The sequence below is a fragment of the Saccopteryx bilineata genome, chromosome 9 (assembly GCF_036850765.1).
Source record: "Saccopteryx bilineata isolate mSacBil1 chromosome 9, mSacBil1_pri_phased_curated, whole genome shotgun sequence".
NCBI classification, from domain to species: domain Eukaryota; kingdom Metazoa; phylum Chordata; class Mammalia; order Chiroptera; family Emballonuridae; genus Saccopteryx; species Saccopteryx bilineata.
Genome location: NC_089498.1, coordinates 5,695,530 through 5,767,158, shown reverse-complemented (window position 1 = coordinate 5,767,158; position 71,629 = coordinate 5,695,530). Strand labels below are relative to the sequence as shown.

The 71,629-nt window shown below is 50.2% G+C and overlaps 2 long non-coding RNA genes across 2 annotated transcripts; both read right to left on the bottom strand.

The window, feature by feature from the left end:
- Nucleotides 1–28,623: 28,623 nt before the first annotated feature.
- On the bottom strand, nucleotides 28,624–38,316 carry LOC136312842 (uncharacterized). Its single transcript, XR_010727068.1, has 4 exons — nucleotides 38,222–38,316; nucleotides 36,553–36,667; nucleotides 35,964–36,049; nucleotides 28,624–32,750 (listed from the first exon to the last, which is right to left on the bottom strand). It is a non-coding gene; the product is annotated as an uncharacterized lncRNA (long non-coding RNA).
- A 16,895-nt stretch (nucleotides 38,317–55,211) lies between these two features.
- Nucleotides 55,212–57,364, bottom strand: LOC136312883 (uncharacterized). Its single transcript, XR_010727079.1, has 4 exons — nucleotides 57,297–57,364; nucleotides 56,469–56,546; nucleotides 55,666–55,845; nucleotides 55,212–55,313 (listed from the first exon to the last, which is right to left on the bottom strand). It is a non-coding gene; the product is annotated as an uncharacterized lncRNA (long non-coding RNA).
- Between the last annotated feature and the right edge of the window lie 14,265 nt (nucleotides 57,365–71,629).

Below are 71,629 nucleotides of genomic sequence, written 5' to 3'. Positions count from 1 at the left end.
CAAGTTCCCCCAGCGCCCCGAGCAGCTGCAGAGTGCATGAAAGCAGGGGCCGGCGGAGGGAAGATAGGGCATATTTCAAAGCAGACGGCAGCCGTTAGAAAAACGCGCGGGGGGGGCGTCGTGCGGAATAGGCCAAGTGTTTGAAGTGGACAGGATTTCTAGCATGTTGCCTTGATGCCTGTACATACTTCATAACAGATGTCTGGTCTCTCTGGGCAGATAATCGTCCTGCTGTAAGGTTGACTTGACCCGCTAGCGCGGGCCGGCTCCGCACGCCGGCGCGGTAACAAATGACCCCCAGCTTCTCTCTCCTTTTTTTACTAGGGGAATGCTCGGCCACGCTTCCTTTTAAGCACATAATTACTCGGCGGCCACCGAAGCCCGTACATCCCCCTCTCCTAATGGCCACGGAGCCATTCGGCCGTAATTTATGGGGACAGGGTTCAAAGTTTTAATAATATTTGGATAATATCATTGCGCACACGTCGGTGGCGTCGTGATGAATAGAAGGAGAGGGGCCTCATTTCGATTCCGTCCACGACAGGGCAAGCGTTAACGACTGGATGCCCGGCGTGGCCTTTATGGAAACTGCCACCGGGCCATCGGCTCGTGAATTATAGATCCGGGCATGAAGGATTAGAAGCAGCAGTGGGATCACACGGGGATGCTTGTTCCTGAGGGACTGTCCTGTTAGGGCCTCTTCCTTATGCAGATAAATGAATTGCAGGGGGGACCGAAAACGGTGTAAATAAACCCTCCCTGGGTAACGTATTTGTATATCAACATAAAAAATAAAATAAAAACCCAGTGCTGGGGCCCACCCTCGGAGATATTTATGTTTATACTCTCTGCTCAAGTGGCTCCCTGGTTTTCTTGCTTCTTCCTGCTCACCTCGTGATTCCCACGGCCTAACGGCACCTCTGGGCACTATTCTCGGCCCCTCTGCAGAGCCCGTTGGCGTGGCACACCGGTGGGCTCGGAGAATCCCTTCGGGGCAAGCTGATGGCTAAGGGATGCTCCGTCCAGTTCAAGACAGACTTGGTTAAGATCGCCCCAGTGGTGCCTCAGGGCTCCCCGGTGCCCTGAGAACAGAGGAGTGGGGTGGTCCACAGGCAGATGCCCTAAAAAAAGCAGAAAGAAGGGATGTGGTCTCAGCCGTAGCCCAGTAAGGAGGACCCTGAGCGATGATCAAAGTCGACCCTCACGGCTGCTGCCAAGTAGCAGGTGGTACAAGCGAGTCTCAGAGAGGAGCTGTAACTCTCCCGTACACTCGCAGCGTTGTGGCCAAGCCAAGATTCCTGACTCCCAGGGTGTCCCCGGGGCTGCCTTATCTGGCCTGAGTGTTCTCATCCTCCACCCCCCCAAAAAAAGTAAACACTCAAACGCCGGCCCCCAAACGATAATGTGAAGACTAAGACGACGTCTGCCAACTTCCTCCTGCTAATCTAGACTGACTCACCCCGAACTCTGACAACGTTCGCGTGCCGTGAGCCATCGCTGGGCTTACACGCTTGATATCCATTTAATCTGAAGGATTTATTTGGAAAGAACGGCAATTAGAGCTGCACCTCCGAATCACCGGGAAATGGCACGTTTGAATCTCTTGCAATAGCTTACCGGCGCCCGAAGGAGCTCTTCTCCCTAGGCCCAGATTCTGACCATGCGGTGTCACTGACCTGGGCCTTCTCGCGGAAACCGGGAGCGTTCTGGGCGGGTGTCAAACATCCCGGCTGGTTTTTCCACCAGGAAGCACTGCGTACCCGCTTTCTGCTTCCCCAAGCCTCTAAAGATACATTCTCTTTTACGTTGCTGGAAGGAAGAAGGTAGCAGGAAAAGGCAATAATGTCTATCGAGCCCCAACATGTTCTAAAATACTGTCGTACAAACAATTAACTGCTTTTCGATTCACAGTTCTATGAGTTTTAACACAGGTGTAGAGTTCTCTAGCCACTATCCCAGTCAGAATTCAGAACAGCTCCGTTATCCCCCCAAGACTCGCTCCTGGCTGTTCTTTTAAAACCTCAACCCCTCATCCGGCCCCTATCCCGTAGGCCCCGCCCACCACTGGCCTGCTCTCCTCCTCCACCCCCGGAGCTGGGAACGTCCTACAGGTACAGTGTGTACTCTGTGGAGACTGGCGTCTGTCATGCGCCCTCACGCCTTTGAGGGTCTCCAACCGTTTGTGCGCACCTACGACCCTACAGGACACTTTGTCTTTTCGCCGGAGTAGCGTTGGATTCCAGAGCTCCTGCTTAGAGATGGGCGTGTCCCAGGCACTTCGTGGGATGATAAAATAGCTCGCAGCCAGGAAGCTCTCCGTGTTTTATTGTATTACCGCATTTACTCTGTCAACCACCCAGTTGGGGCCGCTACTGGCATTATGCCCATCTTGCAAATGCGATACAAAGGTTACATTGCCTTCCCAAAGTCACAAGGCAGGTAAAGGCAGGAATCAGCTGTAAGGTGAGACTAGGGTCCAGACTGGTGATTCATAGTGGGGGAGCATGAGTGTTACTGTCTCTAGCAAGAAGACGGGAAACTTAGGCCCTGGTCTGTTGGCTCAGTGATAGAGTGTCGGCCAGGCGTGCAGGAGTCCCAGGTTCGATTTCCGACCAGGGCACACAGGAGAAGCGCCCATCTGCTTCTCCACCCCTCCCCCTCTCCTTTCCCTCTGTCTCTCTCTTCCCCTCCCGCAGCCAGGGCTCTATTGGAGCAAAGTTGGCCCAGGTGCTAAGGATGGCTCTATGGCCTCTGCCTCAGGTGCTAGAATGGCTCTGGTTGCAACAGAGCAACTGCTCAGATGGGCAGAGCATCGCCCCCTGGTGGGCTTGCCAGGTGGATCCTGGTTGGGCGCATGCAGGAGTCTGTCTCTCTGTTTCCCTGCTTCTCACTTTGGAAAAATACAAAAAAATAAAAGAAGACGGAAAACTTAAATTCCAGGGAAGTATAAGTGGCTAATAGCACTCCCTTCCAGAAGCAGGCTGTACTAAGGAATAAAGTCAACTGACATGACCAGAAGAAAAACAGGCCAAGGGTGCGCTGTACCCCCTGTCACTAAGGACTACTCGCCATGTTTACACCCACCCATACACACACACCCCCCCCCCGGGAGAAAATGGCACCCTACGTGAATCCAGGGGCTGATAAATAGGGAACATCCTGGCCTCTGCCCGTTCAGCCTCATCTCAGGAATTGGGAAGGTGGCCAGACCTGGGGATTTGGAATCAATTACCATGAATCCTGGGGTTGTTGACCTAAGGCTCCCAGAAGGGCAGTCACTAACCTTCTCACCCAGCCTGACATGCTGCTGCTGCTCTGGGGACCGTAACTGCCTATCAACATGACGTGGGGTCCAGGTGCCAACTCACCCAGTTTTGTGCAGGTGGGGAAATTGAGACCCAGAAAGAGAATGGCCTCGCCCCAAAGGCAGACAACCAATCAGTAGCAGGTTTGAGACCATAACCTAGTTCCCTTCCTCCACTCATTCACTCTTCATTCATTCATCCGTCCAACAGCTGCCAGACTTACCATGTGCCAAAGCACTTTGCTAGACGCCGGAGACAAATGACGAGTGTGATCCAGTACTTGCCTTCATGGGGTTACAGTTTGGGCAGGCAGGAAGGAAGGCATTAAACCAATGACCAGAACCAAATGGATCATTGAAAACTACAATAAAGGCTGTAAAATTGTCTTAGAACTCTCAGGCGGTGTGTTTTCCCATAAACCCACCTGATTCTGTTTCCTAAAGAAACGAGGCTGAAAGTTCTTAGAGTGGTAGGAGCCTCCCTGGGACCCCCTCCCCCCCAAATAAGGTCCTGCCAAAATATAGTTCTATAGGTTTCTATCGTAGACAACGAATGTTGGCTCCCCAGAGAGTACCAACACCCTATTGAAAAGTCACAGCTGAGTCTGTAGGGCAGCGCACCACCTTGGCAGAGTTTGTGCAACATCTTCAAGAGGGTCATCTTCACGATAAGTCTGAGCTCCGGTTTAAGGAGAGTTTTTAACAAGGCCGGAGGAAGAGCTGGTTCGACTTGGGTGAGGATCATATTAACGTAACAGCGAGGTGATGGTTTTGAGGGGAGGGTCTCAAAGAGTCTGGGGATATAGAAATGTTGTTGGATGCTTCCTATTGAAAAGTTGATGAAATATTTCCTTAATGAACAATAAAGTTAACCGACCGGGTGCGGTGTTTTTTCAACCGCTGGCCCGCTGGAAATTAATTTCACCCCAGTCCGCGAAAGAGTTAACCGCCCGGATGTTGGAGGAAGATTATACAGCCTTTAAGCATTGGGTCTTATAGACTGTCTTCATACACCATCGGGGAGGGTGGTTAACTCTTTCGTAGACTGACGGGAAATTTCTGGCGGACCGGAGGTTGAAAAACACTGCATTAAGAGTGTTCATGGGGTGGTAATAAAATTATGATAATGAAGACAATAAAGCAGTAAGGTCATGTTGCTATAGATTCTTAGTCACGTGGGGTAAATGTTTTAGGTTCTCGTCGACGTAATAACTGCTCCTTCTAAGCCAGCCAAGCGAGGCAACGACAATAATAACCTTCGCACTCGACGCCAACACCGGTGACTGTGAGGACGGCGTGAGGCGACCTGTGTCACAGATGCTCAGCCTCGGCAGTGACAGGGGCCGACACGAGTCCTCCAGCTTGAAACGGGGAGCCCCGATTCAGACGCAGCTCTGTCTGTCTGTTTCTGTGTCTGTGTTCTGTCACCGCCCCAGCTCAAGGAAAAGAGGGGGAAAATGACACATGATCCCACCACCAGCAACCAACTGCAACCTTTTGGCAATTGTTCTTTTAGTATTTTTTTTTATTATTATTTTCTTCTGGGAATAGACAAGCATGGAGAGGAGGTCCGGGCAGGGCAGCCCTCCGGGAGCTTCCTGGAGGCCGGCCGCAGCTCTGACTCAGTCCACGCTCAGACCCCCGAGTCCTGCCAAACAGGAACCAGAAGTCAGCCGATGTTTGTTAAGTGAAATCATTTTTGTTTCTATTGATTTACTCTGTAACCTTAGAATGAAATCTCCTAATATAGTAATTCTCAGGTTTCAGAGGGGGTGTGTGTGCATCAGAAATCCCCAGGCTGCTGAACCCCCCCCAGGGGGGTGTTTCAGACCTAATAGGTCCGATGGGGGTCTAACGTCTGCATGTCCAGCGAGCTCCCGCATGAGGTTGGGGCTGCTGGTTCAGGGACCCCCATTCAAGACCCGCTGCCCCAGTGGAAAGCAAGGGAGAGGGCAGGGCGCTGGGGTGCTGGACTGGGGAGCCCAGGAAGGACCTGGTGTTTCTACTCCCTCTTCTCCTAGCCCATCCTCCACCCCCACCCCACCCCCGAGGCCTTCCTGAGCTATCAATGCAAAAGGTCAGAGACCTGCTCAAAGCCCAGCAGAGAAGCTGGGTGCACCCCACCTGGGCAAGGGCGGGTCCCGGGGAGGAGGGGCCTCCTGTGTAGCCAACAAACAGAAGGGGCTAAGTCCCCCACCTGACCCGCTTTCTTGAGAAAGCCCCGTGGCGTGACAAGGAGCATTGTCTACTAGCAGATGAAGAGGAGCGGGGTTTGGCTTTTTATTTTCTTTCCTTCTTTTCTTCTTCCATTTTTTTTTTTTTTTTGCACTGAGAAAAGCCATTAAGGGATTAACACCCCGATTTATGAAAATGGAGGAGATAAAGGCACAATGGGGTGACAGCCCTGTGTAAACGACACATTCATTTCAGGGACAGGACTGTTAACTGGGAGAAATGGAGAAATAAATGGAACAATGAGGAGATGCTTTTACCAGCTTGTCATTAATTAGCCGGGAGCACAATTGTTTTATTGTCCTTTTTGAAAAATACAAAATTGGGAGGGAAAGACAGAGCCGGGGAGCAGAGCGATTATTCTGTGTCGGGGCTGACATCTGCTTTTCCCGTCCCCTGGCGGCCCGCCTCCGGAAGTGGCCGGGGAAGAAGACTTTTCCCTGGCCAAGGGGGGGGGGGGGAGGAAAATGCCACCCCCCCCCCCCAGCACACCGACAACTCCTGGGCAGGGAGGGCAGCCTCTAAACTGGGGAGGGCTCCTTGAGGCCTCTACTCATCTCTGTCTGTGCCGTGCCTCATCTAGTGTCTGACTCCAGAGTGGGTGCTAAATACCAGCTTGTAGAATGAGTGAGTGAGTAAATGAATGAATGAATGAATGAGTGCTCCGGCAGCAAGGCAGGGAGGAGCCAGGGTGGGAGGGGTGCAGGTTGCCCCCCCCAGGCGGACTCTAGTGGCAGCTGGGAAAAGGGAACTACCTGCTGAGGACAGAGAGGCCAGCACAGGGGTCCCTCACTGTGTCCCCACCCGGGCCTGGTCCCCACCCGGGCCTGGGGAGGTGCTCGCTCTCACCCATCTATGTCATCTACCGTTGGGAGCTGACGTGTTTGTGACATGCCCATGTTAGGATGCATAGAATGAAAAGCCTTGTGCACACCAGAAAAGTGGGCTCAAATCCCACATCCCGACGGCAACGGCCGTTCCCCTGAGCTGCAGACGGTGCCAGCCCCGCAGCGGGGAAGGACGCACGTCTGGGTCCATGGGTCCGGGGGGGGGGGGGGCTTCTGTTAGCATGGGCTGCAGGGGCTGCAGGGATGGCTCAGGACCCTGGAGATGCACAGGGCGGTCATGCCGCATGTCTGCGGAGTCCTGATGGAGCCAGCTGGGCTGGGCGTGTGCTGGGGCGGGGGAGGGGGCCTGGCCTGCTCGCCTGGGCAGAGGTGCGGCCAGGCACAGGACGAGGCCGCCTGGACCCGAGTGGTGGGGACGCCTCCGTTTACAAGGGCCGTCTGTAAATCTGAGCACCCCACTTGACATTCCAACGTGTCAGATAAAGAGAAGTTGGGCCAACGGTGGCTCTTGGTAGAAGGAGTCAAACCTCCCCACAAGGGTTAATGGCACTTATAAAGAGAAGGAGCGCACAGAAACCAACAGGGAGCCAGGCAAGGAGGCCGTTACACAGCGTCCCCATTGTCCCTGCCCTCTGTGACTGTCCGTCATTGTTCGGCCTTTAATCTGGAAACACTATAGATATAAATGTAGCCATCTTTACAGCATTGTATCTTTTAACAGGCGAAGATGAAACAATGCATCTTTATGTCTCCAAGCCTTACATTTATATAAAGATGTCTTTATTCACAAAGATTCTGACTGTGCGTCTCACAAATGAACGTTGAGCGGCCGTAGACTTCCATCCAGCCACCGCACACGTCCGCCCTCCCGTGTGCCAGGCGCTGGTCAGGGGCGGGGCCTTCAGCAGCGAACAAAGGCGGAGTCCCCCACCTCCTTCCCTAAGGAACTTACGTAGCAGGTGTAAAGACAGAAAGTAAACGTATCGTCATAGAAATGAGCCACATTAACAATATAACAATTATTGGCCCGGAGGAAGATGAAGCAGTCGAGCGGGTGTATACTGTGTAGAATACACCTGAGTCTGTGGATAGCTAAGACCCTGCATGAGACCACACGTGTCAGGTACCTGCAGGGGCTGAGCCTGTGAGGACGGGAACAGGTGACAGAGAACAGTGGGGAATGTGGAGCTGGGAGCCTGCCCACTGTCGAAAGGCAACCACTACTCCTGTTACTGCTGAACTTGGGCGAGTGGTCGTATCTCGTAATCCTGACGCAAGGCTGGATTTTCGGGTGAACTCTCCTAAGTTTTACCCCTTTTACAGTTAAAGCAAACGTGAGGCCAGATGCGCCCAGAAATCAGCATTTTATACTCTTCCCCCCCTCAATCTATCATCAGGCAAGGAGAACTCATACGACACCTCTTCTTACCCTTTATTACCTGGCTGCCAGGAAACTCAGGGGAAAAACTTATTATTATTATTGTATTGAATTCACTGGTCAATAGCATGATAGAGGTCAAGTTTGATTTGAAAGATTGTAACTATTCTGCCTTACCTTCTCGGCAGAAGTCATCTTCTTTCTTCTTCCAGTTCTCTGAGTTTACTATGGTTTTTAAAAGTCCAATTAAAGGACAGTATGCTTGCTCTTCTAAGCAACCTCTAGTTGTGATCAAGGAGGAATACATTCTAGCAAAACTAGGCTGTCAGAAAATAGCTACTATGACCATGCTCTTTTAATAACCATGTACTAGAGGTGTTCAGGGAAGAAAAAAAAATAGTATGAGATAAGAGAGCTTCTGAAGGTTTGCCTTTGGTTTGTGAAGCTTCTGGTCCTGTCAGTGGGGTTTCCCCGGAAACGGAGCTGGCTGACCCTTCTCTGCGTCCTCCCCCCTCGCGGATTCCGTTGCCGCTGTCCCGCCCCTTCCTGAATGCTCCCGTGCTGCCCAGCGATCTGACTTGCAACGGGCCCTGTCTCCTCCATGCACCGTCCCAGTGCCAGCTCAGCCTGCCCGCTGCTTTGATTCCCTAGAAAGGCACCTCTGGCTCAGCCCAGTGGGAACCCATGCCAACCCCCTCCCCCCTGCCCAGATCAGGGAGGGGAAATCATTTGCATCTCATGTGCCCATTCTGGTCAGTTGGAAGTGGCTGCCGGAAACACTTGTGTTAAAAAAGAGTCTGAGGCCACGCTTAGGTTAAACAGGAAATGCGGCTGGTGCATCTGGGATGGCTGCCACGCTCAGCCAGGAGGCCTCTTCCCACGGCGCGGGGAGGGAGGAGCAGGCCGCCCCGTCATTCTGCCGTTCCATGCCCTGCTAATAGCCGAGCACAGAGGGGCTCAGGTGAAATCCAAGGCCACTCTCTGGAGGCTGCAAAACCCCTGTTTTCTTTGGCCAACAGTTCCCAGCTTTTAGTGGCGAGAGCCCTGGGTTCCAGCTTGGTCGTCTGCAGGAGTGTGTCACCTTGGTCAGGTTCCTCGTCCTCTCTGAGCCTCAGTGAACCTCACTGTAAAGTAGGGATCACAGTTGTATCCTGTGTCCCAGAGCAAATGGAAAGGCCTGAACTCAGTTGTTGTTAAGTATAAGCATTTCAGTCAATGTCACCTATTATTGTCCATATGATTGTTACTTTTTCCGGGGGTCACCCTCGAGTCTGTGTCTCACCCCCTCCTCCCACCAGGCCCCAGCACATGCCCTCCCCTCCCCTGGCCTCTGTCACCAGCTCTGGACTCTGGCACCGTTTCTGTTTCTCACAGTGATCTCAGGCCACTGCCAAAGCTCCGCTGTCCCTCAGCGCCCTGCTCTCCAGGTCACTGCGGCTGTGTTCCCAACTTCCCACCAGCTGACGCTGTATCCCGCGACTGGGAACCCAATCATCGCCTCACTGGACCCTGCACTGCCCCGCTGCCGTGACGGACACCCTCCCGAAAGCCAGGCCCGCGTTGCAGCCTGCAGGCAGGATGCTCAGGTTGAGCCGCGTCGAGCGCGGTGGACCAGAGGCCACCAGGGCCGGAGGTCCGCGGTGTCACATCCCCGTCCCCAGAGATTCCTCATCGGAAAGTTTCCAAGAGGCTGACCGGCAAGGGTTTGATATATCATCATCCTGTGGCCATGCCCGTGTCCTACACGAGACCAGTAGGAGCCTGGGGAGATGGACACATCATCCTCACTGCGTGTCCCTGGCCCTGGCACCGGGCCTAGCCCAGGGGATACGCGAGAAAGGTTCGGCAGGTGAAAGAAAGCTACTCTTTCTTTCCAAAAAAGAGCTGAGAGTGCAGGCCTGGACCGCTGTGATTCTGCAAACCCCAGTCTTGAAGTCAGCCTAAAGGGACAAAATTGCTACAATTTCACTGTGTTCTTAAGAAAGTATCTGATTTACTGATGGGGAAAAAAAAAAGGAAGATAGAAGAGCACTTATAATGAGTTCCTGTGCAATACTTACTGTCTTTGGCCAAAATCAATATGATCATCCCAGAAGGAATCTCCCGGCTCATGGACCAGTGAGGGATGGGGTCAGCGACCCTGGCTCCATGGACATCTCAGCCTGGACAGTGGTGCCAGGTGTCCCGGTTCAGAGCATGGCTCTGCCACTTTAAAGCTATAAGGTCTGGGGTGAGTCTCTCAACTCTGGGCATTGACTTCTCATCTGCTGATGATGATTATATAACATGACATATGGACTAGAACGACACCTGGTACATAGCCAGAGCTATCTAGTATTATTAGTTTTTATGATTGTGCTTTTTAGTGGAGATTTTTAGATAGCTAGTCTTCGATTTCCCATCTATCAACTTCTTATTTGGGGAAAATTTGCTACTTTTTTGAGCCTTGGGAGGAGCAGAGCCCACTTCTTTCAGCAGAGGATAAAAATGGAAGCTATCCACCCTCCCAGAAACCCTGACAACTGGGGTGGAGGCATGTCACCTGTGGTCCGCCAATAAGAAACATCCACCCAGGTGACTGATTGGGCGCCTGCGATCCCAGAAGTTCGGGATTGGGAAGCATTCCTGGGGCAGTGCTGGTCACTGCAGCAAGATGGCACCCCCTGGGCAGCTATGGCAGGTACACCCCATCGCCATTCCCCCATCGCCATTCCCCCATCACCATGCCCCCATCGCCATGCCCCCATCGCCATTCCCCCATCGCCATGCCCCCATCGCCATTCCCTCATCGCCATTCCCCCATCACCATTCCTCCATCACCATGCCGCCATTCCCCCATCGCCATTCCCCCATCGCCATGCCCCCATCGCCATGCCCCCATCGCCATGCCTCCATCGCCATTCCCCCATCGCCATTCCCCCATCGCCATGCCCCCATCGCCATTCCCCCATCGCCATTCCCCCATCACCATGCCTCCATCACCATTCCCCCATCCCCATGCCTCCATCACCATGCCCCCATCACCATTCCCCCATCACCATTCCCCCATCACCATTCCCCCATCACCATGCCTCCATCACCATTCCCCCATCCCCATGCCTCCATCACCATGCCCTCATCACCATTCCCCCATCACCATTCCCCCATCACCATGCCCCCATCACCATTCCCCCATCACCATTCCCCCATCACCATTCCCCCATCGCCATGCCCAGGAGGGTCAGCAGTGTCTCTGGTGCACCGGGGTGTTGACATGAATGTCCTCCCCAGGCCTTTCTGCGAGATGAAGGTGCCCGGTGGCGTGTTCTCTGAGCCTGCCCCCACCCCAACGATGCAGCGAGCTACCTTGATCCTTGAATTAACTTCTTTCCTGCGGAAGTCAGCCCAGGTCTGCTACTGCCACTGTGAACCCTGCCTGATCCGAGGGAGTGGGGCAGAAACATTTCTCAAAGCTCTGGAAGGATTTCAGCTGTAATTCCTTTAAATGATTGACTTCCCGAAGATACCTCTTCCCAGGGCCAAGCCAGAGGGGCATGTCTAGGGGATGGGACTCTACATGGCCCAACAGGTCATGCGTAGCCACAACCCTCACCAAGAGCTCTAGAATGGCTGGCTGCTCTGCCCTGGGGTGCAGTCGCAGCTCCTAGAGAGGCAGTACGAGGATGTAGAGGAGGAGAGAGGGAAGGCAGAGCATCTCATGGCACCTACAGACCGACTGTTCTAAAATCACGTACAAGGACACACGCGGGCCCAGAGAAACCTGGCAAGTACAGCCCGGCTCCCGACTGGAGGAAGCCCAAAGTACAGGAAACCAAAGCCAGCTTTAAGGGGATTTTAAGGTATTACGGTAAATAAAAGTCAAGCAGTGTGATATCTTTGGCTAAAACCTCCCTTCTGCAGTGACCGTGAAGTCCTGTGCACACAGCCGGCCAACAGCGACCCGCTCTGGTCCCTGGTCCTCCTGCCCTCTGAGGCCGCAGCCGCTGTGGGGGACCAGCCCGCTGAACTGAGTTCATTTATCAGAGTCACCTGCAGACTGCAGGGCCCCGCCTCCAAGGTGCTGAGTCAGAAAGCCAGGGCGGGGCTGAGAACCGGCATTTCCAGCACATTCCCAGGTGACGCTCACACTTGGAGAAATACGGGTGTAGGTGGAGAAAAGTGGGGGCCCTGGCGCCCTCACAGGGTGGTCCTGAGCTGCAGGACGTTCGTGGGCTGTATACTGCGTGTGGACAAGCACTGCCTGAATTTGAGTTATTGAACAGGAGGGGGGAGGAGGGAGGGCTGGGTGAAGATGGGAAGGGCTTAAGCAAAAAATAAAATAAAGTAAATAGAAATAAAACCTCACAAACAACAGTATAGTGATGACCAGAGGGAAGGGAGTGTGGGGGGAGGTGGGGGAGGGGAAAGGGGGATAAATGGCGATGGAAGGGGACGTGACTCAGGGTGGTGAGCACACAGCACCATACAGAGGGGATGTGTTAGAGCAGGGGTCGGGAACCTATGGCTCGCGAGCCAGATGTGGCTCTTTTGATGGCTGCTGCATCTGGCTTGCAGACAAATCTTTAATAGAAAAAATAATAACGTTAAAAATATAAAACATTCTCATGTGTTACACTCCATTCATTTCCTACCGCTCATGTTCATGGTTGTGGGTGGCTGGAGCCAATCACAGCTGTCCTCTGGGACAACACCAAATTTTTATTGAATAATGCATAACGTACTTGAGTCGTTGTATGAAATTACATTTTAAAAGATGTCGCATTTTTTGTTTGTTTGTTTTTGTTTTTTTGTTTTGGGTTTTTTTTTGCATTTTTCCAAAGCTGGAAATGGGGAGGCAGTCAGACAGACTCCCACATGCACCAGACCGGGATCCACCCGGCACGCCCACCAGGGGGCGATGCTCTGCCTATCTGGGGCATCGCTCTGTTGCATCCAGAGCCGCTCCAGCGCCTGAGACAGAGGCCACAGAGCCATCCTCAGCACCCAGACAAACTTTGCTCCAATGGAGCCTCGGCTGCGGGAGGGGAAGAGAGAGGGAGAGGGGTGGAGAAGCAGATGGGTGCCTCTCCTGTGTGCCCTGGCTGGGACTCGAACCTGGGACTCCTGCACGCCAGGCCAACGCTCTACCACTGAGCCAACATGGCTCTCTCAGCCAAAAAGGTTCCCAACCCCTGTGTTAGAGGATGGTACACCTGAAACCTATACAATTTTATTAACCACTCTCACCCCAATAAATTCAATTAAAAAAGGAATCATAAGGAAATTTTGGGGGAGTATAGATATACGAATTATCTTAAGTGGTTTCGTGGTACATGCATATAAAAATATATCATGTTGCAAATCAGTGTAGGTTACTGTATGTCCAATAAAGCTGTGTAAGGGGGAATAAAAAAGAATGGTGCTGAAGATCGTTCCCAGAGTGCAGCGGGCCCACGGCTACCTAATCACACGTGAGGTATTTATTGAACCCCGCGATGTACACAGCAGGGCTGACGATGCACCATCCCTGCGGGAGCCTGTCCCATTCTACAGGAGGAAACACCCTGGGGTTTAGGATGTCCTTTATATGGAGGGAACAGTAGCTCCAAGCTACTCAGGGGCTTCCCAGAGGCCCCCAGCGGTGGGCGAGGGTGCGTGGGCGAGGGTGCCTGAGCATCTTGCAGCCACCCCCTGCCTCCTCCTCTCACCGCTGCCTTCCCACCCTCAGGGGTTGACTGGATGTCATCTTTATGCATTGTGACCCTGACAATCTGGCCAGAGTTGCTGGATCAAAGGTTGACCCCTGACCTAAGCTGGTCCAATTAGCATCTCCCTCCTGGGAAGGCAGACCGCTACTGAGAGGCAGCGACTGAGTGTGCTGACCCGAGGACGCCGGCGGGGAGCACCTGTGAGAAGGAAGAGGCGAGAAGCCTGCACACAGAGGCGGCAGAGACAAGAGTCCGAGTGTCCCGGACTCCTGCGGTCCTGCTTCCGGGGTAACTCCCTGGGACTCCACCGTGTTCCGGACCTTGGATCCCATGATAGAGCTATAGTGCTGCAGAGAGTGAAGGTTGTTTTTGTTTTTTTTTTTCCTTTTTGCTCTAAATAAAAACAAAAGTTATATCAAGAAGACTTATATAATAAAGATGGTACTGAACATCATCTATTGAGCTGCAAAATCCAGAGGTGGGTCTGGCTTTAGACAGAACTGATACGGTAGCTGAAATATGGCCATACACCCAGTTTCTCTCTGTTCTGCCTTTTGTGATGTAGAATTCATTCTCAGAAATCACGGGGCCCTTTGCAGCTCTAGGCTCTTCTTTGGTGATAGCAAATTTTGCTGCCGTAGTTCCAGAACTCACACCGTAACCTGTGCTACCTAAAGGAAAAGAGAATCCCTTCCAACTGGTCTTCTACGAGTCCTGCGATTTACTCTCAGTGGCCCAAACGAGGCCACACTGCCATCTCTGAACCAATTGACAAGGAGGTAAAACATGCTATTTAGATTGAACCATTCAGGACTCTCCCTGGGAGCAGAGGGTGGGGTCTATCCCTCCCACACCAGGAGACTGGAGGTGAAAGGAAGAAGAATTTCCCAAAGGACAGTCGGGTATTTTGGGTGAGGATGGGAGGCAAGTGATAGACTTGACTTAAAACAGCTAACACATGCCCATGACATCCTATAGCCTTAATAAACGTTTCCTTTTTTTTTTTTTTTTTTTTGGTTTAATCTTTCTTGAGTTAATTTTTAACTTTTAACCAAAGAATTCTAGCTAAATAGGTGCCTGTGATCTTCACCCTTTCCCTTCACTGATCTATTCTAAGTCGTTTCTGGGAAGACCCTGGGATACTTGTGCACAATGTAAGTAGACAAGAAGAGACAAAAGTGCCTGACCAGGCGGTGGCGCAGCACTTAGATTCTAGCCGTTAGAGTGTCAGACTGGGATGCAGACGACCCAGGTTCGAAGCCCCGAGGTTGCCGGCTTGAGTGCGGGAATCATAGACATGAACCCATGGTCGCTGGCTTGAGCCCAAAGATCGCTGGCTTGAGCTCAGCTGTAGCCCCCCAGTCAAGGCACTTATAAGAAAGCAATTGATGAACAACTAAGGTGCTGAAATGAAGAATTGATGCTTCTCATCTCCCTCCCTACCTGTCTGTCCCTATTTGTCCCTTTCTCTGACTCACTCTCTGTCTCTGTCAAAAAAAAAAAATGAAGAGACAAAAGCCAAATCTCACTCATCATCAACATAGGAGTTTAGACAGACTTGGTCAAGCTCCTTGTCTCCACAAAATTTTAAGAGAAATATAGTTATTGTGACTAATAATAAGATATGAATAGAAATGATAATGAGATGAATAAGAAAATGATACTAAGTCAAATTATGAAGATTCATCAAAAATATTTAAAATGCAAATCCAACATGCTTCATTCACTTATAATAATCCATTTCAATCAAAATTTTGTTGCTTGACTCATCTTGAAAGAGTCTTAGCTTGAGCCATTATTTTTTTTTTTTAAAGAAAAGACTATTTGGTTTGACTAGATATCTTATACTCATATAAATATTTGCAGAGAGGAAAACTTTCAAAATCTTACTCAGGGAGAATGGCAAATCAAGTGTTCAAACAGGCACAAATGCTTAAGCCACAAATAACACTGCATAATTTGCAGGATGAGTGTAATTGCCTGGAGAGAAAATGCCAGAAAGAATAGCCAGTCACCTGTTTAGGGAAACGCTGAGTCACCACCAATGCGCATGGTGGCAGAAAACAATGTTGTGGGAACACAAACACTGGCATCTCAGAGTTAGGGAGCAAATCGAAAGCGTCAGACTTTTCATCTGGAGATGCTGTCGAAACATATTTCTCCTTTATGTTTACCCCAGAGGACTACGTGATTAAAATCATGCCTAACTACAGGTACAGAAGCTCTTGCAACCCATTTAATTCAACCCATTTAATTTCAAAATGTAATGATAAAAATAAATTTGCATGGTATTTATTTGATGGCATATTATTTTTTTCTTTCTTACCAGTAAGTGAAATGATCACATCCCTGGAGGGCACCCTCGATGTCATAGAAATCCAGTAACGCTTCGAGTCTCATAACCCGAACATTCACACAATACAACGGTGCTGTATTATTATTGCAATTAATAATAATTATTGTTGGCTTTTTTTTTTTTTTTTTGCTGCTTTTGGCCACTGTCCCATATTCCATTCACTATTTTATTTTCCCCTTCGTGCGCATTCATCACAGTCAAAGTACCGTGTGGTTTTATCAGTAAGGCAATTATGGGGTGGGGCAAATGCAGGCTCACAGTACGCGAAACGCAGAGTTTATTCTTGTCTTCTTATTACTTATTAATTAGTCTATTATTTTCCATCTGAAGAACTGTCAACCTCCTTTTGCCCCACTTTGTATTTGTGGTTCTATCTGAAAGGGTGAGTGACGCATTTTACAATTGCGCAAGCGTGCAAATGCCAGGATACTAAAATGTTTCCTGTGGCCGAACTGCTTTCTTCCGTGAATCTTCAGATCCGCACGTCAAAAACATAGCGACCGTGCTCAAGCCCATTTCCGTTTACTGACAGGCCCCAGCGCAAATGGGAGAGCAGTCCAAGTAAACAAAGGCTTCGTGGTGTCCAATGAAGTGTAAACTGGGCCGGAATAAATGAGCGGGCACGTTGACTTCCTGCTCAGGCGTCCGGTTCTGTCCCGGTTGGTCTTGAACTATGTATGCCTTCAATGCCTCCTCCCGGACGGGATCCCTCCGCCAACTTCCTTACATCCCTGGCTGTTTCTAGAAAATTCATGCTAGAATGGATGCTAAAGACCATGCGAAAGCCTGATCGTGCCTCCTGCACCTCTTTCTTCTCGTTCACGGCTGATCATTCCATGACGTCATAATTATCATACAGCGCTAGCGTAAATACATAGTTACCTCCATCTCTCTGTCCAGATGGTCGGTTACATGATAATTACAGTATGTTTGTACTTACTGGGTTTAATTACCAGATAATCAGGAAGAACATGCAAATTGCTAGGTTGTCGTAACACAGTACACTGAACCAAGGAAAACCTGTGTCGTGCAGAGAAGTAAACAAGCTCGTACCCGGGGTGGTGACGACGAGGGGGCTGAGGTTTGTGATAGGTCCGCGGTGTGGGTGAGCCCTGCGCTCGCCGAGCCTGGACTAATGTCTGGATGATCGGGAGATGGAATGGGAGAGAGACTCAGGCTGCCGCCCCTACTCCGGGGACCATGGGGGCTGGCCGCAGGAGTGGCTGAATAAGGCCACAGCTCTTGGCTCTGGAGCCCTGTTCTGTTCCAACCTAGTGCGTTCCAGAGTCGCATGAAAACATCTCTTCTCAGCCCAACCACGTACCCGCTCCGGTGCCAACGCAGACAGAGGTGGCAAACTGTCAGGTGAGCCTCTCCCAGGAACACGATGTCACGCCGGGCAGACACACCAACGTCAAGCTCCCTGGCGTGTCTATTTTGTCACGCGTGCGATCGCTAAGAGTTTTCCTCCCTTCGTTGTCACACCAGGAGGACCTGCCCAGATCGACACCTCTGACTCCCGTGCCGCATTTTGTGGCTGCCGCCCCCCGCTGTCGCACTTTCCCCCTCCTGACTTCCTCTTAGAAATCCGTGTCGTTCTGATGGAGACAGCTCCGTCCCGCCTCCCGGGTGAAACCTGTGACCGTCACAATGGGCGTCTCCCCGCCACCCACCTCCCGGGACCGCTTTAAGGTTGCACAGGTGCCTCAAGACCCTAAGCCCATCTGAGAACACATCCTTTCCTGGGGAATGTCCGAAGCAAGGCTCTCTCTCCCCTCCTGGGTGTGAATGATCAAGTCTGAAGCCTCAAGAACCAATGAATGATCAAGTCTGAAGCCATCGTGCGACCATGTAGAAGAAACGAGGTCTTTGGTGACATCACCGAGCCGCAGGATCAAGCTTTACCTGAAACCCACTCTGTTTTCCAATGACGGAAGACCACTCAAGGCTACAGGCCAGGATAGAGACGCCCCTGGGGCTCTGCTAGGAAGACAACTGACTTGTAAAACAAAGGGCAAAGGAAAAACATAATGGCAGAGAGGTGGGAAGGAGGCCTTGGGGGCAGAGAGACAGAATGCAGTGTGGGAGGCGACCCCATGCCCATAGGTGGGCCACATGCACTGGTCACCCCTGAGCAAGGGGCCTGCCGTCTGCCTCAGAGTCCAGGCCTGAAGCAGCCTCGTCAGCCTGGACATCTATTCATCCCGCGAGTGCTTACTGAATGTCGAGGATCGTGGAGTTTCAGACACATACACCCTGCATGGTCCTTGCCCTCATCTTCCTGTGCCTATCAAGCAAGACAGACAAGAATTAAACAAGAAGTCTTAATAAGACATGGGAGGTGCCAGTCTAGAAGAGATATGAGGGGCTGTGGGAGGGTACAAGAAGGGGAACCAATCAAACTCAGGTTCAGGGGCAACTTCCTGCAGGAAATGACATTTCCACCGGAGCCTGCGGGAGGGGAAGTCCAGGCGTGAGCAAGAGGAAGGATGCTTCAAGCAGAGGCCAAGGGCGTTTGTAGGGGTGGAAGAGGGGATGCGGGATTCTAGGGACGGGACTTCTCTTCCTCCACACGCTGCACACGGTGGTCAGCTACTGTGTGGACCATCCCTGCAAATGTAAAGAACACGAGACTTCCAGGAACATGCCAAGAAAGGCGGGGGGGAGGGGGACTTCTCTGTGGTCACAGAATGTTTGGATTTCGTCTCAGTAGCAACGAAAGAAATGCCGTACCTAAGAGAGGCATCTTTGACCCCAACTTCAACAAATGACATTTCTCAGTGTTTCATAAGCATTATTTAGATATTAACCTTCTAAGTGAACGTTTATATTTTAGTCTCTCCTCAAATGTTGTATTTTAATTTTTAAAATATATGCAGCTTTGCAATAAAGAGTTTTATTGTGAAAAAATAATTAAAATCATCACCAAAGAGGCTATTAATAAGAATAACAATCAATAGCTAGCAGCATCGATTCATTGGGTTTACAATGTGCCAGGGACAGAGCTAAGCACTATAAGTGAATTTTCTCATTTAATAGTCACAATAGCTTTGTGAGACAAATTATATTATTATTCCTATTTTACAGATGACAAAACTGAGGCCCAGAGAAGTGAGCAGAATCCAGTACTGTTGAATCAGGCTATCTGACTCTAATTCCCACAATACACACTTCACCCAAAGAAATCCATTTCTTACAAATTACTTGGAAGTAGGTCCCAGAACCACCTGGTCCATCAGCTTCTGCGCTGCCCAGCCCAGGGTGGAGATCTGTTTGTTTCCTCAGGTGGTTATCTCTGTTGAGCCCCTCGACCGGAACCAAGAGAGACCCAATCACCTGGACAGAGTTTTCATTAAAGTGCGTGCGTGTTTGGGGGGGGGGGGTGTTTAATGTTTATCTTCAATTCCTGTTCCTGCTTATTTGGCTTGGGGTTTTTTTGTGCAATTAATTAGGAGCCTAAATTAATGAGAAGGGAAACACGTGTCCAGCTGGTCCGCCCAGATGTTCCTGGAAACAAACTCTCCAATTTGCACAGCATGACAGTGTAAACATGACCAGGGACGTCTTTCGAAGCTGGTTCAGAACCCAGCGCTCCTGGCCGCAGGGGACAGCCTTGCCCGGAGCCGGCGCTTTCCAGGGTCTGAAATAACGTCTCTGTTTGCTGACATGGCTCTCTTTGGTTCCACAGCAGGGCAGCCACGGGGAGACCTCTTCACCCGACTCCCTGGGAAGAAGCCAGTCTAAACCCAGAGCAAGAGCTAGAAACAGAATGAGGTGAGGGAGGACTCTCCCAGTGGATGCCCATTCACAGGCACCCACCAGGGGTCCGGGAGTCCCGTCTTCTTTCTCGCCCTGTCCCCGTGTGTTCCTTCTGTCTTCAGAATGAGGACAGACTGGCCCTGGCCGGTTGGCTCAGCGGTAGAGCGTCGGCTTAGCGTGCGGAGGACCCGGGTTCGATTCCCGGCCAGGGCACATAGGAGAAGCGTCCATTTGCTTCTCCACCCCTCCGCCGCGCTTTCCTCACTGTCTCTCTCTTCCCCTCCCGCAGCCAAGGCTCCACTGGAGCAAAGATGGCCCAGGCGCTGGGCATGGCTCTGTGGCCTCTGCCTCAGGCGCTAGAGTGGCTCTGGTCGCAATATGGCGACGCCCAGGATGGGCAGAGCATCGCCCCCTGGGGGGCAGAGCACCGCCCCTGGTGGGCGTGCCGGGTGGATCCTGGTGGGGCACATGCGGGAGTCTGTCTGACTGTCTCTCCCTGTTTCCAGCTTCAGAAAAATGAAAAAAAAATAAAAAATAAAAAATAAAAGAATGAGGACAGACTGAGCCATCCGTTCCAGCTGCAGCTTGCTTGGGGTGCTGACTGAATGCAAGGAAGTCAGGATCCGTCAGCATCGTTTCATGGGGGGGGGGGCAAATGGCAGCAGGTGGACCCCCCCCTCTCCCGTGGCCCCTGCTTACAGGAAACATGAGAAAATATACCAATATGAACATGGACGATTTCTAGAAAGTCCACAGAAGGTTAGGGAGCGCTCTCTCAGTGTACTGAGCATATGCCACACCGGGACTGGGCCCTGGAGGCGTGCAGTGAACACGGGACCCTGGTCTTCACCCCTGAGAAATGTCTGAAGCAATCGAGGATATCGACACAGTCAAGCAGCTCTGCCTGGTACGCGCTCATACGAAGATTATTACCCCGTCTTAAAAAGTCTTTGGGAGAAGCAACTTAAAACCACAATAGGAGGCCACTACATACCTATTAGAATAATTTGCCTAAGAGGTAAATTCCTTTTACCTAGAAGGAGTGAAATTCTGACACGTGCTACCACACAGACGAGACTTGAAGACATTAGGCTAAGTGAGATAAAAGCCAGACCCAAGAAGACCCTCACTGAACGGCTCCACTTTTTATAGGAGGTACCTGCCTAGAGTTGTCCTCAAAGACCAGGAGACAAGAAGGAGACTGTCGGTTACCAGGGGGGTGGGAGCTAGTGGTTCAGAGGTACACAGTTTCGGTAAGGGGGGTAGAAACATTCTGGAGGTGGACAGTGGGGATCATTGCACAGCGTGGTTCGTGTATGGAATGCCACTGACCTGTATACATTTAAAAACAGCTAACTTTTATGTGTATTTCACCAGAGTTTGTTTGTTTTTTAAAGGAAGCTCTCTTGGGTCTCACCAGACACAAGTCTACTGGGTAAGCGGGCAAGCGGCGATCACCCCGTGTAAACCTCCTCCCCGTTTACGCCCCTGCGGCAAGCCCTTCACTCTTAACTCAGCGGTTCTCAACTTGTGGGTCGCGACCCCGGTGGGGGTCGCCTAAAGCAATGAGAATACATAATGCATATCAGGTATTTACATTCCAAATCATAACTGTAGCAAAATTACAGTTATGAAGTAGCCACCAAAATTATTTTTTGGTTTGGGGTCACCGCAACATGAGGAACTGTATTGCGGGGTCACGGCATTAGAAAGGTTGAGAACCACTGGTCTAATTGGACCATCGCTGGGCTACACAGCGGTCATTCATGACACGTTTCCCACACCACTCTAGGCACTGAGGGTCTGGAGGAAACCAGGACAGAGAAGGTTCTTGCCCTCGGAGGCTTCCATTGGAGCAGAGGTCAAGCTGTCAATGAGTGTGATTAATTTGCCCGTATGCCTGTATCTCTCCCCCAGAACACAAAGCTCTGTCTTATTGATTTTATTGTTGTAACCCTGAACGGAGATAGAATGGTATTCTGCAAACAGTAATCGCCAATATATGTATAAAATGAATTATTTATGTCTTCTTTAATTTTTTTAAAGCAATATTTGGTAGCTTTCGGTGTATGTCTTCCACCTCCTTGATTAATTTTATTTAAGTTTTTATTCTTTTCGGTGTTATTATAAATTGGATTATTTTCCATACAAATGTCTTCATTGTTAGAACATAAAAATAAAAGTGATTTCCGTGCCTGTTGGTTTTGGATCCTACAACTTTATTTATGAATTTGTCAATTAGCGATTCGTTCTAACGAGAATTGTGTAGGGGTGTTTGTTTGTTTGTTTGTTTGTATTTTGGTCTTCTCCCTATAAGATCAAGGTATCTGTGCACAAAGATAGTCTTACTTTCCCCTTTCCAAATTGTAGGTTGTTGACTTCTTTTTCACGCCAGAACTTCAAATACGATGTTGAACAACAGAAGAAGGAAGAGAGCGTTTCCTGTCTTGCCCCTGATGAGAGAGGAAACTGTCAGTCTTCTCACTGAGTACGGGTTCTTTTCTTGCCGTGTCCCTGCCTGGCTTTGGTAGCAGTTTAATGCTGGCATCACTGATTGAATTAGAAAGCGTTCTCTCTTTTTCAGGTTTCTGAAGTGCTTGAGTCGGGTTGCTATAATTCATCTTCTTAGTGTTGAATGAAATTACCAGTGAAGTCCTTCGGTGCAGAGCTTTCCTTCACTGGGAGAGTTTGGACGGCCGAGGCCATCTCCTCACTACACAGTTCTATTCAGATCTTCTGCCTCTTCATGATTTAGTCTCGGTGTGTTGTGTCTCGAAGAATTTATCCATTTCTGCTAAGTCCTCCAATTTGTTGGCATATAAATTCTTTGGACTCTCTTATAGTCATTTTGATTTCTGTAAAATCAGTAGTGCTGTGCCCACTTTCATTTCTGATTTTTGTAATTTCAGTCTTCTCTTTTTTTTCTTAGTCAGTCTAGGAACAAGTTAGCCTGTCTTGTCAAAGAAACAGCTTTTGGTTTGATTTATCTTCTCTAGTTTGCCTGATGGTAGTGTCACCACCTCAGCCCACTGTGGTCACCATTTGCCCAGAGCATCTCTTTTCATTCTCTCATTTTACCCCGTTTTTTTGTCTTCAGATCTAACATGAACCTCTTGTAGATAGCATATAGTTCCACCATGTTTTTTTTGTATCCAGCAAGACAGTGTCAAAAGGCTGCAGGAGTTGATTTGAACTTGAGTCTCAGTAAGCCAGCTGTTAAAATAAATGGTCAGCACCAAACAGAAAGCAAGTAGGGGTGGGAATAAGGTACAGGAAGAATTGGTTTGTCCCAGGGAACTGTTTGTTCCGTGGACCACTGAAGCATTTTAAAAACTTTACAGAGGTTTAATTGCCTACGATAAACTGCACCAAGTATACTCTTTGATACATTTTGACACATGTATAGGCCTTTGAAACCATCACCATAATCAAGATAACGAATACATTCTTTACATCCAGAAGTTCCCTCCTGCCCCCCGGAAATCCCCCTCCTTTTTCTCCCACCATCTCCAGACAACCGCTGATCTGCTTTTTCCCGCAGTAGATTCCCCAATGTTTTCCAGATTGTCGTTTAAATGCCATCATACGGTATACATTCTGTCTTCCTTCCCTCCTAATCATTATTTTGAGATTTATCTATGGTGTAGCATGTATCAATAACCATTCCTTCTTCTTGTATGAAGATGCAATATTTTTACCCATTGATAGAAACCTGGGTTGTATCTAGTATTGAACTATAATAAACAAAGCTGGAATGACTATTTTCATACAAGCTTTTCTTTCTCTTGGGTAAAGAGGTAGGAGTGGACTGGCTAAGCCATAGAGTAGGTATATGTTTAACTATTTAAGGAACTGCCAAATTGTTTTCCAGAGTTCTAATACCCTAGTATGTTCCCACCAACAGCAAATGAGAGCTCTAATTCCTTTACATCCATCCGTACTAACATTTCATATGTTCAGTATGTAGTGGCATAGCATTGTGATTTTCATTTGCATTTCCTAAATGATTAATGACATTAAGCATCTTTTTATGTGTTCGTTTGACTTCTGTATAATCTTCTTTGTCTAAGTGTCTGTTCAAATCTATAGCCCTTCCTTTTATTGTCTTGGTTTTGTTTTCTTATTATGGAGTCTAAAGGGTATGAGTGTGTGTGTGTGTGTGTGTGTGCTGAATATGAGTTCTTTAAGACATATATAATATTTTCTCGCACTGTGTGGCTTATCTTCTCATTCTTTTAACAAGGTCCTTCGAAAAGCAAGAGTTTTCAATTTGGTTGAAACCCAATTTGTTATGGTTCATGTTTTGGATGTTACATTTAGGAAAATTTTGACTAACCTAAGATCAAAAGATGTTCTATTTTTTCCTAGACATGTTATAGTTTTATGCTTTATAGGTAGATCTACAATTCATTTTGAATTAAATTTTTATATGTTGTATAATATGGATCTGAGCTGAGCTTTTTGTGTTTTGGTTTGGTTTGGTTTTTTGCACCTGGCTGTCCAATTGTTGCACCATTTAATAAAAAGGCTCTTCTTTCTCTAGTGAGTTGTCTTTGCACCTTTGTCAAAACTCAGTAGTCTGTGAGTGTGTAGGTCTGTTTGTGAGCGCTCCGTTCTGTTCCATTCATTGCTTTCTACCTTTGCTATCGCTTCTTAAAAAGTCTTAAAATCAGGTCAGGTCGGCCCTCTGCCTGGTTGTTTTGGCTCTTCTAGGTCCTTCACGTTTCCATAGGAATTTTATGTTTATTTATTTATTGAAACAGCATTTAAAATTTAATTTTATTTTGAGATTTTATTTATTCATTTTTAGAGAGAGAGGAGAGAGAGAGAAAGAGAGAAGGGGGGAGGAGGAGGAAACATCAACTCCCATATATGTGCCTTGACCAGGCAAGCCCAGGGTTTCGAACCGGTGACCTGAGTGGTCCAGGTCGATGATTTATCCACTGCGCCACCACGGGTCAGGCTCCATATGAATTTTAAAATTAGCTTGCCAATTTCTACAAAACCAAAACCTTGTGGAGTCTCAAATAAGATCGCCTTAAGTGTATAGCTATAGCTCTACAGATCAGCTTGACAAGAATAAACGAGACTTCTGACCGATGAGCGTGGCATACAGCTTTCCATTTGTTTAGATCTTTCTTAAATGTCTTTCAGCAACACTTTGTGGTTTTCAGGGTACAAATCTTCCGCCACACTTAACACCGAGGTATCTGAAGAATCGACGTGGTCCGCTTTCGTTCCTAACACACGGAGAGAGTGGAAGGGGACCAGGATGGGACACAAAGAGATGGGACACTTGGAGACTATGACATAGTTCAGGCAAGTGATGATGGCGCTTGAGCCAGGCTGGTGGTAGTGGTGACGGGAAGGCGGGGTGGGGGAGGGGGAGAGCTGGTCTGCCATTTAATGACATGGAACCATATGGAATTACCATTCTTCGCAGGTCAAAGAAGCTATGACATTGGCAACGTCCTGTGGCTCAACCTAATACTTCTGGAGCAAAGTCAGGACGCAGGACTCGCTGGTTGATCAGACGCGGAGAAGTAATGAAAGGAAAAGAATCAAAAAATGAAGACGCTGAGCTCGAGCAGAGGAATGGACGAGCGGACAATAACGCCATTTCCTTAAATCGCTAAGACCGGGGCCGGGGGTGGTGGCAGGGGCTTGCCACCCCATTCTCCCTGACTTCCTCTGTAACCCCAGGTCCTTTTCTTTCTCTCCGTCATCTTCAGCTTTCCAGGGAGCACAGTTATTGCAGGGCTACATGTTTACTTTTAAACATGCATTTTTTCCCACCCCGTTCCCCGTCTGACGTTTTAATGGCTTCTGCTGGCTTAGCTTTCTGTGGGCAGGGCACACAGAAAGAACGTAGTTTCTGTGCACCGTTTGAGGCTCGTGCATACGCGCTTGATTTTATATAACCATAGCAACATGCCCTTAACTTTTTATTCCTCTGAGCCCGATCCTCATCTGGAAGGGTTCTGGGCCACATTTTCAAGCAATTTGGTGCTGATCGTCGTGAGGCTCCGGAGTTTATGGAGGGAAGGCTAGGAACGCATGCTTGAGTTTATACTCGAATTACTATCCTAAACGACTCCACGGAGGGTTTCTTTTAGGGGTCACTGAGAACCAGAGTGGAATGTTTTTCCTTCTTCACTTTATCCCAGGCCTTGGGGCACGAGGACCATAAATGCAGGTAATGTGTTTTATAGCCAGATTCTCTAGGTTCATTTTCCACCCCTGTCTCCCCACCCCCAATGATAACCATGAAACTCCACAGAGCTGGCTGCAGACCCACTTTGTACAACCCTGTTTCTACAAAAGGCTCAGGGATCCGGGCGGCCGAGCGACATAGCAGGGGGCCCTTGAGGAGTATGACACTTCCTACCTACAGCTCAGCTAGACATATGTGATGGCCCTCAAGCCTGATAGAGCCAGTCCAAATTTAAAAGAGCTACTGGTGAGGTAGTGAGCTCCCCGTCACTGGAGGTATTCAAGAAGTGCCCACCCCTCTGATTGACAAAAGTGTAATCATTAGAGATTTACATAACCCAACAAGGAGTAGAACTACAAACATGCAAGTGTCCTTAGAACACAGACTTTTTTTTTTTTTGAAACTAAGATATCTTCTCATTGTTTCAACAGATATTTATTGAACACTTACTATGAGGCTGGGACTTGGACCCTGAAGATATAGCAGTGAAGGAGATGGTCATGGGCCCTGCCCTTCAGGAGCGTTCAGTCTGGTGAGAATGACAAAGTAATAAAAATAAGTCATTTACAATAAGGTGATGAAAAGTAACTGAGGCTCTCAGCTATGGGACCAGGCTCCTGGTTGTCATCTCTCCTGGCTTATTTTCGAGATGCTTCCTGACCCTGGGAGGCCAAACTGCTCTGGACAAAGGAGGAAACGCAGCCCCACGGAGGCTGCCGCACTGGTCCAGGCTTACACAGCTGCAGCCTGGACCTCGCCGTCTCCGGGCCGACACACTTCACTAACCCCCTGCCTAAGGTTCTCCCAGGACCAGGTCAGTGCACAGGTCCCCGCGGCCCGGGTCTCCACACACCCCGCCCCGACTCCCACCTGGAGAAAGGTAAACAGTCCAGGTCCACTCTCTCCCTCTGCTCCCACTAAACATACTAGCCCTCGGAGGCTTTCAAATAAAAACCATCTCTCTGCCTTAAGCAATTAAGCTGGTCGGCTCCAAAAAAAAAAAAATTATAATAACACATTTTACTTAAAACCTGAGGTTTGATACTTGCCAGAACTCCCACTGTCGTGGGAAAGTGAGGGGGTTCGTAAAGGCCCCACTATGTGCTCAGCCCTGAAAGGGGGGCGGCTGAGTGCCCGGAGGGGCCCAAGGAGGAGGGGTGCTCTCTGCCCTTGAGAAACTTCCAATCTTCATTGCAGAGATGAGAAGAAATGCACAACAGGAAGGCGACTGAGGCCGGGGGAAGGGCTAAGACTCTGGCATCGTTACAGTGTTTTCTAAATCCTGGATCGCGCTGCGTGTCTTTGGACAAGTCCCTTTGCCTCTCTGAGCCTCTAATGCTTCATCTGTGAGATTGCTTCCCCAAGGAACTTTCTGTAACGATGGAAATGTTCTCTCTCTGCAACGTTCAACACAGTGGACACTGAGTTCAGGAACTGTGGTTAGTGTGACTGAGGACTGAAGTCTTAATTGTGTGTAATTTTTTATTATTGTCCATACTGGGCAGCATAGATGGAGAAAGCTGAAACTCAGGAGGCTCCATCTATTTCAAGAGAGAACCTCAGAAATGTACATTTTGCCTCTGGAACGGTCTTGAAAGAAACAGTGGGCCCGGGCCAGTTGGTTTAGCAGTAGAGCATGAGCCCGGTGTGTGGAAGTCCTGGATTCAATTCCCGGTGCGGGCACACAGGAGAAGTGCCTGTCTGCTTCTCCACCCTCCCCTTCCCCTCCTCTCTCTCTCTCGCCCTCCTGCAGCCATGGCTCATTCGAGCAAGTTGGCCCCAGACGCTGAGGATGACTCCATGGCCTCCCTTCAGGTGCTAAAGTAGCTCAGTTGTCAAGCAATGGAGCAATAACCCCAGAAGGGCAGAGCATCACCCCACAGGGGGTTTTCCAGGTAGATCGTGGTCTGGATGCATGTGGGAGTCTGTCTCTCTGCCTCCTGCCTCTCAATAATAATAATAATAGGAAGAAGAAGGAGAAGGAGAGGAAGAGAAAGAAGAAAAGAAGAAGTGAAAACCTTGGGCTTGGGAGGCCGAGGCCACACCCCAGCTTTAAGATATGTAGCGGTAAAGACCCAGACAAGTCCTTTAGCCTCGTCATGCCTCAGTTTACTTGTCTGTAAAACGGGGATAATAATAGAACCTAGTTCCCAAGATTGTTGAGAGAAAATAATAGCTCTTTTAGAACACAGCCTGATACTTGGTACATGCTCAACAAATGTAGCTTCTTTAAAAAAAATTCTTGTTATGATTATGAATGGGACTGGGCATTACTCAGCTTTCTGGAATCACACCTTGTTGCCCTAACCACCCGCTCTTGTCAGGGAGACATCGGAAACCTCTGCAAGCCATTTTCTTTCTTTTTTTTTTTTTCACTTGAAAACACTTCATGATGGAAAATGTCACACACATACACAAGGTGGAAAGTGGCACGATGAACCCACCCCACGGACCATCTCCTGTTGTCAGTTATCAGCACATGGCCAATCACAATACATTCCCATACCCACCCATTTATTCACCCATCCTCCTCAAAGGTTTTTTTTTTTTAAGCAAGCATAAGATCATAAATATCTCAACGTATATATGTCACTCAATGTCGATCACTTTTTTAAAAGGGTCTTTTTTTAATAAATTTTTATTAAATTTAATGGGGTGACATCAATAAATCAGGGTACATATATTCAAAGAAAACATGTCCAGGTTATCTTGTCATTCAATTCTGTTGCATACCCATCACCCAAAGTCAGACTGTCCTCCATCACCTTCTATCTAGTTTTCCCTGTGCCCCTCCCCTTCTCCCCTCCTCCCTCCCCCCGCCCCCTGTAACCATCACACTCTTGTCCCTGACTCTTAGTCTCGTTTTTATGTTCCACCAATGTATGGAATCCTGCAGTCCTTGTTTTTCTCTGATTTACTTATTTCACTCCGTATAATGTTATCAAGATCCCACCATTTTGTCGCAAGTGATCCGATGTCATCATTTCTTATGGATGAATAGTATACCATGGTGTATATGTGCCACATCTTCTTTATACAGTCTTCTATTATTTTTTTACAGTGATTAAAGCCTTTAAGCAAACTCTTGGCCAATACAGCAAGAATCCATAAAAGAGTAGGTGTCCTTAACATGTTCACCAAGTCCAAGTTGGCCCCAACACCATGCCAAATCCCTGAAAAATGCAACCCAACCCCAGTTCAGTCTGTTAGGAGCTGTCACAAGGAGCAGGAGTCCAGGAAAAGTCCGCATGGCACTGGAATTGTTGTCACAGTTCTATACTTTGCAGCTCACATCCAAGTCCCAATGACCGCTGCTTCTAGCTGGTAATGATTCAGGTAGACTGGAAAAGCCATCTGCAGCATGTGTGGAGATGGAGCTTCTGTTCTCCTCTGCCTGGAGAGATGAGACCAGGTTGCTTTTCCCTGGAGCTCTGCAACTGTGGCGTGGTAAAGAGAACCTTGGGATACACTAAGCTGGGTGGCAAAGGTAGATTCATAATAGAAGCTGGCAAAAGGGGGAAAGAGAGCTCTAAATTAGGAGTAGGTCTCAGCCTGAAATATGAGTGGGGCATTGAGGTAGGAGGAATAAAGGAAACACTATATATGTATTAAGCAAAGCAGCAAAAAATAGGACTATCAACACCCACAACAGAGATCTTCGAGGGAAGAATAAAAAACCTGACTATTCTTTTTTTAAAAAAAACAAAACAAAAATACAAAAAAAACCCCACCAAAAACATAACCATGATCACACATCCCACGTGTTTAAACCCCTTTGTTTTGGTTGTGTTTGCCCAGTGGTAGTGAGATATGATCGACATCGAGCCCTCTGTAAGTTTCAGGTTAACTCAACTGATTGTGATAATCATTTTTGTAATAAACGCAAGTCAAGTCACTGTGCCGAACATCTTCAAATCCATCTTCTTGATCTCAGCAGCCTAACTGTCGGGACGGAGGATGACAGTTCAAAGTCTAAGGACACCCTTCTCCATGCACAGAATGTTCCACATGTTAGCAGATACTGAAAGTCCCCTCCGCACCTGGGAAGACATGAAGGGGGTTTAGTAGCATCGGCAACGCTGGAGACCTTGACTGAAGGGATTAGGACTGTTCTTGAGTTTCTACACTGAATGCTCAGTGCCACTCAACAAGGCAATGACTAAGATAAGACGTGCAGGTTTTTGTTTTTTTTTAAGGTTGTTAACAAAATTCAGATGGGCCTGACAAAGTAGATCATATGACAGGGCCCTCGAGGAGTCATCATTAAACAACATTTCCAGTCTCCCGGCTCAGAAACACAGAGATCAGGAGTCAAACACTCCACGGCCTGCGGGAGCCAAGCAGGTCACCGAAACGAGCGAACTGGGCTGCACAGGGACAGGGATGGACTGACCAGTCCCACGCCCGTCCCAAGGGGCTGCTGCTGTGTCTCCAGAGGAGTTACCACATGGGAACGTGGACATGAGTCGACAGATCTTTGATTTTTCCGAGAAACACCAGAAATCTAGATTTGAAGTAAAACTGCCCAATTCTAAATGTTGGTATAAGACGGTGGTGGGAGCCGTCTCCGTGGGCCAAGCTAAGAATATGTGTGCACAGGAAGGACTATCCTTGTCCTGCTCTTCCAACGCCAGGCGTAGATGGTTGAACAAAAAAGGTCCTGGGTCCTGGACCTTTCCCAGGACCAACCTTGAGAGGTGCTGTTTTAGAGACGGCCAGGTATCAAGCCAGTTCCTGTCATCAGACTCTTTCTGCTAAAAATCAACACAGTGACCTTTGGCCCGCAATGATCAAGTCCAGTCCAAATGAGCGGCCGAAAGCAAACAAGGTTTCCTTGGCTCTCCTGTGTGGGGACATTCACAGTCCGGCCGTGCACGCCATCGACTTCCAAGGAACCAAACCCCCAATTTCCAGGATTATCTTGGATCCCTGGGCAGCTGTGCCACGTGCAATCCAGAGATTCCCACCGCTGAGTCACAGAATCAATTTCCCAGAATTGTCAGGAAGCAAACATCCAAGGTAATATTCGATTCCCACCTAAACCATCCGGGCAGTGGTGAGAGCTGGGCCCCCACCCAGTTCCTGCCGTGGTGGCCTAAGTCCTTCCTAGTGTATATCACCGCCTACGGTTTTTAAACTCTCTCGGCTTCTTTGTTGACGATCTGTGTACCCTGCACCCCACCACGATGGGGGGCCGGGAAAGCTGAGCTCCCCTCTCATGTTCACAACGGCTTCCCAGCTCCTATCACAGAGCCCACCACAGCAGGTGTCTGAATACATATCGCTAAATAGCAAATGGCCGTCAAGGTTCGATTTTAGCGCTGCCAGGAGCAGGGAGCTCACGACTTCCCCAAGCCGCCGTTATTTCTTCGGACACTCCCACCACACAGGAAGGTCTTCCAGAACAGATCTGCGTCCACCTCGTCTCCATCAGACCCCGTTTCATTTCTTGGGGTCCCCCAAGGGAAGCCTACCTTCTCTTCCACTTCACAGGCTCCTAAATGTAGAAAAACGGCTAGCCCATCTCTTCCAGTCTTGTTTTTATTAATCCAGGCAAGAAAAAACACATATTCATTTCTTCATTTGATCTCAAAGGAAAGGGGAGAACAATGGTTGGGGGTAGGAGAGAGGTAGGAAAAGGACAAGAGAGGGTCAGAAAACTGGAAGTCCTGAACGCAGCACAGCTGACAGACTGCGGGCATGCTGACTTTGTTTCTAATTGACTTTATTGGGGTGACATTGGTTAATATAGTTACATAGGTTCCAGGTGTACAAGTCCATAATACATCACCTGTCCATTTGTGTGTTCACTTTTTTTTTTTTGTATTTTTATGAAGTGAGAAGCAAGGTGGGTGGGGGGAGGCAGACAGACTCCTGCATGCGCCCGACCAGGATCCACCCGGCATGCCCACCAGGGGGCGATGCTCTGCCCATCTGGGCCTTTGCTCCATTGAAACTGGAGTCATTCTAGCGCCTGAGGCGGAGGCCATGGAGCCATCCTCAGCGCCTGGGCCAACTTTGCTCCAATGGAGCTTTGGCTGTGGGAGGGGAAGAGAGATAGAGAGAAAGGAGAGGGGGAAGGGTGGAGAAGCAGATGGGCACTTCTCCTGTGCACCCTGGCTGGGAATCAAACCCAGGACTTCCACATACCAGGCCAATGCTCTACCGCTGAGCCAACCAGCCAGGGCTGTGTTCACTTTTGATACATACTTTAAATCCAGGTGATCGGGTTTCTCGGAACGTGCATTTCTGTTGTGTTCAGGTGTGCACTGAGAAGTAAGCCTGTGTCTTTGCAGTCAGTCACATTTCCCTGTGACTGTAATAGAAGAAAACGTCCTGGGCTCTGCCAACCTGAGGATTCTAGCACTCCGTGAAGAACACCGAGCACTGGTGTGTGTGTGTGTGTGTGTGTGTGTGTGTGTGTGTGTATGTGTGACTGCACACATCGGCTTTCCTCCTGAACACTCTGAGAACACCTTGCAAAGGATCCGAAGCCACTGACCCCAGCAGGAGGGAACAATACGCCCAGGAACGGTGATGCTGCCCTCGAATGACACCCACCCCTTTGGTGTCCTCAAGAAAAGTAACCTTTATGGGAAGTAAGGCTACGCTTTTCTTGCTTCCCATGTTTCCTGTGTAACTGACCGTGCCTGCGCGTTATCTCGCAGAGCCTGATGGGATGGGAAGCAGACCAGGAGGCCCCTAGCAAGCCCCTTCCGAGGCCAGGGCCTGAGCTGGCGTGCCTCGCTGGAACCCACACGCTGCTGGCGTAGACTCCGCGGCAATAATGAGGTTCAGCGCTCTGGGACGGGCAACTTTCAAAGCAGCAGAAAGCTGGAGAGAAGGGGTGGGCAAGGCACGAGGCGTCATCAGCGGAGCCTCCGCAGAAAGCAGGATGAAAATGGCGGTGTAGGCGGCTGGAGACTGGACCTGCCTGAATATGAGGCAAGCTTCTTTTTCTAAAATGACTTCCTGCAGAAGAGAGAGGTGGATGGTATTTAAATGCGCTTGAAGTCTCTCCTGTTGTCAAAGGCTCTCTCACATACTTTATTTTGAACAAACAATACTATTTTAGGAAAACAAGTTAGCCTGAAATAACCTCCACCAGCTGGGTTGGATACTAAAAGCGGGTCACCTGACAGAATCAATAAACACAGAGGACAAAGACATTTAAAACGAATGTAGTCATTCTTCCTGGGGGTATGACTTTACAAGAGCAAACTCTGAATGCTGTTGCACACAGGCCTCTAAATGATCGGCTTAAAGAGCAATAGAGCGAGTTATTGGTGCTGGCGATCGTGAGCAGTACTTGTGCAATGGAATAAAATTTCCAATGACAGCATCATTCAATGGTTCAAAAAGCGCAGTGTTGAAGCACAGAGGAGAACATATGGTAATGGCAAAAGGGTCACTCCAACAAGAGGACATAACAGCTATAAACATACATGCCCCTAACAACAGAGCCCCCAAAGTTACGAGGTCAAGACTGGCAGAATTGAAGGGAAAAAAAAATAGATAATTCAACCATAGTAGTTGAGGACTTCAGTACTTTATACGGTAGATAGAACAATTTGACAGACTATCAGCAAGGAGGTAGAAGACTTGAACGGTGTTGTCAACTACTAGACCTCAAAGACATCCACAGAAAACTTTACCAACAATAGAATACACACTCTTCTCAAGGGCACATGGGGCATCCTCCAGGATAGGCCTTTCGTTAGGCCGTAAAACAAGTATCAATGAATTTAAAAGTATTCAAATCATACAAAGTGTATTTTTTTTTAACCATGATGAAATGAAATCAGAAATCAGTAACCAAAATAAATTTGAAAATTCTGTAAATATGTGGAAATTAAATGTCACGCTCCTAAGTAAACAATGGGTCGACAACAACAAGAACAGAAGCACAAAGGAAATTAGGAAATACTTTGAGATGAATGAAAATAGAAACCCAACGTACCAAAATTTATGGAATGCAGCTAAAACAGTGCTTAGAGGAAAATTTGTGGATGTAAATGCCTATTCTAAAAAAAGAAGAAAGATCTCAAATCAATAACCTAAACTTCCACTTTGAGAAACTAGGGGGAAAAAAATAAACGAAGAGCAGACCCAAAGCAAACGGAAGGAAATAATAAAGATTAGAGTAGAAATTCATAGAGAATAGAAAAACAATTGAGAAAAATCAATGAAACCAAAGACTGGTTCTTTGGGGGGAAAAGCCATCAAAATTGACAAACCTTTAGCTAAAATGAACAAGAAAAAACGGGGGTTAAGGGGGCAGAAGATTCAAGTTAGTAAAATGAGGAATGAAGGAGCAGACACTACTACGTAACTTAGAGAAAAAGTACAGTATCCATGTTTTTGTAGATAGTGACAAGCTGATTTCTCACACATACATAAAAAGACAAAGGAACTCAGCCTGAATAATTTGGAGAAAAAGAAGAACCAAGGTGGAGGATTCATACTCCCTGTCCTTCAAGACTTAGCCCAGGTGTCAGATTTCCAGTGTTACTACCTTTGATTTCTTCCAATCAGATATCAACATGTCTCCTCCACATTCCACAAGAAACTGCATTTTTCCTTCTTGTATCCCCAGGACCCAACAGAATGCCCAAAATGTAAAAGATAGTTAATAAATGTTATTTGAAATGGATGAATAGAGGATGGATGGATGGATGGATGGATGGATGGATGGATGGATGGATAAATGGATGGATAAATGGATGGATGGATGGATGGATAGATGGATGGATGGATGGATAGGTAGATGGATAGGTAGAGGGATGGATGGATGGATGGATGGATGGATGGATGGATAGATGGATAGGTAGAGGGATGGATGGATACACAGAGGAATGGATGGATAGGCGGAGGGATGGATGGATGGATGGATGGATGGATGGATGGATGGATGGATGGATAGGTGGAGGAATGGATGGATAGGTGGAGGGATGGATGGATAGGCAGAGGAATGGATGGATAGGCGGAGGGATGGATGGATAGGTGGAGGGATGGATGGATAGGCAGAGGAATGGATGGATAGGCAGAGGAATGGATGGATAGGCAGTGAGATGGATGGATGGATGGATGGATGGATGGATGGATGGATGGATGGATGGATAGGTAGAGGGATGGATAGGCAGAGGAATGGATGGATAGGCAGAAGGAGGGATGGATAGGTGAAGAGAGGGATAGATGATTATAGAATGCTTTATCTTGAACACGTGGATGGGCAGCATGGTTTCTTAGGTCATTACCATGAAAGAATCACCAAACTGAGAAATCTGGAGACTTCCAAATCCACCACAAACCCCAGATGACTTTCTGAAGTCATTTTTTTCTAATCCTCAACCCCATCTGGAAAAATGTGTGAGTTTTACTAGAGTGATCTCTAAATGTCATCCAGATTTAGTTTCTATTGTCCTAGGACTAAGCAGACTCTTCTATCCATGAATAATAGCACATTTAGCATCTGATGGAGCTGGCCTTTGAAAAGCCAAACGTAATGAGCATACTCATTAAATCTCTCAAAGTGGTCCAAACAGCTGAGCCTCTGGACACAATGCTCTGTCCCTCTCAAAACCTTTTGCACGACTTGAACCCAGTACTGTCGGAGCTCCCGTTGTGGAAAAGGTACATGGGGCTCAGCATTCACAACAGGTTTTTGGCATGGGTAATTTGTCAGCCACAACAATGTCACCCTATAAACTGGCCCTAAATTCCATTTTCTGTTACTAATGGGAAAGGCCATGTGATAGGAATTTATGGGGTGCCTCGGGGTTGACAGACAGACATGTGGGTGAAAGGAAAGGGCAAAGGAGGTCTCCTTTGGTATTTAAAATCAGAGGTCCCCCCGTAAAACCCGGGAGCTGTTTCTGAATGTGCCACAGGAAAGAAAAGAACTTCTCAGCCCTCTGCTTGTTGCCTCCAATTTCAAAGGCATTCTCATTCCAAGGTCTATTATTTCTCAGAGCTTTTCTAAACGCAGGGAAGAGAAAAATGGCTTGGTCTAATTTCAGAATTTTAGCTCTTTTTAAATTTTGACCAAGACACCCACTCAATTGCTTATTCTGTCTTCAACCACAAGAGGTTTGACGAAGACTTAATTTTTTAACATCCTTACCTGGGCCAACACGGTGGTTTATATCTAATATTTGGAAACAGACTTTTGAATTACTTAATTACCTCAACATTGCAGCAACATTAGTCAATTTTGTATTAGAATATTTTCCAAGGGTGTTGAGGACCACAAAACTTCTCATTTTGCCATCCTTTAAAAAAAAAAAAAAGAAAAAGAAAAAAGGTTATCCTTTAGAGTAAGGGAGTTGGCCATTTTTCTATTGGTCTCCTAGAATGTACTGTTCTTATTTTAAACATGTTATAGTTAAAAACATCTATAGCAAGAATCTGCTTCTCAAAAAGTCCCATTTTATAGCAGTTATACACAATTCATTGCTATCAGAACTTCTTAAGCATTACTTTAAAATTTTAAAATTTTTATGCAAAAAAATATATCTATATATCTATAGATCTATCTACATAGCTGTAGATCTGGCTTCTACCATGTCTCTAAGTTGATCCCTCGTGGAGAAAGGCAAAACGGAATGCTAGATTAAAATGGGGGGGGGGGGTTGGTAACAAGATTTCTTTCTCTGCCTTGCAAGGGGCTCACCACTGGAAACCGGTGGAAATATATTCAGTGAGGGACGCAGGCTGACTAAAGAATACCAATGCCTCCATATGTATCTGGCTGGCGACCTAGGGACGTACTTACAGAATTTTAACTAGAGCCGACACGCCGCGCCAGAGGCCTGAGAATTTAACTGGGGAGGCGGGGTGCGCGCCCCTGTGCATTCACACACCAGCGCTCTCGCCGGCCAACTGCGTGCCTGTGTACAAATTAAAAGAGGGGAATTTGAATGTCTGGCTTCCTGGGAAATAAAAGGTCAGAGGGTTTATTAGCACCATCAAGCCTTGATTGCCCAGACCCACGGAAAGGAGCGGTGGCCTGGAACCGCGGGGGCCCTGCTGTTGCCTCCCCGCGCCATGGGGGACCCTCGCCCGCTTTTTACTCCGTTCCCCTCCTTCTTTCTGTGCCCGCCTCCCACTCTGGGGAGAAGGAGTTGGTGCACCCCTCAATCCGATCCAGGGAAAACCTGTATTTGTTCTCAGGAGTCAGCTAAGAGCTAAGTGTGGATCCATGTTTGTGTGTTGAACAGTGAGATGAATGAATTGGAAAAACCAGAGAACAAGGCAGGCCTGGTCTCAGCAGAGACACGGCGGGCAGAGGGGGTGTGCAGGGTCAGAGATCCAACACCCTAACTCCCGCGAAGTCATCCTGGTTCCCCCGCCACCTACCCTGCAGAGCATCCCGCCACGCCTCCCACATGGGAAGGGGGAGCGCTGGGGACATCCTCGCATTCATGCCACCGCTTCCCATGTGGGGCCCGGTCACTCCCCACCATCAGGACCGCAGCACCAAGGCTACCCACCCTATGACAGAAAACACAGTCCCAGCAGGTGGGCAGATTTTGTGCAAAAGAATACTTAATGATATCAATTGATAGCTAAAAGAGAGAGGAAGGAAGGAAAGGAGGGAGGAAGGGAGGGAGGGAGGGAGGAAGGGGGGAAGGGAGGGAGGAAGGGGGGAAGGGAGGGAGGGAGGGAGGGAGGGAGGAAGGGAGGGAGGTAGGAAGGGAGGAAGGGAGGGAAGAATGGAGGGAGGAAAGGAGGGAGGAAGGGAGGAAGGGAGGAAGGGAGGGAGGGAGGGGAAGGGGAAGGGGAAGGGGAAGGGGAAGGGGAAGGGGAAGGGGAAGGGGAAGGGGAAGGGGAAGGGGAAGGGGAAGGAAAGGAAAGGAAAGGAAAGGAAAGGAAAGGAAAGGAAAGGAAAGGAAAGGAAAGGAAAGGAAAGGAAAGGAGGAAGGAAGGGAGGAAGACAGGCATAGAAGGAGTTGAAGTTACGGCATCCTGACAATGCTCATTGGGGTTGCGGAGCGTAAAACTTTGCCTGTCCTGAAACTTTGTACCTCATCCTTGGCAAGTTCTGGAAGAACACAGCCCTTCAACCCTTAGCAGATGCCACTATTTGCAGAATGAACTGCCTCCAGGCTGCAGGCCACAGCGTCCCAGGCCCGGCCTCATCAGCAGGAGAACTTCCAAACTACTGACAGCCGGGACCCATCCCGAAGGTCTGGAGCCCACAGATCAAAGTGGCCCTATGGCATCTGCTTGCGCCTTCCCTCTCTCCTCCCTGGGTCTGAGCGTCACAGTCTGACGACCTCTGCTGCAGGGCATGCAACAGAGAGCCGGGCCAAAGGGACTTCTGTTCTAGCGAGACCCACACCACGATCAGAGTCACATCCTAACCCCAGGGCTCCGACGGAAGATCGGAGACGGACGGAGCTACCAGCTAGAGCTGAACCGAAGTGCAGCTGCCCGCTCACCCCGACATCCTGGCTGAGCCCCGTCAGCTGGACTTCTCTCCAGCCGGCCACCTGGACGCTAATAGCCTCCCCTCTCTTCTGCGGGGCGGCTGAGTGGAGGGACTGAAGCACCGCATATAAAGCACGTAGCACAAGGCCTGGGACGCATAATGAGAGTTTTAAAAAGTTGGCGTACATGGTTGTTATTCTTTTCACGGCCAAGTTAGAGAGGTCAGGCCCTCCTCAAGTGCTGTGTGAGCCAACAGAGGGGAGACACGCTTAGAAACCGATATTGCTCAAGGAAAATATCGGAGTAATAACAGTAATCACAACAGCTGGGGGCTACTGACTCGGCACCAGAGCTCTCAGAGAGACGATGTCATCAGTTCCGAAGAGTGAGGTCCCCTTTTCCAATGCGCCCACGGTAACCCTTCTGTATTACCATGACTGGGGGCCAAAGCAAACCCCACCCAGGCGGAAGACAGAGGGCCAGCCCAGGACGGACCTGGGCAAAGCTGGGCTCAGCTCATCCCTGCTTCCTTGTCCGGTCCCCTTGGCCTGACCCCTTGAGCCTTAACCATCCCTGAGGCTTGCCCTCCGTCCCAGGAAGGGATGGAAAATTCAGTCCCAGGTTGCTATAAGGACACCTGGCTCCCCCCTCACTGCCACCTGGAAATCTATCTGCATATCTTCCAAGAAGGAGAAGCCTTAACCCAAGGAGATTATCTCTGATTGGAGAGCAGCGACCCCCACCCCATCAGAAGGGAGGGTTTTTAGGGAGGCAGGGACCTTACCTCTGATGTCAGATATCAGCTACTCTCAACAGGAAGTGAGCCCGCACCTGCCCGAGGTGCACAGCACTTCACAGTTCAGAAAGCCTTCGCATCCCACCTTCTCATTAATGCCTCTCCCTGCTTTTGGAATGTAGACAAGGAAGGGGAAGCCAGTGGTTAGAGCGAAAAGAGCCCGGGAGGATTGCTAAGTCTAGAATCCCCAAAGGCATGGGCTGCACGAGGTACACAAGCTGGCATGAGCTACTGACGGGCAGCATGCGCCCTCACCAGACTACCAGCCTTTGCCCTAGCCCTCTGACTAGCTGCTGAGGGAAAGTGTCTCCATGGGTCCCAATGTGTCTCTCACTCCTCGGTAACCCTGGCCCGTCTCCCGTTTTTAAGGACTGCAAATGGACCGATGACTCAGAACCCTCTGCAAGCAATAGTATTTAGCCAGAGTTTAATAACAGCTTTTTTTTTTGTTTTGTTTGCATTACACTTATTTTTTTTTTCTGTTACCTTTCATTTATGCCAACTGGTTTTCCATCTGTGAGCGTGAACAAAGACGCCTTTTCAAAGAAATATATTGAGTCAATTGACTGAGTCAATGAAAATGAAAACAGTAAGTGAATGAGAGAACATGTTTCACAGACACGATAGAAAATGGGAAAATGATCCATGCACATGCTTGAAGTCTAGAAAGCCCTCACCAACTCAGCCCGCCCCTCTGCCGACGGGAGGGCGGAGGCCACCAAGCCCAAGGTCACTTTCTCATAGAATGCAAGGCTCATTTCATATATGCAGCCAACTCTAAGGCATGAGCAGCTGAAGAAATACAGTGCCTGGTCCCCATGATAAGGCAGGTGAGGCAAAGAAAGAAAAAAAAAGTCCCTGGAAAATCTGAAATCTGACCACCGGTGAACCTATCGAATTAATTCTGCATCAGGAGGCAAACAAACTTCAGAGATTTTTTTCTTCTGCATAGAACCTGTCTGTGGCTAAAACAGAAGCATCTCGGGTCCAGTATCCTTGGCTCAGTTGTTGAAATTCAGGAAGTAACATATGGACATGGGAATGTGAACTATATATAAAAGCCAATATGGGCATCACTGTGCACAGACAGAGAGATTCACACCAGGGACGAACAGCCACCAGACTGCACTAGACTAATTTTCCACAGCGACCCCATGTGGCAGAGGTAGGCAATAGCAGTCTTATACTAATGAACTCATCTTTCTTTGCTTGGAGGATGGTTCGCTCCACCTTGGCGCTATGGACATTGGACCCAGGTAATTTCTTTATCATGGTAGACTGCCGTGTGCATTTTCAGATGTCTAGGTGCATCTCTAGCCTCTACCCATGAGATGCCAGGAGCATCCGGTAAGGATCAAAAATGTCTCCAGACATCGACAAATGTCCTCAGGCATGGGAAGGGGTCGCTGCCCCTGGTTGAAAACCACTGGGCTATAAAGTAATCCCAAGAGGTTCTTAGATAATTTAAAGAAAGCGTAAAAGAATCCTCAGCGGGGAAACATGGGGCATCTTGGCTCTAGGGAATGCAGGAGCTCAGAAACTCCGTGGGAAACGGTGAGTCCTACAACAGGACTTTCTGGGTATAAACACACAGGGACTGGCATGCAGCGGGTGCCCACTCACACGTCCATTTCCTGGCCGGGCCCTTGCTCTTTTGCACGCCTGTTTCTTCCGTGAGCTTTTCAAGATCACCGTGAATGTGGATATGCCGACCTCAAAACGAGAGAGGAAAACTGGAGGGGATTCAGAAGGGGGCATGGCCCTTACTGTGCGGCCCTGCACCCCACTTCCCGAGCTAAACACTTGACTCCCCACCGCGACCGCCTTGCTCCCCCTGGCCGCCTCCCGGTCCTCTCTCTGCTTTCACTCTCTTCCCACCTCCACCCGCCTACACCTCTTCAACCCAGCGCTCCACTTTGTGCCCGCTCGCCTGCAAGGCCTCTGTCACCATCCTCCTCTTACCTGGACTGGGGAGGCCCCACGCGGGCCTCCTTCAGCACACTGAGCGCAGTGGTGACTGTCCTTCATGTGTGAGATTAACTGACTAATATTTCTTCTTCCCTCCAGAGCAAGGGTCCCCAAACTTTTTACACAGGAGGCCAGTTCACTGTCCCTCAGACCATTGGAGGGCCGAACTATAAAAAAAAAAACTATGAACAAATCCCTATGCACACTGCACATATCTTATTTTAAAGTAAAAAAACAAAATGGGAACAAATACAATATTTAAAATAAAGAACAAGTAAATTTAAATCAACAAACTGACCAGTATTTCTATGGGAACTATGCTCCTCTCACTGACCACCAATGAAAGAGGTGCCCCTTCCAGAAGTGTGGCGGGGGCGGATAAATGGCCTCAGGGGGCCGCATGCGGCCCGTGGGCCGTAGTTTGGGGACCCCTGCTCCAGAGGTTGAAGTGCAAAATGTTGTCTACTCTTGACTCATGATTTTATCCCAGAACCTGGCGGGAAGAGGAGTTCGGGAGGTCGGAGGACACTGAGCCCACCCCTCGCGTGCGCAAAATCAAAAACACGACGATACAGGCAGCGATTACTCCTGCGAGACGAAGCGCTGAATGACCAGCTTCCGACAAAATAAAAAACAAGAGCAAGAGACCGAACGGAGAAGCCCCGGAAAGCCTCAGGGAGCCAGGAGCTGGCGGTGCTATTTGTTTAGGAGCCCTCCACCTCCTTAGGACGGGTGCGAGCCCTTCCCCGGGCTCTGGCCTCCCTACAGGGTCACCGCCATCTGTTCACAGCCACATGGCTTGGAGTCTTTGGCTTCCAAACGGAGCAGGACGGGCAGCCCACATACCAGGCCCCTCTGCTGCTCCGCGAGGCTGAGCGCTGCGCGTGCCCAGGTGCACGGAGAGCCCGCTTCTGCGCCCGCGCCTGCGCCAGGAATGCAGGCCTGGCTCCAAGCTTCCCGAGGCTGCCGGGCACGTGGCGCCGTTACAGGGGACACTTCGGGTACAACAAACCAGAGAGAGACCCTATGGAGAAGGCTGGGAGCTGCAGGAGCTGTCTGGGTCCTACGGGAATTTTCCAGAGCCAAAGCCGGAGGGGCCCCTGAGCACCATGTTTCCTCCTCCTCCCCCTCCTCCTCCTCCCTCTACGGGGCAGGGGCTGTACCCAGGGCCTGGGGCCTGCCCGCGGGTCTCTGCAGACGGCTCCCTGGACATGTCACCTTGAGCTCATTTCAGCCTGGACAGAAGGAGCAAGCAGGCTCAACAGAAGATCGGGCGTTTAAAAGAGAAAATATCAAACTCACCTCTAACTGTAATAAGCAGTTAGGCGATACACAAATATCCAAACTTCTAAAATATCACATTAACAGAGCATGACGTGGGAATAAGACTGCAGTCCTTATAGAGTGCATTCCAACTGAAACACCTATCAGCCTAAAATCAATTGCTATAGGCAAAGAATGATATACACAAGCCTCAGGGTAGCCACAAACCAAAAACCGACCTTAAGATAAACAAAGAACAAAGAGAAAGGAATCTAAACAAAACATGTAAACCAATACAAACAAAAACCAGAAAACCACAAGGGAAGAGATCAAAACAAAAAGAAAAGAACAGGGGCAACTAAAAAGAAAAAAAAAAAAGAAACCCTAAAAAATATTTAACCAATGGCAGTAATTACATACCTACCAGTAACTATTTTAAATGTAAATAGATTAAATGCAGGTGACTGAATGGATTAAAAAAGATGGCTCATCTACGTGCTGCTTACAAGAGACTCACTTCAAATCGAAAGATACCTACAAACTGCAGAAGGTCTTTTCTAGGAGTCTGGTTCCCGAGTGGAGAGAGGTGAACAGGAACAGGTGTTTGGAGTTTGGCCAGGTGTGGGCTGCCCTTGAGAATGCTGAGTCATGACTGAGGTCACAAGAACCGCCCTGGGTCTGGCCGGCAGCCCTCCCAGAATTCCTTTTTTGTTGTTGTTGTTTAAGTTAATATAGCCCGGTCTCTATGATCTGCAACCAAAGAACCTCCCAACAGGGTCTTTAAAACTTGGAGTGACATAGATGGGACCTGCTTCCTGTAACAGGAGTTTTTGGGAATTAACTCCTATTCGACCGATTAGAAATATGTTCAGATCAGGGACAGAGAAGGTGGAAGTGAATTTGGTAAACTGTAAAGGGACTTAGAGAGGGGGAGGTGTGTAGTCTACACGCAAAAGAGGAGCAGTTAAATCAATACAGTCAGCATTTGACAACTGTAGGGTGTTGTCAGATGGAACCCTTGGCCTGTGGTTCTCCCTGGGTTCTCGTGTTGGGGAATAGTGTTTGTACATAGAGACAGAACAGCTTCAAGATATAAGAAATGACTTTGCTCAAAGCCAGCTACTAACGCGAGGTAGAGATAGATAAGGAGAGAGAAATCTAAACAGGGCCGGGTGCAAACAGAACTTGTGTTGGGTGGGATTCGTGAATCACCTGCCCCCCCATCAGCCTCAGTTTCCCCATGCCCCTCGCCGTATGACCACCTGGGTCCACTGGCGATGACATCCCATTTTTCCATCCGTGACCCCTAATCTACTCCAGCTGATGCCCGGCTGACCGTGTGCTGTCTCCCGACACTGAAAGAAATTCTAACCGGTTGGACTTCTGAGAAGATGGTCAAGAGTTCACTACTATATTTTGGTTTGAAATCATTGGCTGTGATTATTATTTTTTTATTTGTTCCGATGTAGGGACCAGAAACCATGGCGGTTATTTCTCGTTCGTCCCGCGGGAGCCGGCAGAGACAGTTGGTGCTGCCCTTAGGCCATCATCCTTAAACTCTGCAAAGGGAAGCCTGCTTGAAAGTTTGACCTGGCTCTCCCCCAGGGGTCGTCCTCCTGGCCTCGGGCCCTGACCCCCGGGAAGCAGCTCTCCACTGCTAGCGGACGGACACGGAGTCGGTGGTTAAGTGCGGTGGCCGCACCCTCCAGAACTTGAACTCAGAATTAGTCTCCATGAGAGTCTTCTGCGCAGAGCCCCCTTCCCCTGCAGTGACAGCTTCCCCTCTGGAGGGTTCTGCCTTTCCTTCCCTGTCTCACTTTCAAACCACTTCCTCTCAAGTTCTGATTCTGGGACCTATTTCTGGGGGAACCGAAAAACCAACACTCTTAGCATTTTCACCTCCAGTACCCTCACCTCATGGCTACGCTCCAAAGAGGGAAAGCTCAGCCGTGTTCGAGGGTCAGAAGCGGACACCGTCCGCGGAGCCGTTTTCTCCGACAGAAACCAGGTTTATCTTTGTGTCCAGCCTCTGAGATTCTCCACGCCTGCACAGGGTTTGAGACCCCAGAACAACAGGCGTGAGCTCAAAGACATCTGCACACACCAAATGTTCTATATGTTTGATTAAATGCATGCAAAAACGTAGTTGGGGGGTCAACTAGTCAACCACAGCTGAAATGGATTCACCCGCCGCTACGCGGGAATTACCGTGAATGTGGGGTGTGGGTGTTTTAACAGGCGTGGGAAGAGGTCGGGCCGAGCAAGGAAAACATGCTGACAGGCTGTGAACCTTTATGCACCGGTCCTGGGCCTCACACTGGGAACTGCGTGTCTGAGGCGACGCTCAGGCTCTTTAGAACAGAGGGGACGGTCTTTCCTGCTCACCCTGCCTCCCCCAGAGTTATAGATCACGCCCTGCGGACAGAAATCTTTTCTGGAGAGAAGATGTCACCAAAGCTTAGAATCCAATATTTACTCTGGCTTTGTTCTGCCTTTTCTCAAATCCATACTCCTCAGCAGGGCTGAGGAAGTCACAGTTGTCCCCACCGGATTGTGACACCTCTCGGCCCCTCCCCCACAAGAGCTTTATATCCAAATGCGACTGGGAGGCTGTTGAGGACCAAGGTGATCAATGACAGGTCCGATCAAAGCCACCCAGATCAGCCGGCCATTGCACTCACCGCTCCTTGATATAAAAGGTGTTTGATTTCTCATCTCTTTGTTTTTGTCACTGAAAGAATGCTCCCCGTGTGTGGATTAATTAAAGTGTAAACATTAAATATTGATTGATGCATTATCAGCGTGGAGCAGTGGCCTCCCGTCTGATTGATTCCTGCAGTGATTTATTGTCATATTTGGGGAGTCATTTCGCTTGATAACCAAGAGGGATGGCCTGCCCCCCCCCCTACTGCCTACCCCTGCCACGCTGGCTCTACCCCCCCCACGCCGTTCCTCCTCTTATTCTTCTAGGTGACATCTGAGTTCCAATAACTAAAACGTCTTCATCTTACTGTCACAGGAAGTGTGTGGTCTGACATTGATTTTATGTGCGTGTGTGCGTGGGTGTGTATGTGTGTGTCTCCCAGGAAATTACCAAATCAATTAACAACTAAACACAGAAAATAGCAAATCTACTCTCTTCTATGGGCTATTTCTGATGGACAGACCTTGCCCCTACCAAGCTCTGTGAAATATGATTATGGGCAAGTGGGGGGTGGGGGGAGGAGAGGGAATGAAACAAAGAGAAGAAGAAAAAGCCCTGATTCCAGTCTTGTCTCTCCTCTGAGATGTGGCTTCACCGTGGATCTAGGAAGAGGAGAGGGAATGAAAGAACAGCTCATACTTACTATCAGTTACCAGTCTCTCTAGATATGAATTGACATACCACATGTTATTAGCTTGACCCATGTGAAACTGCCAATCATACAGGTCAAGAGCTATCGAATATTGATGACATCACAGGACCCAACCTGATCTGTTCACGTTCCCTTCCCGAGAAGGATGTGATGGGTGTTGTTTATCCCAGTTTGCAAATGAGAAAATTGGCACAGAAGGGGTCTGTCCGTAGAGCTACTATTTAGTTTGAGTTTTGGCATAAATCAGGCATGACTCTAAATGCTTTACATGATTCCCTCGTGGAAAATTTACCGCAGAGGTCGTGCTATGGTCTGAATGTGTGTGCCCTTCCAAAATTCACAGGTTGAAATCCTAAACCCCCAAGGTGGTAATGCTAAGAGGCAAGTGGCAGTGTTTTGGAGGTGATTAGGTCCTGAGGATAGAGCCCTCATGATAGGGATTAGTGCCCTAGGAAAAGAGACCCCAGGGAAATCCCTTCCCTTCCGCCATCCCCTTTCCCCTCATAAGGACACGACAAGAACTCCAGTGCCCAGAAGAGGGCCTTCAGCCGACCCTCCCCGCCATGCTGCAGCCCTGACAATGCATTGTCCGGCCTCCCGAACTGTGAGAAATATCTCTTGTTTATAAGCCATCCGGTCTGTGCTGTTTTGTTATAGCTGCGTGAAAAGACTAAGACAGGTAAACACTGTCATTCTACCCATTTTATGGATTAAAAAAACAAACAAACAAAAATGCAAACAACAAGCTCAAAGAGGCTGAACAAGTTGGTGGAGACCTTGTTGAACACACAAGTTTAAACATGCCAACACCCGACCGTAAGTCTAAGTCAAGGGGGTGCTCCCAGGCACCCCAGGGCCCCTGACACTACTCAGCGGCATGTAGGGTCCAGCAGCCCCGCGACTGGCTTGACAACATCCTGTTTTCTCTCTCTGGGCGGGAAGGAAGGTACAGGCACTATCCTGAGTGTAGTGAAGACAGCAGAGGCGGTTTGACCCCGATCTCTAAATGACCTTTGTGAACAGGAGCCCAGAGTCGGTCCCACTTAAAGAAGTCGTCGGAGACCTTCTCTGCTGTGAAACTCAGATAGGATTTTCCAACGGTCTTCTATCAGCAACATCCTGTTTAGATGATGTCTTCAGGGAGCTGAGAGTCTGGTCTCTTATGAGTCACCAGACTCCTGATCAAACAGAACTGGGCAAGGAGGCCAGGACACTGTTGCCCTCCACCGCCCTCAGTGTCCCTGGGAACCCTGCTGCTGGCTGAGGGTCTCCCCTCCCCCCCCCCCCGCCACGGGTGCCGACACGACCTTGTAGAAACTGCATCACCCAGCACGTGCTTTCTCACGTGGTCAAGGGGGACCCCTCCGCTCTCTCCACAACCCCCTTTATCTTCTTCAATCGGCCCCTTTCCAAAAATGGTCTGGATAAAATAACGCATGATCAGCGACTTATCGAATGGCTCTAGCCTTCCAAACGCTTCATCCTCTGCTTCGGGATAATTACAAGTTACTGGTTCGCGGAAAATGTAGGAATTGGTGACGCTTCTGCAAAATCTCCTGGTACAAATACATCCACTATCAGAAGACTTTTTCATGAAAAAATTCAGCTGAAAATTTTTTCTTCCTCTGTGTGTGTGTGTGTGTGTGTGTGTATATATATATGTGCACACGCACACTTGTGAATGTTGGCATTGGTGGTGGTGTTTGTTCTCCAACTGCTTGAGTGGAGTATTCAGAATGTGCTTGATCAATCTCAGGTTTTCATAAATCTATTAGAGCTATAAATTGTCCTCTGAGTACTAATTTAGCCACATCCCATAGGTTCTGGTACATGGTGCCACTAATTTCTAAATAGTTTATTATTTCAGTTTCAACTTCTTAAACCCCCCCCCCAAAAAAAAAAACACCCAAGAGTTTATTTGGAAAGGTGTGTTTAAATTTCTAGGAGGAAAAAAAAAATGTAGCATGTTCTCTAGAAATATTTTCTACTACACATTCTAAGACTAGCTAAGTTTCATTCAGTCGTTCTTTTTGAATCAGTTTCACAGCTCTCTGACATTTCAAAGCTCCTTAAGCTTCAATTAGCTTTATTCCAACCCTGGGAAGAAGAGCTGGCTTGATTGACATGCTGGAGAGATGAAGTCCATAGGGATTAGGTGGTTTTTCCAAAAGCCACAGAGCGTAGAAGGGACAAACTTTAAGACATCATAGCAACGTAACGAATAAGTGTTTGCTCCTGCCACATTCAGTCCTGGCTCCTGACAGGTTCCGTTTCTCAACGACACTTACTGAATGTCTCCTATGTGCTAAGTTCTAGCCCAGGGCACTGTGAGTGCCGCATTCAATAATACAGAGTTCAGTCTCAGCCCTCCCGGGCATCGCAGTGAGCAGCTTACTTTCTGAAAAACGAGGCCAAATGTATGAAATCAGGGCCTTGAACAAGCAGAGGACCCTGGAGTGCAGAGAAATTGCTGTAGCAAACTCAGAGAAACTGCAGGTCCTCCTCATAACAGCCAAGGTGGCCATGTCTACCGGGGTCCCCGGAGTTCTTGCAAGTTACCTTGACCCACTGCCTGGAGGCACTCATGTTGGTGGCAGAGCCCGTGTGCCGCTTCTCCCAGAGTCACCCTAACCTTAAGTCCTTTCCTGAGACAAGGCCTTCTTCTAACCGCCAGACAACCGCTGGGCCCAGAGGCCGCCGAAGGTCTGCTGAGGCCCCGGTCGCAGAAGAAAATATTGGGCCCCTTAAAAAAGAGAGAGAGAGAGAGAGACAGGGAAAATAAAAATACATGTTAATTGTAAGGCCAGTAGCCAGGGCCACCATCACAACCGCCTGACCCATGCAGGTTTGCATTGGATTCGGACAGTCGGTAAAGAAACAACGGAGCCAAAAACTGATGGGCCATCATATTTAATCCTAGCTTGCACCCGGCAGGCAAGTAAAAACACATACTGAGCTCCAAAACCCACTCATTTGGTGCTCACAAAGCTACTGACTTATCCGAGTTTCCTAGAATCAAAGGTTTCTAGCTCACCAGACTTATTCACCTCTGTTCCCCATCTCCTTCTTCCTGCACAAACTGCACAAACTGGCTTCTCCTTCAGCACTCCACCATCTTGGCTACTTCTTCTGGCCTCCTCCACATGGCCTTTCTCTGCTCTCCCCTCTAATGCTAATCTCAGGAACCAAGCGAGAGCAAGCTCCTGGTCTGCCCCACTTTATAGTGCACAAATCAAAACCTTTAATCCAATATACCAGGGGTCCCCAAACTTTTTACACAGGGGGCCAGTTCATTGTCCCTCAGACCATTGGAGGGCCGGACTATAAAAAAAACTATGAACAAATCCCTATGCACACTGCACATATCTTATTTTAAAGTAAAAAAACAAAACGGGAACAAATACAATATTTAAAATAAAAAACAAGTAAATTTAAATCAAGAAACTGACCAGTATTTCAATGGGAACTATGGGCCTGCTTTTGGCTAATGAGATGGTCAATGTGCTCCTTTCATTGACCACCAATGAAAGAGGTGCCCCTTCCAGAAGTGCAGCGGGAGCTGGATAAATGGCCTCAGGGGGCCGCATGTGGCCCATGGGTCATAGTTTGGGGACCTCTGCAATATACAAACAAGGAAGTCTCTGATACAAAGTCACTTATCTGAGGCATGATGGGATTGCACCATCCCACATCAAAAAGGATGGGAAAGGCTTAGTCCTAAAACCAAGCCTCAGGCTACAAGGATCCTGCCTGCCCACAGCCCGCCCCCAACACATATTAATATCACCTGGGTGATGGGCTTCCACGTGGGCAGTGCCATCTTTGACAAAGTGAGCATAATATATTTTATCTGCCCAACATTAATCATATTTTTTAAAAAATATTATATACTGTAAATGTTAAAACTGCACATATGAAACCAAACTTGGTATCATTAAAAAAAAGTGTAAAGTTGGGGTTTTGCAGGGCCCTTCAGAAGTCGGGGCCCAGGGCGCACATCCCTTGTGCCCGCCATTAAATCCGCCTCTGGCTGGGCCCCTACCGCACCAGGAACACTGCTAAGCGTTTGTACCCAGGATCCCTGTTCGTGTAACCCCGACATTTCTGCCCATTTTATTGGAAACGCACCGAGCCTCAGACCAATGAACTCACCCAAGGTCATCCTCTCGTGAGAATGAGGCTTTCTGACTCCAAGACCAGTGCTCATCCCAGGATCCCAAGGATTGCGGGTTGTGTGTGTGTGTGTGTGTGTGTGTGTGTGTGTGTTCCTTTTTCTCCTCGGGAGGGGCCTCTTCAGAAGAATCTGTGGAATTCTGATTGATCTGCTGCCCTCTGTTATTTAGATGTGTGGACCTTGTCCTCTCAAGCCTATTGTCATCATTACCCTCTCTGTCATCTCATCAAGGTCTGTGCTGAGCACCTTGGGTCTGCCCCGCCCTTCATCAGGACAGTGGCTAAGAGCAGCGGCTCTGGAACGGAGCCCCTGGGCTCACCACTGACTCTGTGTCTTACCGGCTGGGGGGGATGGTGGCCTTGGGTGTCCTTTCTTGCCTGATATTGTCCAGGAAGTAAATGACAGCCTGGACTCAACAGAGCCCTTGAGAACAGAAGTCTAACTCCACAGACCCGTGGAGGACACTGAATGCACCTGCAAAGCCCAAGGGCACACGTTTTCTGACTGTAAGCAAAGAGGAAGATGTTTGACATCTGGACGCTTTGGGATCGAAGGCAGACCTGGGGAAACGGGAGGCCATGTCATCTCTCCATGCAGAACACGCCTGCCGGGAAGCCAGGTGACTTGAGGACGGTTTCCTGGAAGTGCAGCCTGAGACGGACTCTGAGTGCATGGGGTTTGTGGAGGGACTGCTGGAGGGAGGGAGGGAGGGAGGGAGGGAAGCAGAGAGACAGAAACGTGCCTGAGCCCCCTCCTTAACCCCCCTTCCCCAGAGAGTCTGTGTGAGCGTCACTAACGTGTGCTCCATGGCAGGATACCAGTGCTTTATCACGGACTGCGGGACCGCTGGCTTGCGGTGACCATAAAGAGGAGACCACTTTTGGTTGGTATTTGTCTTGAAGTTCTTTGCAGTCAGGACACCCCCCCCCACACACACACACACACCCTGGCTGCAAGCACAACACTGCACAGCGGGCTTCCTGGGCAGAGGGGAAGCCAGGGGCTCTTTGCAGAAATGACTGCAGGTGCCCCAAGGTGTATCACGCTGCTCGGGAATTCCCCTGGGTACCTTCAAGGGTGGTCTGAGGTCTTCTCATCAAAGAAGATTTCCCCTGTCCTCACCCCCCACCACTACCACCTCTCCTTCAATGAGGGAGCAGAATTTCTGTCCACGGGGAGAATAACTCAAGTCACCCTCCATCCGGGTCTCCCTCTCACTATGAACACCATCCAATCAAGCTCGCGTTCCTGACCTCTGCAGAAATGCGGGTCGAGGGAGCAGCACTCTGATCTCAGCGTTCAGTGAGTCCCAAGATAACGGCCCAGCGGCCCGAGGACAATCCCCACCCGAAGGCCTGGAAACCCGGCTGGTACAGCCTTACGGACACGAATGAGTTTAGGATGGACGGACGGACCCTTCACCTCAAAGCGGGAAAATTCTGATGTCCCAGGGATGTCACTTCTCCTGCGGACACATTTCAGACTCACTCACTGCAAGTCAGATTTTGGCTGCACTTATTAAAAAGAGGATTCCTGGGGCGGTGGGGAGGGTGGAGGAAAAAAGAGTGTTCCAGGGAGGCGAGAGGGCTGATGGGCTGCCAGTTAGTTCAGAGGCAAAGGGGCACCAGAAAGTCGCTCCCGTGCGGCTGACGGAGCCCGGAGCTGTGACAGACCGGGAGGCAGGTACAGGCACATGGAAACAGTAAGTTTGCAAACCGCGGGGAACTTCATGGAAACACATTGATACTTTGTGAAATGTGTAAGAATCTGCCCGGACGCAAACGCTGTGTCTGTCACAAACCGTTGGTTTCCTTTTCACTGTCCAGGAGAAACTATTATCTGAAAGGAAACACACCTAAGATTTTACTTTGTCCCCTCCCTCTCCCCCCAAACCAGGTCACAAAAGATGTCCCTTGTCACACACGCTCCGTCGTTCTCCTGGGACTGGACCCTTTCATCACACAGGCTCGCCTCCTATTCCGAAGAGCAAGGTCTGGAAGCAAAAACTGCATCATTTCTTCTTACAAAAAAAATGCCTTTCCCATTTTTTAATCAACGAGCACTAGTCATCTCCTGATGTCGGTGTGTGTTATTTCCTGAAATTGTCGATAATGGGCTTAGAAAAGTTTGAGAAAAAAAAAAATAGAGTTTTGAAGTTTGCTAAATGCCCACCATCTCCATAACCACTCAAATCAGGTTATTTTTTTTGTTGTTGTTTGTAATTCTTTTAAATTAAATATCTTTGATAATAAATGCAAATTAGGGAACAATAAATTATAACTTCTAGGCTGACCAGCGACTAATTACATGTATTATAATTAACTCCAGTTTCCAGCACAAGGCATTTAACTTAATAATCAGCCCGTGTACATTAGCATATCTGAGAGGGGTCTGGCACACAGGCCGGGCCATACGGGGAGCCACCCGAGCTTCTTCCTCGGAACTAGGACAGGGTGCGGGGAGCAGGAGGGATGGAATTACTTTCAAAAGAAGTTTGGGCTAAATATAAGTTGAGCAGCTCAGATTATAGGCATAAAACCCCGACTTAAAAATATTTATCCTAAATACACCCTCTGACCATCACTCAAGAGCCTGCAGGTTCTAAAAATCTATAATTTCCGCGAATCCATTCAAAATATCTATCTTTTAGGCCCCGCGAGGCCCTGGTGAACGCGTCCTTCGAGATTCTGGGGGTCAGATCTGAGCCTGACGGAGGGAGAGTGGGGTTTCAGGAAGCCCCTGACCACTTTCTAGGAAAACCAGCAGGGAGAGCCCAGCCTGGGTGGTGCTGGCATGTTCGCTACCGACTTCATCCTATATCTGCTCTTCCAGCCCTTCTAGCAACTTAACTACTTCTCCGGCCTGCAGTGCGCTAGGCTCCCAGGATTGTAAATAAGACAAGAAGGGCCCGCACGGGCTGCGTGAGGCCCAGTCCGTCCGCTGGCTTTTTTTTGTAAGATTCAACGTTTTGATTTCTAGATTCTTCTAGAGCAGGGGTCCCCAAACTACGGCCCGCGGGCCACATGCGGCCCCCTGAGGCCATTTATCCGGCCCCCCGTCGTACTTCTGGAAGGGGCACCTCTTTCGTTGGTGGTCAGTGAGAGGAGCATAGTTCCCATTGAAATATTGGTCAGTTTGTTGATTTAAATTTACTTGTTCTTTATTTTAAATATTGTATTTGTTCCCGTTTTGTTTTTTTACTTTAAAATAAGATATGTGCAGTGTGCATAGGGATTTGTTCATAGTTTTTTTTTATAGTCTGGCCCTCCAACGGTCTGAGGGACAGTGAACTGGCCCCTTGTGTAAAAAGTTTGGGGACCTCTGTTCTAGAGTTCAGGGGTGCGGTTGCCTCCTCCTCCTCGGGTACAGCTGGGGTCATCCCCGCTCTGGCTGTGATCGCTGCGTTTTCCGACTATCCCTGGGTAATTGTCCAAGGGACCCGGACAGGTCGGACCAACCAAAGGTGCCACGAAGGTCAGACCGCAGCAGAGCATGCCCTGATGTTATCCGGGAGATTGATGTGCAAATCACCTTGATTTCGATTTGGCACCAGGGTAGTAAAACGTACTTGCAATCCCCGATAACACGGAAGATCGGGCCCAGACACGGGGCACTGTATTTTATACCTTCCGTGGAGTTTTCCCTGATGCAACCATAAATCAGCCCGCAAAGGGGGCGTTTGGCCCCTGCTCACAGGGAGGCGGTGAGAAACCCACGGGACGTGGGAACGGAGACGTTTTGGAACTCGGGAAGGACCACCTTCCCGCTTGTATCAGGGACTTCAAGGGGGTGGTGGGGGGCGGTCAGAACACAGCCGGGGGCTTTAGGGGAAGCCACAGGAGAAATCACCATCGCCCAGTGAGTCTGCGCGTGTCCCGTGGAAGCATCAGTTTCTAGTTCTGAACGCCGCCCGAGCAGAGCTCTTGGTAGAAGGTAGAAAGACGGACACATCAGAAAGACAAGTCTTTCTGATACATGTGTTTAATTCTGAAAAACAGGACAAAGTGTAGCAAGAAGAGATGGGGGAGGGGAATAAGCAGTCCAATCAGAACCCCAGTTTGCAGTCACTTTAGCTGTGATGCTATTCGTAGAGTGTCTGTCTCTCCTGTCTGCTTCCAAGGGAGGCTTACAGCAAATTCATATATATATATTTGCTTACAGCAAATTCATATATATACATATATATATATAATGTCCATATATATATGGACATTTTAAGGAATGTAAGGCCTTTAAATGCGTCTTAAAACCTCGCAGCACCAAGCATGATAATTTATAAAATCGTTTAATAAAACGTCCCCAGTGCGAGGTCCCAAGAGTCTCGGGATATTGAGCTCAACATCAGAAAAAGAAGCAGCCGGTACCTCCAGGTACATCTGCCCCTTGGCATGGCGGCCTCTGGCCTCTGGCGTAAGCTCGGGTCTTAAGTCCGCTTATGGAAACGGCTCTGCTCCCGAACCCTCCTTCCCTCCCTACTCCGCACCCCATTGCCATGGGTGTACGACCTTGCTCCGGGGGGCATCAGAGCTCGTCAGCGTCAGCGTAGGTGGGGGTAAGGTCCAACATGCCTGGTGAGGTATCCCCTGGGAAGAAAGAGAACAATCAAGGTTGGAAACTAAAATTCAGAGAGAATAAATAATAACTTGCATTATATTTTCCCCGACGTGTTTATTCTCCTGGCTCAGAAAACCTCCGGGGGGGGGGGGGGAAGAATCCCTCTGCTGACACGGACAGGGGCCCCCCCCCCCAGTGAAATAGAAACCGACAGACTGAAATCGCGAGAAAAATGTAGTATTCCACTTAATGCAACTCAAGTATTCTTCAACTTAGAAAAAGAAAGCCGCTTCAAGCCCTACCCACGCCGAAGCCTCTCATGAGGTCTCCCGTTGGTATTTCTGAGCAGGAAGCCTGTTCCTTCACAGACTGTCAACTGCCTTTGGCTTTTTCTTTTCAATTAAAGTGAAAACACACCACTCTCCTTCTTTAACCTGTCCTTTCTCTAGTGTTGTCTTATCAGGTGCAAAGCTAAGTTACTCAATAGAAAAATGCGCATTGAGTTGACAAAGGGGGAGAATCCCACACATTCTTACAGCTCAGAGTAGAGGTCATTTGTGTTTCTTTTACAGGGCTTCCTTGTATCCAAATTACACTCTTCAACAGGTTTTATGCAGTTTAAACTGGCATAAAACAAAACAAAGAGATAAGGGTAAAGACGGTCCCTGGTCCCTGCAGTACTTTGCCTGAGGTCAGAATGTCAACTTGAAGTAACAACATAAAAGAGAGAGAGAGAGGGAGAGGAGGAAACAAGCAGAGATCACGTTCTCCTAACAGGTGAGACTGAGATCAGTGATGAGAGAGACCCCAACCCCTTGCTGTGGCGGCCCCTCCTTCCTCCCACACGAGGCAGGTTTGGGGGGCTTCTGCTCACCTGTGTGCAGAGCAGACTGCCCCAAAGCCGGGGGCAGTCTTTTCACCGAGGGTCCCTTGCCGACCCAGCCAAGTGGGCTCACAAAGTATTCTTCCTCCTGCTTCCAAATGACAGGCGCCTTTCCGGATGGTGCCACCCAGAGAGAAAAGACAGAATTCGGGGGGGGGGGGGGGTAAGGATAAGCACAGATGGAGAAAGCCTAGTGGGTCTCCACCAGGCTGTGATTTTCTGGGGAACCTGGGCAACCATGTGACCCCCCCAGCCGTGGGGCAGGGGGCTGAGCTGCGTGTAGAACGTGTCACCTGACGCTGGAGGACAGGTATACACAGGCCAGGTGGTGCACATGGGCAGGAGTGAGGGGGGTGTGATGTGTGCGACGGATGCTGGAGAACCCCCTGTCCGGTTCAGGATGGGTTTACTACGCAGCCTCTGTCTCCTCATCGACTTCTCCTTGCGGGACCAGCTCTCACCTCCTCTGATCGCTGCGCTATGGAGCCACTAGGCCTGGGGCGCTGACCTGTCAGGGCCTCCGCTTCCTCACGGGCAGTGGCGGCGGTGACCCTGTGCTTCCCGATGCAATTCCGTCCAGGACCTCCGCCCACAAAGGAAGGGCCAAATCGTTCCTACTGGTTCCCCGGAGAGCAGGCGGCCTGGCGGACATAAGGCTTGTACAACGGTTGGCCAATCCCAGACGCACATGAACGCCCAACATGAAACAAGTTTGCTTGTGTTTTTGTTTTCAAAAAGGGCGGGGACACTCCACTTATTTGAGTGTCACAAAAGCATCCATCCCTTCTACGAGGGTTGCTCTGATAAGCTAAGGAGACATGCCAACCCCCAAATGCCCTCATCAGCGCCCGCTGTCGGCTGGTAGAGGTTACCAGATCGAATGGGGGGAACGAGGGCCCAAGAAAACCCGTAGGGATCTAGCCCTGCCTGCTGGGCGTGAGGCCGCAAACTGCAAGGGCTGGGTTTCTGGGCAAAGGCAACTTTTCTCTCAAAAGCTACTGGGAAGTTGGCAGCATTGTGGAGGTCATGCCTAGCCCGTGGGCACCCTTACGTCCTGGTGACAGCGTCACACGTAGATTCCAGAACCAAGGAGCACATGTGCGGTGGGCCTAGGAAGCAGCGACACTCAGTCCAGGGACAAGGAAGCCCCCGGGGATGTCCGAGGAGCAGGACTCGCCTGACTCGGTCCCACCCACGTTGTTCTCCGAGCTCCACCTCCCCGCGTTAATAGATTAGATAGCGCTAGTGGACACCAATTTTTCACCTTTGCTTCAAAGAGTTAACCTGGCACTCTCGGAGGTGGTATCTCGGGGCGCTGACAGTCTTGTTCGGCATTCAAGGGCTGATGTGGGCAAAGACATGGGGGAATTTAGAAAGCTGGCTCGGGTGCCCGGATAGAGACCCGGGGGTCCGTGCTGTATGAAACGGGCTAGCGAGCGCCTCACGCAGGAGCTCCTGTGGCGGGGCCCACTGAGGCCGGCCCACTGGAAGGACGGGAGCGCGCTCCAGCACCTTCTCCCTGGGGTGCACACTCTGTCTGCAGCCATCAGAGTATATGTGTGTGTGTGTGTGTGTGTCCATGTATGCATGTGTGTGTGTATGTGCGTGTGTTCTGCTCTTTCTGTCCCTTCTCCCTGGGGTGCACACTCTGTCTGCAGCTATCAGAGTATATATGTGTGTGTGTGTGTCCGTGCGTGCATGTGTGTGTGCGTGTGTGCGTGTGTTCTGCTCTTTCTGTCCCTTCTCCCTGGGGTGCACACTCTGTCTGCAGCTATCAGAGTATATATGTGTGTGTGTGTGTGTGTCCGTGCGTGCATGTGTGTGTGCGTGTGTGCGTGTGTTCTGCTCTTTCTGTCCCTTCTCCCTGGGGTGCACACTGTCTGCAGTTATCAGAGTATGTGTGTGTGTGTGTGTGTGTGTGTCCGTGCGTGCATGTGTGTGTGCGTGAGTCCTGCTCTTTCTGTCCCTTCTGCCTGGCCTCCTTCCCCTCTCCTCCGTGTCTCTCCATCTGCAGGACCCCCTACCTCCTGCAGACACCATTCTCAATAATGATAGTTTATTGATCTCCTGGTGTTAGCTGCCCCCGACTCACGCTCTTCATCTTAGTCCGGGCACTTTCTCGTCCATCACAGCCTGCAAAGTGCTCGGGGTTCCAATCTGGAGAGAGAGAGAGAGAGAGAGAGCTGCTGCCTGGACCAAGGCCAGGGGGTCTCTCAGAGATGGGCTTGCCCGCCTCCCCTACAGCCTGGGGGCGTCGTCAGGAGGACAGTGGAAACAGTAATCACAGCAGTCAGCACGTATTGACACTCACCCCATGCCAGGCAAGCTGTAAGTGCACAGTCTGCACACCCTCTCAGACCCGTCCTATTCACCACTGCCAGTGAGGCCCAGAGAGGTGCCGGGCTCGCCGGCAGTCACACAGCTGTTCAGTGTCGCGGCTGGGATCTGAACCCCATGCCCGCGCACACAGACCCTCACCGGCCCCCCAACAGGAGCAGGGCCATGGGCGTGGGCGAAGCAGGTGGCATAAGGTGGAGGGGAAGTACCCCGAGATGCTGTTTAATAACAACAACAGAAGTGCCCCCCAAGACTGGTATGCTGGGCAGATTCCCCACCCACTGCCACCCAGAGAGGGTCTCCAGCCAGCGTGAGCCCGGGCAGCAGCTGCTGCAGGAGACCTGGCCCCCGAGCTGTTTACTTCTGAGCCATAAACAGGAAGGCCCTCAAAGGGGCCCCTTTAGGTTGGCCATGCTGGGGTTCCTCTCTCCTCCTCCCCTTCCTTCCCCGCCTCCCCCAGTGCGTGTCCCCAGGCGGGGGGAGTGTTTCCTTTCGAATGCTGCCACCTCCCAACGGCCTCCGAACCCGGGCCTGAAAGGGCCTCCCCTGGGCTGGAAATTCCAACTGTGAAAGTCACCCTGAGTGGAGAAGAGAGGGAGAGCCAGGGCCCACCCCAGAGAGCCTGAGGACGCAGGGGGACAGCGACAGACAGGCAGCGACGTCCCCCGATCTCCACTGGACCACCTGTGTGTGTGCGTGTGTGTGTGTGTGTGTGTGTGTTTAACTAATGCATAAGTAGAAATGAAACATTTTCAGAAAAGAGAAAACTCCCTCTCTGGAAGAAAGCTGGAGAGAAAGAGATCAGGAGAGTGAGAGACGAGAGGCCTCAGATCAGACGGCACGTCTCGAAGAATGTCCTCTGTTACATTCTTTCCCAAGAGAATCTGGGGGGGGGGGTTCCACAACCAGGAAGCGCTCCGTGGTCCTGGCCTATTACAGGCTCTGAGCAGTCCTGCGGCCAAAGGCCTCACTTCACTGGGGGGCTTGATTTTCCAAACGCCGTCGCCTACACGACTGTATTTCCACAGATGGCCTGTGCCCTCTTGGGGCGTTCAGAGTCCGCGCCACGCTCTGGGAATTTCTGGGTTATTGCATGAGGTCAGATGCTCTGGACGGTACCTTGTTTCATCTGTGACTTTCTTTGTCAAAACCTTCCTGCTCAACCCCGCACTCCCGGTGACCCTGAAGCTTCCAGATACGGAACGAGGAAGGTTTCCTGGGCGCCCCCCCCCCCCACACACACACACACACGCACACACCCCCGCCCTGCAAAGTCAAAAACCCACATAGAACGCTTCACTCTGGATTGCCTCCACGGAGTCCGTATCCGCGGCTGGCTAAAACCGTGGGTGAGAATCCCTGGGGACACGGAGGACCCACTGCATCTACGGAAAAGACGATCCCCTATCAGTGTAAGCCACACGGGTCAAAACCATATTGTTCGAGGTTCAACTGTGTTTGTGCGTAAGGATGACGGACTCCCAGAACACTTCCAAGGATCCTAGAAAAGACCTCTTTTATGTGACTGCATCCTTGAAAATGTATGTGACTCCCTCTACCCTCAGCCACACCCCCACCCCATCCTCTGGCTGCGTGAGACCTCTCTGAGCACCGGACGTCTGATCGCAGTCCTCCGTGCCAAGTCCCACTGCCCCCACGGAACCTTCTAGGTTCCCCACCTACTCCCCACTCTCCCTCCCCTCCCCTCTGTCTTAGAACCCTGACCGTGTCACTTAGCCCAGAGCCGTGACTGGCCTGAATTTTCCAGGCTTTGTTTGTTTAATGAAATGATGGGCATCATCAGGTCTTGAACTGGTGAACTGAATCTAGCTCACCGATATCTTGGCCATCGAAGTGCTCGTAAAACAAAAGAAGGGCTTCCATCGCTTGCCCATGTATAATAATTTGGGGTTTTACATTAAAACTCTGGATTTATGACCTCCCTTCAACAACAACAACAAAAGAAATAGATCAGAAGATCTGGCCACGCTTGGCCCACATTCCTCTTTTACAGCCATCAGCTGGAGCCGCGTGGCCACCTCGAGATGGGACAAATGTCCGCTTTACTGATGTCCCCGCCATCCTAGAATGTCACTGGGAAACTGGGACACACAGGCCATGTATCCCAGGTCAAACACGAACTAGCTGGCTAATCTTGAGGAAGTTCCTAAACCTCTCTGTGCCTCGATTTTTCCTCTGGAAAAGGGTGACAAGTAATAATAGCTCCTTACCTCCATCAGTTAGGTTGAGCTAGGTTTGCTGTGGTTAAAAAAAAAAAAGTAATCTCCAAGATCTTAGAGAAGGCATAGAGCCTGACCTGTGGTGGCGCAGTGGATAAAGCGTCGACCTGGAAACGCTGAGGTCGCCGGTTCGAAACCCTGGGCTTGCCTGGTCAAGGCACATATGGGAGTTGATGCTTCCAGCTCCTCCCCCCCTTCTCTCTCTCTGTCTCTCTTCTCTCTCTCTCTCCCTCTGTCTCTCCCTCTCCTCTCCAAAAATGAATAAAAAAAAAAAAAAAAAAAGAAGGCATAGAACAAAGGCTTATGTCACACTCACGCTCTGTGTTTACTGTGGGTGGACAGCGCAGGGTGGGGGAGGGGTGCTCTAATTATTGTAAGGACTCCACCCCGGGGCAAAGGAGGCTTCACTGTAGCACGGAAGGGCTTCCGTTGTCAGTTCCGGGACGGTGGACATCAGGGTCAGGGAAGAGACCGGCAGATGCACACTAACTCAGTCCCGTCACCCTGGCCAGTGCAAGTCACACGGTCTTGCCTAACTTCACAAAGGACAGGGACCTGCAGCCAGAACCAATGCCAGGGAGAAGGGGAGAAACCGCAGATTGACTGTAAGGCTTAAAAGCCCTTCTCTTCCTTGGGTGTCTTCTAACCAATCTAATTTTATCATGTGTAACTTTGTATTTCTTTCCATTAAAGAGGGTCCCCCCTCAAAATCGTATCAACTCCAGGCCCTACAAAACCCGGATCCATTTCTGCCAAAAAAAACAGGTGTTAGAACCCTGATGACTTTGCCACGACCTCACCGGCTTGCTGTTAGGGGCCTGAGTGAGTTAACTCCTGGCACTTACCGTATGTTTCGCTCCATAAGACGCACTTTTTCCCCCCCAAACGTGGAGGGGGAAATGCCCTCTATGCGTCTATGGAGGGAACGCTCATTATTTTTAGCTGCTGCGGGCGCTGCACCGGTAGACATATGTAGAGTGAGTATTTGAACAGTAAAGTCTCTTCTCATTTGTTCATAACAGTGCTAACGGTTGTTAATGCTGCTGTGGAGTTTACATTGTTGAAATATTATTGTGGTATATTTTATTAAATATGTTAACACACCATTTGGTTCAGAATATTTTTTTCTTGTTTTCCTCCTTACAACCCGAGGCGCGTCTACAGTCAGGTGCGTCTTTCGGAGTGAAAACTACGGTACTTCCAGGACAGTGCCCAGCACTGGTCTGCTCTCCATCAGTGCTGGGCGCTTCATTATTAAGAAAATAGCGAACACACAGTTCTGACTCGCCCTGGACACAGAACACACACCATACACACACACATACACACACACAAACATACTAAATTTGCTTGGTAAGAAACTCTAGTTGATCAGGAAGTGATAGTGATCGTTGGACAAGATGGAGAATTGCCTGATCACACAGCTGTGTGTGTGTGTGTGTGTGTGTGTGTGTGTGTGTGTGTGTGTGTGTGAGTTATTTTGGGGGGATCCCTGAATGGAAAGTCAGGACACCTGTGACCTCGAAGAAGTCCACTTTCTGGACCCCAGTCTCTACTTGTGTCCGTGGGGGATGGTCCCAGATGATGTTCTGCTCCATGATGCTAAGTTAGGGCCACCCACCTGGGGGCTCCGCCTGCAGACATGGTGACTCTCTCTTGAGGCTGCAGGCTGGGGACCTTTGCCCTTCCTCACCCAAATCAAGCCTCCTAGCCGCCCAGGCTGCCCCCTGCCCCTGCCCCTGCCCTGCCCCCACACACTGGCACCAGCTCACAGCTGTGGGTCCTTCTGCTTTCGTTTTTAACAAGCTCTTCTGCTCAGAGATCAGAGATAAAAGAGAGGGTCGGACGGCTCTCAGAGGAAGCAGGTGGACCCTCCGCCTGATGTGTCCTTTCCTGAGTTTTTCCTCATCTTCCTTCGCAAGCTCCCAGTTGCACTGTCTCCAAATACTCATGTTGTTCCTGTTTGAAAGCAAAAGAGAGTTAAGACTGCTGCCCCCCCACACACACACACACACACCAAGTCACAGAAAGAGCCCCGTTCAGGCGGCTTGGCCTCCATTTTACCAGCTGAGTGTCGGGCAAGTCCCTCAACCTCCCCAAGTCTCTTTCCTCACCTGTAGAAACGGAGACACCTGCCCTGCCATATCTGAGCATGGCTAGTATGCCCCCATAGGTGGGAGTGTTTTGTTACATGTAAAACACCTTATATATGTAATGGGGATAGAGAGGAGACCACCACAATTCATCCAGCACCAATTTCTTTTCTTTTATTATCGGTGTGGAACAAATTATCACAAACATAGTAGCTTAAAATCATAGCCCCTCTTTTTTTAGCAAGAGAGAGAGATGGGAGGCAGGCATAGACAGACAGACAGGAAGGGAGACAGATGAGAAGCATCAACTCATAGTTGCAGCAGCTTAGTTGTTCATTGATTGTTTCTCATATGTGCCTTGACCGGGGGGCTCCCAGTCAAGCCAAGCCAGTGACCCCTTACTCAAACCACCAATGACCTTGGGTTTCAAGCCAGTGACGTTTGGGATTCAAGCCAGAGACCTTGGGGCTCAAGCTAATGATCATGGGGTCATGTCTATGATCCCACACTCAAGCCTGCAACCCCACACTCAAGCCGACAACCTCAGGGTTTCAAACCTTGGTCTTCAGCATCCCAGGCCGAGATTCTATCCACTGTGTCACCGCCTGGTTAGGCAACAAAACCCATTTGTTATCTCACAGTTCCATGGGTCAGAAGCCAGCTGGCTCACCTGGTTCTCCATGCAGAATCTCGTGAGGCCAAAATCAAGGTGTTGGTCAGCTGGGTTCTCATTGGCCGGGGGGGGGGGGGGGGCGCTCTTGGCAGAACCGGCCTCCAGGGTCATTTGGGTCGTTTTGGCGTAGAACCGATGCCCGCATTTCTCTGCTGGCTGTCAGCCGGGGTCACTCACGGCTTCTCCAGGCTGCTCCCCTCCCTTCCCAGGGGGACCTTCCCACCTCCGAAGGCCTCATCCTCCTTGGCAAGCTCCCTCAGATCCTTCTCATGCCTTCATTCAAGGGCTCATCTGATTGGATCAGGCCCACCTGGGTAACCTCTGTATCACAGAGTTGATTTACTTAACTTGACCTCGGCAAAATTCCGTCACAGCGGTCTCCACACTAGCGCTGGACTGAATAACCCCGGAAGGAAATCTTGGGAAAGGGGGAGCATTTCTAGAATTCTGTCTACTCCACGGTGATTCTTCAACTTTGTAGCCCAGGGGCAAGATGACAGACTCTCTTCCCAGAAAGGAATTCCTAAGCCAATTCGTGGAGGGCAAAGCCGTAAACAGAGTGAAGCCGGTTTTCTGGGCTAGTTTTCCCTTTCGGGACACATCACAATCATTCATATGTCATTGTGACTTTTCAAGATGTATCCTTCCCAAATTTTGACCTCTAGTCCCCTTTTTCTGCCAGAATATCTCTAATTATTCCTTATAACCCAGTTAAAGGAATTGGAGTTATTCTGGATAGACAAGGACCCAGGATGTTATGAGGGTTTGGGCAAAAGTAGGTTTGCAGCTGTTCATATGGAAAATAATACAATAATCAATTATTAATAATACAGAAATAAACTCTGCTTGGCGTCATCACCACCGTAAACCTACTTTTGCCCCGCCCTGCCCAGAAAGTGCCTTGTATCATTAATCATCCATTTTCGGAGAGCTGTGACCTGATAGTTCCCGGCTGACTCATTATCTCTCGGTGCCCTCCCAGGCGCAGTCCCGGATGACCGGTTATCAGCGGGAGTTAACTCTTTGTGGTCACCAGGGGCCTCCACGCCCCTCCCGCCAAGGGTGAGGTCCCACGGTATTGTGCCAAAGACGGCACCCCAAGACCCCACAGCGTCCACAGTCTTTGTGTGTGTGTGTGTGTGTGTGTGTGTGTGTTTCTGAAGCTGGAAATGGGGAGAGACAGTCAGACAGACTCCCGCATGCGCCCGACCGGGATCCACCCGGCACGCCCACCAGGGGTGACGCTCTGCCCACCAGGGGGCGTCGCTCTGCCCACCAGGGGCGACGCTCTGCCCACCAGGGGGCGATGCTCTGCCCCTCCGGGGCGTCACTCTGCCGCGACCAGAGCCACTCTAGCGCCTAGGGCAGAGGCCAAGGAGCCATCCCCAGCGCCCGGGCCATCTTTGCTCCAATGGAGCCTCGGCTGTGGGAGGGGAAGAGAGAGACAGAGAGGAAGGGGGGGAGGGGTGGATAAGCAAATGGGCGCTTCTCCTATATGCCCTGGCCGGGAATCGAACCTGGGTCCCCTGCATGCCAGGCCGACGCTCTACCGCTGAGCCAACCAGCCAGGGCCAGCGTCCACAGTCTTACCGGCGCTCACTGCCCAGGGGCCACGGGGCAGCCGCACGGACGGCAGCAGTCTGCGCAATCAGCCATCTATTGCTGGTGGGGTCTGGGCCTCCCTGACCACACCCTGGGCGGACTGACCGGACGGCCCCTTCTTGGAAGGGGTGTCCCCAGCCAGCAGCTCTGTCCCCTGCTGCCCCTCCTCCCCTCCTGGGCGCAGGCTTGCCACCCTTCTCAGCTCACGCCGGACCTGTGGCCCCTCGGACTGAACCCTGGGCATCGGCAACAGTCAATCCGTGAGAGTTCCACGTGATCCTTCCTGACATCAGCTCCAAGTCCATTTCTCATTTTTGGGTCCCTTCATCTGTGACTCTAGGCTTGCTTTCCAACTGTGCTTTGTTTTTCCCCCTCCAAGGATCTCCGGCCATCGTTTGGGTAAATACCAAGTCCATTCTGGGCGCTCTCATAAATTGCAACTTCAGAAGGAAGGTCGTTCTTGCTGGCGGCAAGTGATTAAACATTTTAATAGCGCAGCAAACTTATCAACAGACTTACCAAAAAAAAAAAAAAAATAGGACGCGATTTTATTCTCCTAGTTTGTTTTAGGGCATTTTACTGCTGGGGTCAAACCTCTGTCACAAAGATTTTTTTTTTTTTAAGCCCAAATTTGACTTTGAACAACCTCAAAAGGTTTCTGTAAATGCACACCGTGTCGTGCCCTATAAACAGCCCAGGGTTTTCGCCGGCACACGTCTCACTATCCAGTTCAATATCACCATGGCGCCTAAAAGGTTTTTAATACAGATATTAAATATATCCATATCATCGCCTGGGCGAGCGCGGGAGCCGCGCTGTTCCCTCCGGGGTGTTCCAAGCTGTTTGCCGCTGACATACGCTATTAAACTAAACCTACCCTGAGGAACTAGTCATTTTACACGGTATTAGGACTAATGTTATCATTTAAGTAGCTGTGGAGATTTGCCAAGTACAGAGGCCCCAGATAACGGCGGAAACATGATCGCCCGAGATAATCTTCCGCACGGAAATGACTTTCATCGTCAGTAATGTGTCGTTTAGATGCTTATTTAAGACTTATGCTATTGAACACATATCGATGCCTTCAAACAGAATAAAAAAAAAACCCATCAATGCCACGATTAGATAGAGGATCAGGTTCGCTTCTGGGGCTGGGGGGCGGACTGGGGGTGAGACAGCGCCGGGATCTGCGTGGTGAGTCCGCGAAGGAGGGCGGAGAGGAGGAGGACCAGCAGACCCCCGTGGGCTCCCCTGCCTTCCTCTGAAGAACGTGTGGGACACTGGCCTAGCCAGGTGCAGGTCCCCTGCACTGTGAGCTTATTAAAGGCGCTCTTGTTTTTATCTCTGTTTTACAGAGGAGGCACATGGAAGTGCGAGCAAGGTCACTGCTGGGATTGGGCAGAACCGAGGTTTCAACGTGGTTCTGATGCCAACGCCCACCGGCGCTATTCACGTCTCGCTGAATAATTGTCCTCATGACCTGTGGAGGGGACCGGGACTGCGACAGCTGCCTCCACTTCCCCCCGGAGGGCAGAGCAATAAGTTTGCAATGGAATTCAGCAGCCATTCGCCCACTGATTCAGGCAGCCTAGAGCGTCTGCACTGCACCAGGCACCGTGTTAGGTACAGAGCATACAGGGATGGAAAGGGGGCCGAGTCCCAACCACAACAACAAAGCCGGAGCCTCCCCCCCCCCCCCCCGTCCCCCTCACATCAGGCTTGGGGTTCCCAAACGACACGGCGACCATTACTCCACACACAAAACCAGCCCCTGCTGTTTATTGGTAACACACCACCACCACCACGCCTGCCCACTGTCGGTTTGATCCCACTGACAGCCCAAGAAAGTAGGCCTGGCTCACCCATTTTACAGATGAGGAAGCCGAGGTTCAGAGAAGTAAGGCGGTTTATCTGAGATCGCCTGGTAGGTAAGGTCATATAGCGAAGGGCGGATGCCACGCCTGATCCTGGAGTCTCTTCAACCACCATGAACCCATCACAAGGGAAAACATTACCTGACAGCTTATGCCTTGTCAGGCCCTTTGAAGTGGCTGCTGTTATTATGCCCATTTTAGGGCGAGCGGCCCCAGGCACCGAGAGCTAAGTCACTTGCCCAAGCTCACACCACCTTCTGACTCCTGACATGAAACTTCCAGGCCACCCTCGTAGAGAGGTTTTTCTTTAAGGGGGGGGGGGGGGCTGGAAGAAAATAAATAAATAAACACTTGGTCTTAATAATGACTTGTCAGATCGTCTGAGGTCATGGTACTGTCGCTCTGGGGACATTCACAGTGTTCATTCCCTTCTCCCTGTTTTCCTTCCCTGACCTCGCAGATGCTGGGACCCCCTGCCACCCGGTAAGATCTGGGGCTGTTGAAAGAGTCTCTTCAGAAAATTATGGGGAGCTATTTTTATTTTCAAAAGAAAAATAACTTGCGTGAGGGTTCCGGCTGAATGGGGAGGGAGAGGGGACGAGGAGAAGGCCCCGGAGCCGGAGCCGGTCCCGCGAAGGCGCAGGCGTGAGGGCGTGGCCCTCTGGGTAAGCCGTGTGGCGGGGCTGATGGGACTTGGCAAAGTCAAGGCCTGTCTCGCGGCTAGTCATTTCTACCTGCTGCATTTGCATCTACACATGATATCTGTTATCCTAATTATATCTATTTCCCCAGGTACAGACAGACGTAGCACCGAGTTGGGGGGCCCGTTAGCGGATCACGCGGGCCTCCGCAGCTGTGTTTTGATTAGTGGGAGAGGCTCCCTGGCACCGGAGAACTGAAATCACCTTCTAGGCTGTGACAAGCGCAGCCAAGCGTGGCACAAGTGAAAATCAGCAGTTTCTCTCAAGGAAGGGGCGAGGACGACCGCAGAGAATTAAGAAGGAGAATAAATAACCTTCCGCAGTTTCCACCGTGAAAGCTCAGTCACGCCGAAGGCCTGCCATCCCTCAGGACGCGTGGCACCCGGGCTCTGCTCTGACCCGGACTCGCCCCCGTGCAGGCTTCCGGAAGGGGAGGCTGGTCGTGGGCGCTCCTGGGTGGAGCCTGACCCACCGTTCCTCCAGCGGGGAGGATGTGAAGGTGAAGAGGCCGAGGGTAGATGGAGGAGAGGGTACAGTGGGTCACAATACATTCCCACCTGCCTCGAAGGACTTGCAGGGGATACAGAAATCATTATGCAAATCACCAAAGCCCCCTTAGACCCTGAGACTCTAAAAGTAGACATAAAGGTATTTTCTTTCTTTTTCTTTCTTTTTTTTTCCCCAAGTGAGAGAAAGGGAGATAGAGAGACAGACTCCTGTATGTGCTCCAACCAGGATCCATCCGACAACACTGGTCTGGGGCCGATGCTCTGCCCATTTGAGTCCATGCTCACAACCAAGCTATTTTTAGCACCTGAGGCAGAGGCTCTGTGGAGCTATCCTCAGTGCTTGGGGTCGATGTGCTCAAACCAATCGAGCCATGCTGCAGGAGGAGAAGAGAGAAAAAGAGAAAGAAGGGGAAGGGTGGAGAAGCAGATGGTTGCTTCTCCTGTGTGCCCTGACCGGCAATTGAACCTGGGACATCCACATGCCGGGCCAGCGCTCTCCCACTGAGCCAACCGGCCAGGGCCTGACATGAAGGTATTTTTATGTTTGCTTGTTCCCGCTATGGACTTTGTTCCCACCCTCTCCAGGTTTCCCAGGGAGGATGGTGCCTCTATGTTACATGTATGGAGTATCGAGTGACTCCTTTGCAGGACGCAGCACACCGTCTGCTCTCTCCTTTTTGACCCTCGATGCCTATAAGGGAGTCTGCACAGGTTTTATGACCCCAGTGGTACTGAGCCGAGAGCATGACACGGACCTGCCTAAGGTCTCTCAGGCTGCACAGAACCGGCCTCGAACCCAGGGGCCCTCACGTGGGTCTGGTGCTACGCAGTCTACATCTCCCTGATTAAAATACTACACATGCGGAATGGTGGAGGGCCAGAGAGGCAAGGCACGTAGGAGGCGGGAGGCGGGGGGGTTCTCGGCCTCCCCCACCCCCTTCCCAACCAGCGGCAGGGTTTCTCCCTGGAAACACCTCTGAGGCGGAGCAGGGTTTCACGGCTTGAAAAGCCTCCGCGGGTGATTACGACGCGTTCCCCAAGCACGACGTGTAGCTGAGAGTCACTCGTTCAATTCCTTCTTTTCCCCGCCAAATACTTACTGAGGACCAACCACATGCCGAGCCTTGTTCAATGCAGCTTCTAATCAGCCGGAGGCAGACAAGCGTCGGCTGTGCTGAGGGCCGGCACACACAGGCGGAGACCAGTGCAGATGGGGCCGGCTCTCCGAGGAAGGGCGTCGGAGCCAGGACGGCTCCTGGAGCACGAGCCAGTCCTCCAGGAGCCAACAGGGCAGGGGTACCCCAGGGCAGAGGTTCACCAGCAGAAAAGGCCGAGTTTGGAAACCAGGAAGGCAGTGGGCCAGTGGAGGCCAGCTGCTGCGGGCGACAGGATGGGTTTGCAGAGGGGAGCGCAGGCAGGGGGCCCTGGGCAGGGCTTCCGAAGTCCTTCTTGAGTAACCTTTATGCTACCCCCAACCTTGTGGATTAAAAGCTCCCCCACCCCCTTCGTTAAATAGATATTAGAACAGCAGAGCACGTGTGACAGCTCCTGACGGACGCAATCATGAATGGAAGGAAGAGCCGAGTGAGCTCGGTGTCCAGCGCATGAGAACCCTCAGAGCGACCCCAGCCCCGCCGATGGACGGATGCCTGTGAGAAACCTGGCTGTTCACCCAGCCCTCCGGGCGGGCATCAATCTGTAAAGGGGTCATGACTGGCATTTGCCAGTTTGAGCCATCTAGAATCCAGTCATCTGCCATTCGAAACTCCTTCTGGGGAACCCCCCAGTCCAGTAGTGGGCACTCCTAGAAAAACAGAGCCCACCTGGCATTATTGATGCTTAACAGACAAGGTCTTTATTTTATTTTATTTTTTCCCTACCACATGGCAGGTCTTGATGTAAACTCAGCAAATCCAGACTGAGTGACTTGTGAGTGTGGAGAGGACTGGACATTCTGTAGGGCATGGGGAGGACTGGGGCAGCAGGAGTGACCCACAGACCCGACCTCCTGCTGCCTGGTCCTCTGGGGTTCACCGGGCCCCTGCCCCTGGCTTGCAACCTTGCGTCCCAGCCTCTGACCCTCCCCACGCGGCCAGATGTCCTTCAGAGCTACAAGTGTTATCAGTTGCACCAGAAGCCGGCGATGTCTTTCTAGTAAACTCCCCGCCCCTGCTTGAACAGCAAGATGGCTTTGGTTGCTTTTGCAGCCAAGAGGGCCTCCGGATAAAAGGGCCTCCTTTGTGAGGCTGGGGTGATGTGCGGCTCAAACCACCCTTGTGCATCACTGTCCTGAACGCCTGGCTCAGGGCACTTCAGCCCTCGAGATCATCACAGACTCAGATGGCCCCCATAAAGGACGATCTGAGTTAAACACAAGGTTCTAATTGATGGAGCAGGGTACACAGAATCCCACTTGCCAAACTGGCAACTCTCCGCTCCGCACTCAGACGCCGGCTCCTCGGGGTCTCCTGCTTGCCACGTGCACCCCGAATTGGCGTCCCCCACATGAACACAACAGAACGGGGGCACAGACCCTCCAAACGTTGCGCAGACCAGCAAGAGCGTCGTCTGGTTGTCCCGGCAACACGTTCTCCTTCTTCAGCGCGGTTTGCGAGACCCAACGGGAAGTCATTTTCCAGTCTGGAGACTCCAGCCCACGGGCAGCTGGAGGAAGACAGCGCCACGAAGGGACAAGGGCCGGGTTCCCAGGCCGGCTCTGGAGTCCAAGCAGCCATCGTCACCACGAAGGGACAAGGGCCGGGTTCCCAGGCCGGCTCTGGAGTCCAAGCAGCCATCGTGGGGACACTTTCCATCAGCACTCGGCCTGGCCTCTCTCTGCCACCAAGCTCGCCCGGAAGAGGTTGAGCCGGCCTCCTATGGGACAGCTCCGACCCGGGTAGTAAGGTGCGCGTGGCTGCACTTTGTAATTCTGGGTGCCAAGTGATCGCCGCCATCAACATCGCCTTTCTTTTTCTTCCTAAACGAGCACCGAGCTATTATAAGACCTCAAGGATGGGCTATAAATTTCGCACACATCAATCCACTTTGTCCCTATGACAACCTTACCCAGCCAGGTCCTATTGCTCCTGTTAATAAACTGGTGCTCAGAGAACTTGAGTGACTTGCCAAAGGTCACAAAGCGAACAAGGGACGGATCTACAGTTCCCCTCCAGGTTGGTCCAGGCTCGTAACCTCGAAGCGCTATCCCAGCTCACCTTCCGGAGCAAAGCCCTCTTCCCACACGCCCACACCCACGTTCTGACTCGAACTCCAGCCTGCCTTGTTCTCTGCAGCCCTCACAGCCGCAGGGCGCAACTTCTGCTAAAGTGCCTTTGCGCTTTTTTTTCGTTTTGTTTTGTTTTTGTATTTTTCTGAAGTTGGAAACGGGGAGGTAGTCAGACAGACTCCCGCATGCGCCTGACCAGGATCCACCTGGCATGCCCACCAGGGGGCGATGCTCTGCCCATCTGGGGCGTCACTCTGTTGCAACCAGAGCCATTCTAGTGCCTGAGGCGGAGGCCACAGAGCCATCCTCAGTGCCCAGGCCAACTTTTGCTCCAATGGAGCCTTGGCTGCGGGAGGGGAAGAGAGAGACAGAGAGGAAGGAGAGGGGGAGGGGTGGAGAAGCAAATGGGCGCTTCTCCTGTGTGCCCTGACCAGGAATCGAACCCGGGACTCCTGCACGCCAGGCCGACGTTCTACCACTGAGCCAACCGGCCAGGGCTAGTGCCTTTGCGTTTTTTATTTGGGAAGAAGCGTTTTATGCCCCAGTTGGGGCTGGTGGTGGATCCTACCTCCTCTATGTTATAAATCGGAATGTACACGCTGTAAACACGTCCCTTCGGTGCTTATGGAAACATATTGATCACAGCCGTGTAATCCCACATGCAAAGTCAGAGGGCTGGATGCACACTCTTTTCAGTGAGCTGGGGCGGCAGGCTTTGGGGTTTGTAAATCTCCCCTCACATACTAGTGCTGGGGGGGGGGGCTAAGAAAAGGGTTATTTATGAATGGGATTCTCAGGCATTCTGCCCCTGATTAATTGCTTTGGGGGGGATGAATCATAGCCACACCCCTTCCATCAGAAGAGGCACGCCTCTTTCTAAGGGTCCCTGTAGCAGCAGGGCCTGGGTTGTCTCCGTGGGGCACATGCAGGGAAGCAGCCGTGAGGACAATGATGTACATGGCCTCCCCGGGGGGCGTCCGCGGCCCCCTACTTCACAGTAGCTCTGACTTTTCCATTCCTCTTCCCTCACTCTGGGAAGGCGGGAGCGGAGCTTATCAATAGGACGTGTTGATAGAGGTGCCGGAAGCACGGCTATTTCTCAGGCTGGAGACCGGTGGCCCCTGTTACTAGCAGTAGAAGGTGGCCAGAGGTGGAATCGAGCCTCGTCCC